The 58,694-nt window shown below is 42.1% G+C and overlaps 4 protein-coding genes across 10 annotated transcripts; 2 read left to right on the top strand and 2 right to left on the bottom strand.

Annotated features, from left to right (window-relative positions):
* The first annotated feature begins 662 nt into the window (after positions 1 to 662).
* bbs2 (Bardet-Biedl syndrome 2) lies at positions 663 to 9,718 on the top strand. Of its 2 annotated transcripts, none has more exons than XM_080871483.1 (18): positions 663 to 778; positions 1,234 to 1,365; positions 1,709 to 1,936; positions 3,440 to 3,565; positions 3,673 to 3,735; positions 3,959 to 4,036; positions 4,199 to 4,303; positions 5,175 to 5,261; positions 5,376 to 5,511; positions 5,662 to 5,801; positions 6,190 to 6,319; positions 6,398 to 6,569; positions 6,660 to 6,789; positions 7,171 to 7,290; positions 7,440 to 7,577; positions 7,771 to 7,883; positions 8,738 to 8,886; positions 9,006 to 9,718. In XM_080871483.1, the coding sequence occupies exons 2-18, from the start codon at positions 1,249 to 1,251 to the stop codon at positions 9,110 to 9,112; spliced, it is 2,139 nt and encodes a 712-aa protein (XP_080727609.1). In that variant the 5' UTR covers positions 663 to 778; positions 1,234 to 1,248; the 3' UTR covers positions 9,113 to 9,718. The 2 variants fall into 2 exon arrangements, with proteins under 2 accessions (XP_080727609.1, XP_080727610.1); XM_080871484.1 differs by having other exon boundaries at positions 672 to 778; positions 1,171 to 1,365.
* Positions 9,719 to 13,142: 3,424 nt separating this feature from the next.
* On the bottom strand, positions 13,143 to 20,033 carry LOC308392717 (uncharacterized protein). Of its 2 annotated transcripts, none has more exons than XM_080875910.1 (3): positions 19,916 to 20,033; positions 19,321 to 19,449; positions 13,143 to 16,439 (listed from the first exon to the last, which is right to left on the bottom strand). In XM_080875910.1, exon 3 carries the CDS (start codon positions 16,435 to 16,437, stop codon positions 13,216 to 13,218), a length of 3,222 nt encoding a protein of 1,073 aa, XP_080732036.1. In that variant the 5' UTR covers positions 16,438 to 16,439; positions 19,321 to 19,449; positions 19,916 to 20,033; the 3' UTR covers positions 13,143 to 13,215. The 2 variants fall into 2 exon arrangements, with proteins under 2 accessions (XP_080732036.1, XP_080732037.1); XM_080875911.1 differs by having other exon boundaries at positions 19,321 to 19,440; positions 19,916 to 20,012.
* On the top strand, positions 19,850 to 25,862 carry b3gnt9 (UDP-GlcNAc:betaGal beta-1,3-N-acetylglucosaminyltransferase 9). Of its 3 annotated transcripts, none has more exons than XM_080875914.1 (7): positions 19,850 to 20,153; positions 20,844 to 20,967; positions 21,060 to 21,179; positions 21,563 to 21,901; positions 23,612 to 23,853; positions 23,928 to 24,183; positions 24,260 to 25,862. In XM_080875914.1, exons 2-7 carry the CDS (start codon positions 20,860 to 20,862, stop codon positions 24,602 to 24,604), a joined length of 1,410 nt encoding a protein of 469 aa, XP_080732040.1. In that variant the 5' UTR covers positions 19,850 to 20,153; positions 20,844 to 20,859; the 3' UTR covers positions 24,605 to 25,862. The 3 variants fall into 3 exon arrangements, with proteins under 3 accessions (XP_080732040.1, XP_080732038.1, XP_080732039.1); XM_080875912.1 differs by having other exon boundaries at positions 20,712 to 20,967; positions 24,260 to 25,841; XM_080875913.1 differs by having other exon boundaries at positions 19,850 to 20,967; positions 24,260 to 25,845.
* A 5,266-nt stretch (positions 25,863 to 31,128) lies between these two features.
* phaf1 (phagosome assembly factor 1) lies at positions 31,129 to 42,470 on the bottom strand. Of its 3 annotated transcripts, none has more exons than XM_080866500.1 (16): positions 41,232 to 42,470; positions 41,033 to 41,115; positions 39,775 to 39,858; positions 39,638 to 39,681; positions 39,215 to 39,294; positions 39,011 to 39,105; positions 38,172 to 38,323; positions 37,892 to 38,004; positions 36,867 to 37,000; positions 36,563 to 36,646; positions 35,347 to 35,429; positions 35,209 to 35,252; positions 35,060 to 35,103; positions 34,621 to 34,679; positions 34,443 to 34,515; positions 31,129 to 34,082 (listed from the first exon to the last, which is right to left on the bottom strand). In XM_080866500.1, exons 1-16 carry the CDS (start codon positions 41,293 to 41,295, stop codon positions 33,987 to 33,989), a joined length of 1,332 nt encoding a protein of 443 aa, XP_080722626.1. In that variant the 5' UTR covers positions 41,296 to 42,470; the 3' UTR covers positions 31,129 to 33,986. The 3 variants fall into 3 exon arrangements, with proteins under 3 accessions (XP_080722626.1, XP_080722627.1, XP_080722628.1); XM_080866501.1 differs by having other exon boundaries at positions 38,172 to 38,269; XM_080866502.1 differs by having other exon boundaries at positions 38,172 to 38,236.
* Positions 42,471 to 58,694: the final 16,224 nt, after the last annotated feature.

Below are 58,694 nucleotides of genomic sequence, written 5' to 3'. Positions count from 1 at the left end.
CCCCATTTGGACAGGTGATGAGATAGTTTTGACTGACAGGCTGGTAGAAGAGGTTAGGCAGAAGTCTCTGTGGACCATGATGTTCACAGACAACATTGTTATCTGTAGTGATAGTCTGGAGGGGTAGAGGTGTGCCGTGGAATCAAAGTCAGTAGAAACGAAACAGAACACACACGTGTGTGAGGCAGGTAGAGTGTGTTAAGATGAGCGTCAGGGGTGATTGGTAACAGTAGTGAAATAGACCGTTTGCAAGATGGTAGTGAGACTTGTTGTGATATGTGGCAGTAGAAATATGAAAAAAGACAGGCGGATGAGTTGGAGGTGGCAGAATTGAGATAGTAAGATTATGAGTGGGAGTGACAAGACAAGATTAAAAATGAGTATATTAGAGGTCCAATACATCCACAGTCCCGCCTCTGCACAAGGATCTTGAAGATGGAGCTCCCAAACTGAAGGAATAGAGGAAGATAGCAAAGCAGGTTCGTGGATATATTGAAGAAGGACATGAAGTGGGTTGAGGTGACACAATATTAGGAAGAGGTTAAGATGAAGGAAGGTGATCTGTTGAAAGAAGAAGAAGAAATGCATTTTTCTTCCATGTATAGCAACATTAGCCCACTGCAACTCTGAGTTGTGTAATTTATTTTGAAAACAGCAGACCGGATGTTGGCAGCTAGTCGACTTCCTGTGGCCGTGTTATCATTTTATCCAGGTAGCTCATTTGCGACTGGATTCTTTGGAACAAAAATCGAAGTTTTGCTGCTAACGCGTGGGCCTGGTACGTTTGTCACAAATTAGTGATGTCTTTTGTTGTTGGGCCGTCAGTAGTTTGGACTTGTTTCCTGCGAGTTCCAAGACATCGACGTTAATGTCAGCTAGTTGTGCTAGCTTTCCATGCGTTTAAGTCCAATATTTCTTTCAGCAGAAAGCACCATGCCGTACTTGGTGTTTATGCAGGGCTTACGACGTGTGAAGGTGTCGGGTGTGGTGTCTTATGGTTGGTTAAATGCCATTCTTCTGGAGCAAACGACGGGGAGATTAGCCAGATGAAAAGCTTTAGCTTGCGACTCCTTGTTGCTAGGCAACGGAAGTCGCCTGTGGCTGGCTGAGCTAAAGCCTGTAATTACATTAGTGTGGCAAAGTTACTCATCACCTTTTGCTTATTTTTAGGCAACCTTCTCGTCTTGTGTGTGAGATATTTGATTCTCAGTAAGTTCTCATCTCTATATTAAGACCAGAGTAAGCATCATGCTGGTCCCCATATTCACTCTGAAGCTGAACCACAAGATTAACCCTCGCATGGTGACTATTGGGCAGTTTGATGGGGTTCATCCATGCCTTACTGCCGCCACGCAGGCTGGAAAGGTGAGGGAAATAAATGTTTGCAAAATCCTCACAGTTATGTGATAAATATCATCCATGCTGTAGGAAAATTACTATCATGTTTTTGTGACCCGATGAGAGTGAAAACAGCCAAGTATTTGCCCTCTTCATGATTTCTTTTTTGATCGTACTTGTCACAGTTACCTGGTTCACGCTAATAGCTAATTTTAATGTTAGACAATTAGAACCTCAGTAAATACAAAATGCAGTTTTCAAATGATGATTTCATTTACCCAAACTTATCTGGCTCTGTGTGGAAAAGAACTGCTGACTCTCTGGAGCATTTGGCAGTTCCCTACTCTCTTGTTGTCTTTCTCATTAAAAGGTTTTCATTCACAACCCCCACACCCGTGGCCAGAGACCTGTGGCTCACCGACTGAGCCAGAGTGCCCAAGACTCTGACATTTCTCTGCTCAACATCAATCAGGCAGTCACCTGTTTGGCTGCAGGAAGACTGGGACCAAATACTACTGGGGACACACTGTTGGTGGGATCCCAGACAAACCTGTTGGCTTATGATGTCCATGACAATGCTGACATATTTTACAGAGAGGTGAGTAAAGTCAGGAAAAATATTGGAACTGGGTCTCCAAAAGTTGATTCTGTTCATCTGGACGCAGCGTTTTGTGGGAGAAACGTTTCGTCACTCATCCAGGCGACTTCTTCAGTCTCAGCTGACTGCAGGTGTCAATCTCATAAACAGGACATTTGCATAATGACTGAAACCAGCCCACTGAAGGAACAATGGGCTGGGAGGTCAGTTCCTTAATCTTAATTATGCAAATTCTCATGACCATTGATCAACAACCACTGATCAAAGCCCACTGATCAATGGCCATGAGTACCATTCACAGAGAGTTGGGGAATGGCTGCAATCACAGCATTGTAAGATGGTGACAGATGTACCCTTAGGCCCCCTCCTCGAATCAGGAGGTTTCAGTCATTATGCAAATGTCCTGTTTATAAGATTGGGGAGACCTGCAGTCAGCTGAGACTGAAGACGTCACCTGGATGAGTGACGAAACGTTTCTCCCACAAAACGCTGCGTCCAGATGAAATGTATCAACTTTTGGAGATTTACTTTCCTGGATGATTGAGAATGCATCAAGACATTGGAACTGGGTGTTGTGACTTGTGTTATTCTATATTTAAATCAGGATTCAAACAATTCTTAATTAGTTCTGTTGATTTCAGCTTTTTTATATGTAATTTGGTTTAAAAAGTGACAGAATTACTGATTAATCCAGCTGATGCCACAACCTGACTGACTCAGCTAATTATACAGTTGTGACAAGTAAAAATCTCTGCTTCATAGTAGAGGTGGGAATCACCAAACATGCCACGATACGATATTATCACAATACTTAACGCACGATACGATATTATTGCAATTTTTTAAAAAAATTTGCGATATTCAGATTCTGTACATGAAGGTAAACTTCATCAATATTAATTTTATCTAATATCAAAGTCTCGCACTCAGTCTTTCTCTCATTTCAGTTTTATTGTTGACAAACTTAAACGGTTTGTATTACAGTCTAGTCCAACTTAACTGAATGCAACCATCTGGTACAATTACAGCTATTCTGAACTATGCAATTTATGAAAACTATGCAGCCCCTTCAGCAACTGAAGAATTTGAAAGTAAATTAAAACAAAATATAATTTTGCATTAAATAAAAAAGTTTTACACTTAATTAAAATAAAACATGTCTTAAATTAAAATAAGTAAACTGTCATGTTTATTGCTGCCAAAAACAAGTTAAACACATTTGGACAGTGAAGGAATGTCAGGATTCTTGCTCAGAAAAAGGATCAACATGCTCTGAAGTCAGAGCACAAAAACCTTTTTGTAACAAAATATCGATTTCTGCTGTCCCTGTATCGATACATTATTAGCAAACAAAATATCACGATACTACACAGCATCGATTTTTTCCCCCACCGCTACTTCATAGTAACAGTCACAAAATGAAAAGTGGCTCGATTATAAATGCTTTGCCCAAAACGATGTGAAGCTGGCTTGTATTTAAACGTGCTTCTTCTCTGTGTGCAGGTGACAGATGGAGCTAATGCCATCGCGTTGGGGAAACTTGGGGACATCCCCTCTCCTCTTGCTATCATTGGAGGGAACTGTGCCTTGCAAGGCTTTGACTATCAGGGCAATGACCACTTTTGGACGGTAAGAAAATCTGGTTTTCTTGGTCTAAAATCATGAATGTTTACATATTTTTCACATATTTATAAAAAAAATTGTGCTCCACTTGATCTTAAACTACATCTTCTTAGGTCACTGGAGATAATGTCAGGTCTCTGGTGCTCTGTGACTTCACTGGAGATGGAAAAAACGAGGTAAGTCTTGACTGCCCAGTAGTCGGGGAGCTTTCCACTTAACACACTACAATTTCAGTAACAGAGCATCTTACAGTTCTGTTATAAATATAGGTATGAAATTAATTCATACAAATATGACTGGAGGGTCTTTAACTTACAATACAAACTGCCCTGAGGTGACTGTTGTTGTCATTTGGTGCCATATAAATAAAGCTGGCTGTTGTTGCTGTTGTACTCACAGCTCCTGGTGGGGTCTGAGGATTTTGACATCAGAGTGTTCAAAGAGGATGAACTTGTGTCAGAGATGACTGAGAATGAGGTAAAATGAGGGTGCAATGCGTAGCTTGGTAACTGCTAGCTTGATCATGTTGTGTTACATGTTTTTAATGTGCTTTGTGCACAAGAAGCAATAATAAAACACTTTGCACTTGTAGCACTAATGTGTTGTACAATTTCTTATCTGTGTGTCTTGCTCCAACAGACAGTAACATCTTTGTGCCATATGCACGGCAGCAGGTTTGGTTATGCTCTGGCTAATGGCACTGTCGGTGTGTATGACCGCGCTGCCCGCTACTGGAGAATCAAGGTACCGTAATCATCTTCATACGTTCTTCATTTCTTTGGCGTCTCTCCTTCTTTTCATTTTGTTTTTGTACTTTTTATGTTTCCTAAAAGTTCAAAACTTTGAGATTATTCTGCAATAAACATTTAATTAATCCAAATGTTCTTGTTTTTTTCAATTCATTTATAACCAGATAATGTCAAACTGTATCTGTTCTGTGAATGTGGTTTAGATGAGATAGATCTTTATTGTCACTGTTACAAGAACAATGGACGGCAGTTTGGCATCTCTCCATTAGCAATATGTAGATTTGTTACATTAAAGTTACTTTAGAATAAAAGATGCACAGATATATACAGTTGGTGGTGCACATTGAGTAAGAGGTAGGAATGTCGGTTGCATTATACTATAATAAGTCTGCTTTATAAATACAGGTAGGAATGTTATTTATAACTACAGTGAAAATGTAAATAAATGTTAGCAGCACAGTTGACCTTGAGTCAGGGTGGAGGTGGGGCATGTTTGACAGCGTGCGGGTAAAACCCTTTATTGAGTCTGTTTGTCTTTGACCTGATCGACCTGTAGCCTTTACTGGGGGGTCCAGAGTGCCATGATGATACTGACTCTCCGCTCAAGTCTGCCAGTATAAATGTCTCTGACGGGGATTAGTGTAGTAGTAACAAATACTACTTGTAACATGACTAATAGTCATTTGTAGGACGTCCATGAACGATGGAACCCTCTCAGTGTTACCTTTCACAGCATGAAGATTTAGGGACAGTAGTGCATTGCTCACCTGCAGTTTGAACCTGATGAGTAAAGACAGTTTTGGCTGGGATTAAATGTAAATAATTCAGTTCTCTACTGTGTAATGTGCTCTTTTCTCCTCACTTAGTCCAAGAATCATGCAATGAGCATCTTTGCATTTGACTTGAATGCCGATGGGGTTGTGGAGCTCATCACTGGTTGGTCCAATGGAAAGGTGAGTACACAACTGTTATCCACAAACTACTTCTTACTGTTTTAACATGGGATTTTTTCAAAATGATTTTGTGGGACAACAACTGGCAAGGATTCGGTGTGCTTTTTATGTCAGATTGACGCTCGCAGCGACCGCACTGGTGAGGTCATTTTCAAAGACAACTTCTCTTCTTCTGTGGCTGGAGTAGTGGAGGGAGACTACAGGCTGGATGGACAGAAACAACTCATCTGCACCTCTACAGAAGGAGAAGGTAAGTCTGTGTGTGAGAACTGGTTGAAAATGGACATTTGTACATTTCCTTGTGTGTTTTCTGTGAACACGGACAAGCCAGGTATAATTTCAAAGACTGACACTGTGAGCTCATAAGAGGATGTTGCTATACTTGTCAATGTGTTTGTAGTTCGTGGTTATCTGCCAGCCAGTAAAGACCTAAAAGGGAATCTCATGGACACGAGTGCCGAGCAGGACCTTGTTCGAGAGCTCAGCCAGCGCAGACAGAATCTGCTGCTGGAGCTTCGCAACTACGAGGAGAATGCCAAGGTGATTTATTCAGTCACAATAAACTGACGGGGATTTAAGAGGCACGCATCTGGTGATGTTTGTGGGTTCTACATTTCAGCAGGCACACAGTGGCTTTACATTTATGGTACCAATAATTTAAAAAGCTCTTCTTAAACGTTAACGAAAGATCTTTATAAAAACCCTAGAACTGGAGCACACTGCTTTGCAGACAGGCGCCACTACAGTTTAACATGCACCTTTGAGGCAGCTGTTTGTAATTGTGTTAAAGAGTTTTTGTTATTGATTTATCCATGTTAATAAAAAGTCTGATCTGTGGATCTGATCGAATGTAGTCACAACTGTGTGTTCTGAAAGAATTTCTGGGCTCAGCCTGTGTGAGGAGTCATAAACTCTGCTCTTATTTCAGGGTGTGTCAGAGACACACAGTGGGATGGGAGTCATACCAGCCAACACTCAGCTCCAGACAGCACTGTCAGTGAAAGCTGCTACAGAGACCCAGAAGGCTCATGTGGAGCTCAGCATTTCAACACCAAATGGTAGAGTTGGTTAGCGCGTCTCACCGTTTATTGAGTGTTTGCGTATAAGTTGCTGAGTCTCTCCTTGATCTTTTACAGAGACTGTTATCCGTGCAGTGCTCATCTTTGCAGAAGGCATATTTGAGGGTGAGAGTCACGTTGTCCACCCCAGTGCTCAAAGCCTGTCTGGTTGTGTCAGAGTCCCCATTGTGCCCCCAAAGGATATACCAGTGGATCTGCACATCAAAGCCTTTGTTGGAGGGAGAACTAGGTAAGCTCTGCGAGTAATGAGTCTTTTTCTAATGCAGTTAACAACGCCGCTCTCATTCTCACGTCATCCTGTTCTTTTCGTCCTCGTTAGCACTCAGTTCCACGTGTTTGAAATCACTCGTCAGCTGCCTCGTTTCTCCATGTACGACCTCGCTGTCGACTCGTCGGCTGCACAGCCCACAGGGAGGGTCGCCTTCAGCATCAACGATCGACAGCAGAGGGTAGGCTGTCGCACGATCATCTGCATTTATAAAATCTAATTCTGCTCCGTATGTTAATACATGTTTAATGTTGCACTTTTTTTATCCTGTTTTGAGCCAGCTGCAGTGAAATGTCCTTCCTTGTAATAAGTTAATATACTGTGTTGTGTTGTTTGTTACGTTGTGATGTGTCATATCGTGTCGTGTTGTGTTATATGTAGTGCCGACGTAGGACAGTTTTTCCAATTTCATTGTACTACTGTACTATGTATGACTGTGCAATGACAATAAAGAGTTATCTTATCTTATCTTATCTTATCTTGTACACTTGCTGTATATTGAATGATTATAAATGTGTCTCCTGTTTAATCCTCGGCTCTGTGTCATTGTGTTCTTGTGTAGGTGGTGATGTGGCTGAATCAGAATTTCCTGCTTCCAGAGGGAGAGGAGAGTCCCGATGTTACCTTCAGTTCACTAAGAGGTGGGGGGCTGTTGTCCTTCAGCATGGCCAGCAGTGGACAGGTACACATCAACACTGCTGTGTGAAAAATATACAATACAATAAAATATCCACAGCACTCATTTGTTTCTTATATGAACTTAGAGACTTGCTCTGTCATTAGTTTATATGTATTTTAAGAACAATAATAATTTGTAATGTGTCCAATCAGATCACCATAAGAACTGATGATATTGACCTAGCAGGAGATCTGATCCAATCATTAGCCTCCTTCCTGGCAATTGAGGACCTGTCAGCAGAAGCGGACTTCCCCACATATTTTGAGGAGCTACACACTACGCTCACTGAGGTTTGGCTCAGGTTTCATCTGCTCTCTGTCAAACGTTCAGGACAGCCTGGGTCAGTAGCAATAAAAGTCCAAATTCTTGAGATTAGAAGGTGTGGACCAAAACTTTAGTCCCTGTAGTCTATCTCCTAAACTACAGGCCAAAAATAGGTCAGCTGAATTTAAGGTGACCTGTACGTTTAAATGTGTTTCCTAGGTGGACGAGTTCCATTCTGTCCACCAGAAACTAACTGCAGCTATGGCTGACCACTCCAACTACATTAGAAACATGCTGGTGCAAGCAGAGGACGCGCGCCTAATGGGTGACATGTGAGTTATCTCAGTATTTTACTTCGTAATACTTGCAGCCATATTGCTACATTATTGTTGAATTATCTGGACTTGTATGTGCAGCACAGTGGCGCGGTGGTTAGCACTGTTGCTGCACAGCAAGAAGGTCCTGAGTTCAATTCCACCGTCTCCACCACCTGTGTAGAGTTCGCATGTTCTCCTCGTGTTTGCGTGGGTTCTCTCCGGGTACTCCGGCTTACTTAATTGAATGTGAGTGTGAATTGTTGTCTGTCTCTGTATGTTAGCCTGATGACAGCTGGGATAGGCTCCAGCAACCCTTAAAAGGATAAGCGGAAGCGAATGGATGTATGTGCCCCGAAAGGCGTGTGTTTCATTCACTGCAGCCATGGTAGAAATAAAATCCTGGGTTCTCTCTCTTTGTTGTGAGCAGTTTGATTTATTTATTCGTGTTTTTATTCCCCTACAGGTAAACATATCTAATAGTTTTGGTGATCTAGCTTCAGGAATTTACTAATGATACGAGTCCTTTATTAAGGTGATAGTTATTATTCTCTCACTGATGCGTTCAAAAAGCGCGGCAAACAGAAATCCATAAATGGATCAGAGGACTGACGGCACTGACCGAGACGATGGCGGTAGTCAAGCGCTGCACCGAGGCAGCGTTACATTTCCAGGGACGTGCACGTCAGATAACGGCATAGGTTATGGCGTAGGGTTGCACAGGGGTTTGCAGTCTTGACATACCTACAGCATAGATTTAACGCAGAAGAATAAAACCTGTTACAGTATCATTTCATTCATGTCAGTTCTTCTATCATGAAACTGCAAAAACTTCCTTCTTTTCCTCACATCTTTGTTCGTTTCCACCGTAGGACAACTATGAAGAAGCGCTACAGAGAGCTGTATGATCTAAACCGGGATCTAATCAATGAGTACAAGATCCGCTCAAACAACCACAATGCTCTTCTGGCTTGTCTCAAGTCTGTCAACCAAGCCATACAGCGAGCCGGCAGGCTTCGAGGTAAGTCTGACAAGCACTACTTCTTAACATAGCAGCACTGTTTGTTAACTACCTCCAATTGAACCAGGGGAGAAGATGATATATTAAGCGTATCTGCCTCTGTGTATGCTTCTCTGCAGTGGGTAAGCCCAAGAACCAAGTGATCTCTGCCTGTCGAGACGCCATCAAAAGCAATAACGTCAACGCGCTTTTCAGGATCATGAGGGCTGGCACCGCATCCTCCTGAGAGTGGAAGGATGAGGGACGCGGGAGCGGACTAGAGAAGTTTACAGTCAGCACGTGTAATAACTGTAATGAGGCCAGCGAGTACGTTTGGAGCAAGAACAGCAGGAGATAGGCAGAGACACTGAAGCGGCATTAATCCACGACTCAGTTTTAAGCAACATTTGGCACCAGCTTCTTGAAATTGGAATTCAGCCAACACAAATATAATGGTGACCTCAGACTTTGTGCAAAATTGTCGGGCTGATTGGAAGGGCTTCAGCTAGTGCGCTGGAGTTTACCTAAATCACTAACCTGCGTGAGCAGCCATTTACTCACTTTAGTCAGAAGTTAAGACAAACAGAAGGACTCGAGTATGACGCCAATTTCATGCATTTGTGGTGACCTGTCCCAGACAGTCTGAGAAAACGAGTGTGCCGGTTTCATTCAGCTGACCGTAAAGTCACCGGTGGCATGGACCTTCACGCTCGGCCTCGGCTCTCAGCTGCTGCGTGTTCGTGTGGCATTTGTAGCCAAAGAAAACTGTCTAACTTGTTTACTTTTTGTAGACTGTATTCAGAAAGTGCACATGTAACTTTGTGTTTGTGGAAAAATTGTTATTAAATTACATTTTAAACATTTATAACTTTTGGCTGATTTTTTTTACAGTACCTATAAAGGGAGGGTTTATTTCTAGATGGATTTGAGACGTTTATATCAAATCAAAAGAGAGCAGGTAAACATTTTAAATACTGATGTGTTTAGACAAATGCTCCAACATTATTTAGTCTGCTTTACAGGCAAGTTTCCAAAAACATGAATAAATAAACATGGTGTGGTAAGCCCCGCCCTCTGTTCAAAGATGGTCGCTCACAGTGGACGTAGGCTGTATCCCAACTCAGGGGCTGTGTCCCAATTAAGAGTCCGCACGCTTGAAGTACGCATTTTAAGTGCGGTTACGTCACCGCCACGCGACGATGGCTGTCCCAATTTTTATTTTTTTTTTATATGAACTTTATTTAGAGCAATAACAATGACAATCTCAAAGAGACAAGCCACATATTAAATCAATCAGAACAGAATCACATCTCCTATACACCACAATGAAATCGACAGTAACTGAGAGTAAACATACATACACACACACACATATATATACATATATATGCATATACATATGCATACATACACATCCATATTCACACATCTACATAATAATAATATAAAAAGATGAATAACCAATACAAACATAAATAAGAATTAAAAAAAAAGAAAAACAAGGAACAGAAATAAAGAAGACAAGGGGGATCATAAAATCTCTAAAAGTGAGGTTCCATAAACAAGACTCATAACTTAAATAAGGGGCTAAGAAAAATCAAACTCTTCTAAAAATCTATGCAATTTGATTGCTTGGAACTTATTTATTAGCTTAAGAGATTTACGGAACAGGGAGAGGTCGTTTTTAGGAGCAGGCCATGAAGGGGGGGATTTAGCATATCGGCATTTATGTATGTAATACTTTGTTATAATAATGAGATTGTTAATTAAAAACTCACTATTTTTGTCCTTAAGGATTACTCCAATTTGAATATTTTGAAAAGACCAAAAATCAATATTTCCATACTGGGACAATATTAGGACATGGAGAGATTTCCATAAATTCTGGATTGTCACACATCCATAGAACATGTGCTCTGTTGTTTCCGAAGTTATTTTACAAATATAACAGTTGTCTAACACAAATTTAAATCTTTCTCTCATAAATTCATTGGAGGGGTAAATATTTTTTGTAGTTCTAAAATGGACTTCTTTAAATTTGGGGGGAATTGGAAATGTTAAATATTTGGTTCTGATCAACGAGATCTCAGATTTGTCATAATCTTTAAAGACGGGTGAATGTTTTGTCCTACCTGGATATAAGGTGTTAACCAAATACCTCCTCAAAAACTGATTATTGCATTTTCCATTAACCAAGTCAAGACCATCTAGTTTAACTTTATGCAAATTTGGAGTCTGTATATTTGAAAAATTGTTCTTTATCGTATTTACAAGGACTGTTGGGATATTCTGTGAAACCTTTTTATAGAGCTCGAACGAGCAACTCATGTCATATTTCTCATTAAGCCTGTTTAATTCAAGTATATCTCCATTTTCATCCATTATATGTGTCACAGACCAAATTTGTTTTGTCATCCATTCTTCCACAAACATAGATTTCCCCCGATTCAATATCACCCTATTGTTCCACAATGGAACATTGTGGGGACTAAAGTTATGTTTAAACATTAATTTCCAATTTAACAAAACTTGTTGATGAAATTTGGAAAGTTTTATGGGTAGTTTAGAAATTTCAAAATCACACACTAAAAGGAATTGGATCCCCCCAACTTTGTTGAAAATAAGAGATGGTATCAAGAACCAGATCTCATTATCATTTTTCAAGAAAGATCGTAGCCAATTAATCTTTAAAATGCCATTCATTATTTCAAAATCGATTGCTTTTAAACCCCCCTCTTCATAATCTTTTATCAAGTCCCTGTTACTGATATAATGATGTTTATTTTTCCATATGAAATTAAAATTCACCTTATTGATGTCTTTTATAATTCTTGGTGGGATGGCTAGGGAATAAGCTGGATAGATTAATCTGGACAAAGATTCAACCTTGGTCAACATTATCCTGCCGAATAACGTTAAATCTCTCTGTAGCCAATGGTTCAGAGTTTTTTTGCATTTGTCAATTGTATTCTGAATATTCTTTTCTTCACTATCAGCCATGCATTTAGTTATCCAGATTCCAAGATATTTGATTTCATTTTTGACAGGTATATCATACAAAGAAGAGTGAGAACAATTGTGGATACTCATGAGTTCACATTTGTCCAGGTTCAGGCGTAGTCCAGAAGCATCAGAGAAGATCTTTATTGTATCTAAGGCCAATGGAATTTGTTCTTTATTTTTTAGAAAGACTGTTGTATCATCGGCAAGCTGACTTATTATTAATTTGTGATTATTTATGTCTAATCCTTTTATGTTTGAGTTTATGACAGTAATAGCAAGTAATTCAGTGGCTACAATGAATAAAAGAGGTGAGATGCTGCAGCCCTGCCTGATACCTCTCTCCACCCTGAACCTGGGACTTGTGCCTTCTGAAAGAGAAACACAACTATTAATATCAGTGTATAACATAGTGATCATATCCAGAAATGTGTCCCAATTTGAAGTGTACTCCAAATGCGCCGTCGATTTCCCCAAATATCAAGTGTGGTCCGGTGCATGCTTCGTGGTCCCATATATCCCACAATTCATAGCGCGGCGGTGGGTGTGGATAATTTTGCCGCAAAATACGACAGAAGGGAGCGGCCGAAGAGTTTTTTTTTTTTATTATTATTCAAAACTTTATTGAAATTACAAAGCGAACAGTCAGTCATTCCAGTTCAGTTTGTACAGTAGACATACAAGGCAAATAAGAGTAACAATATACAGTACAATGAAATAAGAAGGATAAATAAATAAAGGATAGAAAAGAAAAAAGAAAAAAAAAGGGGGGGGGGGGGGAATGTGACAGACTTCACAACAACTTTGTACTTGAAAGTTGTGACAGCTCATTCGTTAAACATTTCTGAATGAATTTCAATCAATGATAAACCTTTTTTATTGGAAGTTAATTTAAGAGAGTTTAAGTAATATTCAATTTCAATCAAAAACACATTAAATGATGGGGTTGAGTTTTGAAATTTACATTTATGTTTGTAGAATTTCCCTAATAAGATGGAGCGGCCGAAGAGTGAACTGTCAAAAGTACTGAATATGACGTCACTTATTTATGTGCGAATGTTTAATAATTAAAGTCAGTCATATATCGACAAACACAACAAGCTGAAAGTCAGTGATTATATATATATATATATATATATATATATATATATATATATATATATATATATATAATGTGTGTATATATATATATATATATATATATATATATATATATATATACACACACATATATATATATATATATATATATATATATATACACACACATATATATATATATATATATATATATATATATAAACACCCAGCACGCCCCTGCGGGCGGTTTATCCTTCAAGCTCGGGTCCTCTACCAGAGGCCTGGGAGCTTGAGGGTCCTGCGCAGTATCTTAGCTGTTCCCAGGACTGCGCTCTTCTGGACAGAGATCTCCGATGTTGTTCCCGGGATCTGCTGGAGCCACTCGCCTAGCTTGGGAGTCACCGCACCTAGTGCTCCGATTACCACGGGGACCACCGTTACCTTCACCCTCCACATCCTCTCGAGCTCTTCTCTGAGCCCTTGGTATTTCTCCAGCTTCTCGTGTTCCTTCTTCCTGATATTGCTGTCATTCGGAACCGCTACATCGATCACTACGGCCGTCTTCTTCTGTTTGTCTACCACCACTATGTCCGGTTGGTTAGCCACCACCATTTTGTCCGTCTGTATCTGGAAGTCCCACAGGATCTTAGCTCGGTCATTCTCCACCACCCTTGGGGGCATCTCCCATTTTGACCTCGGGACTTCCAGGTTATACTCGGCACAGATGTTCCTGTACACTATGCCGGCCACTTGGTTATGGCGTTCCATGTATGCCTTGCCTGCTAGCATCTTGCACCCTGCTGTTATGTGCTGGATTGTCTCTGGGGCATCTTTACACAGCCTGCACCTGGTGTGATGGACCCCAGCCTCTATGGATCTTGTGCTCAGAGCTTGTTCTTGTGCTGCCATGATTAGTGCCTCTGTGCTGTCTTTCAGTCCAGCTTTGTCCAGCCATTGGTAGGATTTCTGGATATCAGCCACCTCCTCTATGTGCCGGTGGTACATACCGTGCAGGGGCCTGTCCTTCCATGATGGTTCCTCGTCTCCCTCCTCTTTCTTGGGTTTCTGCTGCCTGAGGTATTCACTGAGCACTCGGTCAGTTGGGGCCATCTTCCCAATGTATTCTTGGATGTTCGTTGTCTCATCCTGGACTGTGGTGCTGACACTCACCAGTCCCCGGCCCCCTTCCTTCCGCTTAGCGTACAGCCTCAGGGTGCTGGACTTGGGGTGAAACCCTCCATGCATGGTAAGGAGCTTTCTTGTCTTTATGCCAGTGGCTTCTATCTCCTCCTTTGGCCAGCCTATTACCCCAGCAGGGTACCTGATCACGGGCAGGGCGTACGTGTTGATGGCCCGGATCTTGTTCTTACCATTCAGCTGACTCCTCAGGACTTGCCTGACCCTCTGCAGGTACTTGGTGGTTGCAGCTTTTCTAGCGGCTTCTTCATGGTTCCCATTCGCCTGCGGGATCCCCAGGTACTTGTAACTGTCCTCTATGTCTGCAATGTTGCCTTCTGGTAGTTCAATCCCCTCAGTTCTGACTACCTTCCCTCTCTTTGTTACCATCCGACTACACTTCTCCAGTCCGAACGACATTCCAATGTCATTGCTGTATAGCCTGGTAGTGTGGATCAGTGAATCGATGTCTCGTTCACTCTTGGCATACAGCTTGATGTCATCCATGTACAGGAGGTGGCTGACAACTGCTCCGTTCCGTAGTCGGTATCCGTAGCCAGTCTTGTTAATGATCTCACTGAGGGGGTTCAGGCCTATGCAGAACAGCAGTGGGGACAGAGCATCTCCTTGGTAGATCCCGCACTTGATGGTGACTTGTGCTATGGGCTTGGAGTTGGGCTCTAGTGTTGTACGCCACATCCCCATTGAGTTCCTGATGAAGGCTCTTAGGGTCCCATTGATCTTGTACAATTCTAGGCATTCCAGTATCCAGCTGTGGGGCATTGAGTCATAGGCCTTCTTGTAATCAATCCAGGCAGTGCACAGGTTGGTCAGTCTGGTCTTGCAGTCTCGGCTGATTGTTCTGTCTACCAGTAGCTGGTGTTTTGCGCCTCTGGTATTCTTGCCAATTCCTTTCTGTGTCCCGCTCATGTATTGACCCATGTGCCTGTTCATCTTAGCCGATATGATGCCTGACAGGAGCTTCCATGTAGTACTGAGGCAGGTTATTGGTCGGTAGTTGGAGGGGACCAGTCCCTTCTTGGGGTCCTTGGGGATCAGGACCGTCCGGCCTTCAGTTAGCCATTCCGGGTGTCTCTCGTTAACTAGCAGCTGGTTCATTTGTGCTGCCAGATGCTCGTGGAGTGCAGTCAGCTTCAGCTTCAGCCAGTAGGCGTGAACCATGTCGGGCCCTGGTGCTGTCCAACTCTTCATACTGGAGACCCTTTCTTGGATATCTGCCACTGTGATGGTTACTGGACCCTGTTCAGGGAGGTCGCTGTGGTCTGCCCTCAGATCCACTAGCCACTGAGCATTGCCGTTATGGGTTGCATCCTTCTCCCATATGCTCTTCCAGTATTGCTCCGTCTCCAGCCTTGGTGGTGCTGTTCTCTTATTGTTCCCTTGCCACTGAGAGTACACCTTTGCTGGTTCTGTGGAGAACAGCTGGTTTATTCTCCTGCCTTCTATCTCTCTGGTGTACCTCCTCAAGCGGCTGGCCAAGGCTGTGAGTCTTTGCTTGGCAGTTTCCAAGGCCTCAGGTATGGACAGCTTGCTGTATTTCTTATGCACCTTCTTTGTCGCACCTTTCTGCAACTCCGTTAGTTGGCTAACCTCCCTCCTGGCTACTTTGATCTTGCCCTCTAGCCTCCTTCTCCATGGAGGGTACTGCCCCTTGTGGCTGTTCAACTTGTAGCCAAGCATCTCACTGATCACTGCTGCCGTATTGTAGATCAGCTTGTTAGTGTCGGTAATCGTGGTTGTAGGTATTGCCCGTAGTGCTGCATTAACATCATCTAGCAGCCCTTCTGAGGGTACTTCACGTAATCTTGGTAACCGGCTACGGGGGATCCAGGTTTCAAGCTTGGCCATGATCCTATTTTTCAGGTCAGTTCCTCTCGCACTCAACGATCCTTCTCCTATCGCACTTGGGGCTATGTACCCAATCTCGGGTGGGGGTGATGATATCGCCCCCCTGACCTGGCGTCCTGACTCCTCCTTGCCGTAGCATTTGTGTTGTACCTCGTCAATCTCTAGCTGTGAGAGCAGTCCCTTCTTTCGAATGTTGGAACACTGAGCTACTAGTTGTTTCGCCGTCATTGTGGATGTTGGGTATCGAAGAATCCATAGGTCCCTCATCCTATTCATGTAGCCCCTTCTGCCGGGGTTACTTGCGTAGTAGCATTCCAACAACGCCCTGTTTTCGTCTCTTGCCCACCGATGCCTTCTTGTTCCAGTAGCCCACTTCTCGTCAGGGTGCCCTGGTTCCTCAACACCTGACGCGGACCTTGTTGATCCGGGCGACATCCGAGCCGGCATGCCTGTGGTATAAATATAATATATATATATATATATATATATATATATATATATATATATATATATATATATATATATATATATAATATATAATATTGGCCATATTATATTTACATTACCACAGTGAGATGACTTTAGTCTCATGAACAACATTAGCTAATTGTTATTTACTAGCTAATCTTAAATGACTGTTCAGCACAGAAATGAAGCCCAACAATCATGTTTTACAGTCCCGTGGTCTCAGCCTCTGATATTCAACTAATCAAAGTGATGTCATGACAGAAATGAATGACCAACAAAACATTTTTTTTCTCCTTCATTTCTGTCACACAAAGCGTATGTAACGTGTCTCGCGGTTAGTATCATGGTTGCTAGGCAACCTGAACAGCACGACGAAGCGTATACCGTCCCATTTCACAAGCCTCTCACTTCCGCACTTCTCGTACTTATAGTACGCACCGTACGTAGTACGCGTAGTGCGCGTACTTCAAGCGTGCAGACCCTGGCTGTGTCCCAATTCAGGGGACACAGCCTGGATGTGTCCCACTCACATCCTGGGCCATCTGACCTCAGGAATTCGCATGATAAGGTGGGACCAGGTTTCACAATGAACACACCCGAAACCCTGGCTGATTGGGACCCACACCCAGTTTCACACCTTGGCTCAGGCGATTAGAGGATCATCAGGGGGTCCTTTGTCCCTCTGTGGGGGTTACTCCCACTAGGTTTATATCTGGGACTCTCCACCATTTGACCTTAGAACTGAAGAAGCTTCTCGGATGAGAGGTGAAACGTCTTCAAGCAACTTAAAGAAGTCCAGACGCTTTTCTTTGCAAGCTCCTTTGACTACGATGACCTGGATGACTGAGAACCTTCACAGACATACTGAATATTATGTCACTTATTTATGTGCGAATGTTTAATAACAAAGAACATTAAACATTTCTGTTGGCCACATGTCGGCAAAGTTATGTGACATTAGTGACGTTTGTACTAACTTGGTTTTAGAGCTGGGCGATATGAGATTTTTTCATATCACGATATGTTTTTTTCATTTCAGGCGATAACGATATCTATCACGATATCAGCCAAATAACTATATTTGTAAGATTTAAATGTGCCGTTGCTCACAAGTAAAATGTGAAATAATCAGCAGCTTGTTTTTATTTAAATATTTATTTCCCATAATAAGTTCAACAGGGTAGATGTACTTAAGGAACATGAGACTTTTTCAGATAAATAAAGGCAAATATTGCAAACTACACAAAAGGCAGCCGCTAAAGCGTTTAAGTTTCAAAACAGAACAAACGAAACAGACTAAATTGTCAATTCCACTTAGAAACAAAATATTAATTCTAAAAATAAATCTTAGTTTGTTTTACAGAAGAACAGACAAAACTGACTAACTTTTGTCAATATCAAATAAACTGAGAACTAAAAGGAAATTCTCAATCTCTCCTTGTTGTATAGCTTAGATTTTCAAACAGTTTTAACAGTTACTTTAGTCTGACAAAAGCCGAATGACGAATTAGCGCTTCCAGTCAGAGACTGAGGCTACGTCCACACGTACACGGGTATTTTTGAAAACGGAGATTTTCCGTTTTCGTTTTAAAAAATAATCCCGTCCACACATAAAGGCAGAAATGAAGGAAAACGCTGCTATGAACATGCCAAAGCAGCAGGTGGCGCTAGATTCCTAACCGTGCAGAAATGTTGGCCAATCAGAAGTCTAGAAGCCTCGGTGGGAAAAAGTAAACAAAGCTGGGGCATAGAAGCAGAACCGAGTCGTATGTGTGGAGGGACAGTAACTGTGTGTATATGTAAGCATTTAAACACTGCAGAGTAGAATTAACAGTATTGTAGAAATTCATTTCACCGAAACAATAACGTGGCGCACAGTGTGACGCATGCACCAGTTTATTGTATTTCCAGACTTGCTTTCGGCACAATTTACAGTGCACGCTACTCTGTTTTTTGTCAGACTTGAAATAGCCGAAATACCTTCACACTACGGAACTTCTATGGCTCTTCCGTTCGACAATCTCTCCGGCATTGGAACCATCATCTGTTTTCTCTTCGGTCACGCTCGGTTGATTTTTCTAGTCGGCACACTCATTTCCTCCATTACGCGCTGGCTCCATTACCCGCTGGCTGCTTCCCAAACAAACACACTTGCGGCTTGGCACTTGTGCTGTAAGTTACAAGTCACGCGACGTGACGCTGCGGCTGTGATTGGTTCGGCTCTGCGCTACTTAATTTGGATTGGCTGACCTTTTTTAAAAAAAAATTTTTATTTTAAGAGGACAAGAGCGGCGAAGTCTATCGCGATAGCTTAATTTCTCTATCGAGTAAAAGTTATATCGCGATACATATCGTTATCGTTCTATCGCCCAGCTCTACTTGGTTTTAAAGCCTTTACTTTAAAATATACGCCGTCCAATAGCTGAGCTTAATCTCACAGAGAATGATCAAAGCTCATGTAGAAACAAACAAACACATGAACAAAAGATTTTCTCCTTCATTTCTGTCAAACAAAGCTGTATGACACGTTTCCAGCTGTTAGTATCATGGTTGCTAGGCAACCTGGGCAGCGCGACGGAGGCTAGACCGCCCATTTCACAAGCCTCTCACTTCCGGCCTTAGCGGTCTTTGAGTACGCGGCGCTTGAGGATCGTTGAGGCTGCAGACCCTGAATTGGGATACAGCCGTAGTTACCCCACTCCCATCCTGGGCCAACAAAGCCACGGACTGTGTACAGAAAACATCATCACGGTTCTGCCAACAGTGGGTCACGTAGCTTTAAATGCAGTTGGGAGTCTGAATGCTGTACACGCACTGCAGGATGACTTTTACATTTCCTTCTATACCGTTTTATATCATCACCTTCTCTTGTATTTCCTCTGCTTCACGGTGTGGTGGCAAACCTGCATCAAAAGCTGGACACCATCAAACTTGATGCCACTGAACGTCTCCTTGAGTCTGCTCTGTAGTTGGAGCTCATCTCTAAAATCCCTGGTAGAAACAAACAAGACCAAAACCATGAACAACACTCCAAGTTTTACTGCATTTTTAAATGTTTTATGCAGTCCCTGGTTTGAATCAGTGGTTAACTCCTCCCTACTGCCGACCAGAGCCACTGCCCACGCTGTCCTGTATTATAGCGACATTTTTACAGAGTTTATTAGGCAAAACCCCCCAAAAAACTTGCATCACTAGCCTGATGTCTTTGCATATGCCCTTTGCTTTTGCCCGGTTTATTGACATATTTCTATACATCTCCTCCCAAAGGCTGTTCGCGTTGATCGTCTACTTTAACTGCGTTTGAAAAGTATCCGTAGAGCGATACTCTACTTTTGAGCTCGTTCAGCCACGCCCACATCGAGTCAGTAACTCACACTTTAACCATTAGCGCTCCAAAAGTAAGACAGGCTAGCGTTTGCCACGGTACACAATGAACACGTGTTATTTCCTACAGCACCTTAACGCAGCATGAGGAGAGCCGTCCTGCGCCAGGTCAGAGAAACACCTTCAGGGTTTTCATCTCGTCTTTGAGCATCTTTCGTACTCATGAAAACAGCACACGGACAGAAGTGCGCTATTTTACTTCCCCTCGCGGTTTTCTACGAACTCTGGAAGTCGGTTTACTTTGTTAGAACAGAAGGAGCCCACGCTGGAGCCCAGATGTTTTTAGTTTGACCCTCTGTCTGCCTCCGCGGGTAAGTCTGAATGAATTGCTTTAACAAGAAAACACTCGATATATTTAAATATGAAAGAAATAAGCAGATGCGTGTTTCTATATTTGTAATATAGCTGATAATCTTCTGTGTTCTTGTTCTAATTTATGCCGTTATGTCTGCTTCAGGGACACAGCGTTCTTAGAAAATAGTTCTCGGTACCTTCGTGTTCCCTTACACAAGACCCAGACACTCCCACTCCTGAACCCAGTGAAGAATTTGGTGTGAGAGGGGAAAACAGTCGCATCAGCTCATAAAAAGCACGAGTGATATTGTTGCGTGGATGTTTATCGGTGATACAGTAAAAAGTGGGTGAAACAGAGGATTGGCCGTGGCATCTAGACTGCAGCTTATTTGTTTGCCCCGGGAAATCTGCTGAACTGATTCCTTCCACAGTGGAAGAAGCGATTGCATCAGATGACCGCGGGTCAGAGCTGAAATAAATATCTGGGACAGTTTAACCCAAAGGGAAGAATAACGGGGCGGTCGTTAAATGATTCTTTGTTTTTTCTTTGATGCTGTCTGTTGCTTTTGCTCCAGGATGTTCTCACGTCACAAGTTTAACAGACTAGTCAGCAAAACCAAATCGAGTCTTCCAGCTCCAAGTACCAGTCAGTCTGCCAGGCTGCTGCAGGACTGACCAATGCATCCCTGCTTGATACTTCACTACAGTCAGCGTCTTCAAACGATGCTGAGAAGGATGTTGGTGACGAGGAGGCTCCTCCATGTGAAGGGAGACGTGATGTGCACAGTTCTGCTGCTGGTGCTGTTCTGTTTCCTGCTGTATGCCCGACACGTAAGGATGGAAGTTGCTCTTTTTGCTGTTCACGTTGTTTCACTGTTGTTTTTTGGATTAAAAGAAAAATCCAACAACACTTGTGTTTCCAGGTTGTGCTCTCCACTGGATGGGATAGACCTGTGTGGAAGCTGCACATCCACGGCTCCACCAGCCCCAGTCGGACCCTGCTGGGAGCCACTGGAGCTAAAGTGGGCCAGGACTTTCAAGGGGTATGACCCGATATAGGTTACACTTGCTGATATGAAGGTGTTGGTATTATAGCAGCGAGCCTAATGGCTTTATTAAAACAGATAGATATTGTTTAAGGGTCTATATTGCCAGCGATATATACAAAAAATCTGTTTTTTGAGATATTCAATAGAAACTGAGATTTAAATAAAAGTGGAGGAGTGGATCAGATTGTGACACAAAGTCATGAAGTTGTTGCACCATGATATTCATTTCTTAGCTCAGTCCTTATTTACAACATTAGTATGAAATACAGAGTCACAAACAAACATTATGCAGGACACTGTGTGAGTATTATATGGCTGTTAAGATTACGTGCCGCTAATGAATGATATTGTCTTCTTTACACATTTTCCCCTAATAGGCGTTCCCGTCCAGGGCTTCAGGGGTCCAGCCACCTCCATGTAAATCCCAGTCCAGGTCGAAACCTCCCCAACACAAATCCAAGTCTAAGGGCAAATCCAAGCCACGAAGGAAGAACGCTGTGCCGACCAAGACTGCGGCCAATCCCCTACCCACGATGCCACAGTTTGACTTTGAGGCTTATCTGAGAGAAAAGGACAACAGAAACTTCAAGCTGCTCATAGACCAGCCAGAAAAATGTCATATCAGAGGAGCAGAGGAACAAGGAGGAGGGTCTAACAATGCCCCTTATATGCTCATTGCAGTGAAATCCATAGCAGCAGATTTTGATAAACGTCAGGTAAAATATTCTGCAAGGACATACACTCAACAAAAATATAAACGCAACACCTTTGTTACTGCTCCCATTCCCCATGGGATGGACGTAGAGACCTAAAATTCATTCCAGATACACAATATAACCATCCCTCCCAAACAGTGGTCACAAATCAGTCCAAATGTGTGGTAGTGGGCACATCTGCTATATTGAGATAATCCATCCCACCTCACAGGTGTGCCACATCAGGATGCTGATCTGACATCATGAGTAGTGCACAGGTGTACCTCAGACTGCCCACAACAAAAGGCCACCCTGGAATGTGCAGTTTTGTCTCACAGCAAAATGCCACAGATGCCACAAGCAATGAGGACGCGTGCAATTGGCATGCTGACAGCAGGAATGTCAACCAGATCTGTCGCCCGTGCATTGAATGTTCATTTCTCAACCATAAGCCGTCTCCACAGGCGTTTCAGAGAATATGGCAGCACATCCAACCGGCCTCACAACCGCAGACCTCGTGTAACCACACCAGCCCAGGACCTCCACATCCAGCAGGTTCACCTCCAAGATCGTCTGAGACCAGCCACCCAGACAGCTGCTGGAACAATTGGTTTGCACAACCAAACAATTTCTGCACAAACTGTCAGAAACCGTCTCAGGGACGCTCAACTGCATGCCCGTCGTCCTCATCGGGGTCTTGACCTGACTCCAGCTCGTTACCGTAACAGACTTGTGTGGGCAAATGCTCACATTCGATGGCGTCTGGCACGTTGGAGAGGTGTGCGCTTCACGGATGAATCATGGTTCACATTGTTCAGGGCAGATGGCAGCTGAGAATGTCCCAGTTCTTGCATGGCCAGCATACTCACCGGACATGTCACCCATTGAGCATGTTCGGGATGTGCTTGACCGGCGTATACGACAGCGTGTACCAGTTCCCACGAATATCCAACAACCTCGCACAGCCATTGAAGTGGAGTGGACCAACATTCCACAGGCCACAATTGACAATCCGATAGACTCCATGCGACGATGTGTTGCACTGCATGAGGCAAATGGTGGTCACACCAGATACTGACCTGTACTGGGTCCCCAGACCCCCAATAGCGCAAAAAACTGCACATTCCAGGGTGGCCTTTTGTTGTGGGCAGTCTGAGGTACACCTGTGCACTACTCATGATGTCAGATCAGCATCCTGATGTGGCACACCTGTGAGGTGGGATGGATTATCTCAATATAGCAGATGTGCCCACTACCACACATTTGGACTGATTTGTGACCACTGTTTGGGAGGGATGGTTATATTGTGTATCTGGAATGAATTTTAGGTCTCTACGTCCATCCCATGGGGAATGGGAGCAGTAACAAAGGTGTTGCGTTTATATTTTTGTTGAGTGTATGTCTCAGTATTTTCTGTGTCTTACTAAACTTGAGGCTCTAATAACCAATTTAGTTCCTTTTCCATGCCACGGCATCACTACTTACGTAATCTGGTTTTCCAGCACCGGTCGATACGGATCAAGCGCATCTTTAAGGCAGGAGTGGATTAAGGAACAAAACTGAGCAAAGAAAGTGACTGAATGTGGGACGTAACTCAATTTATCGACATAAACATGATTCCTAATGAAGAGTATTACCGCTCCTAGTCTATAAAGTGTCTGGGCAGCGTGTTAGGAAAACCTTTACTCTCTTAGTCAAGTTAAACAACCTTTGTGCTTCATTTTTTCTTAGGTAGTACGCCGGACGTGGGGTAAGGAAGGACATTTTGAAAATGACGTGTCCATCCGCACAGTTTTCCTCTTGGGTGTTCCCAAGAATCGAACCGCTCTGCCTCTGTGGGATCAGCTCCTGTCCTACGAGAGTCAAACCTATAAGGACGTCCTGCTGTGGGATTTCGAAGACACCTTTTTCAACCTGACGCTAAAAGAAACACACTTTCTGAACTGGATCAACAGCAGCTGTCCTCGTGTCAAGTCAGTGTCGATTAATCGAGCCGACTTAAGTTTGTTTTCCGGTGCTCAGCTTACGTTTATCTCGTCTTATCCAGGTTCATCTTCAAAGGTGATGCTGATGTGTATGTTAATGTGGAAAACATACTGGAAATGCTACGAGGCCAACAGCCAAACGAGGATCTGTTTATCGGTGATATTATTATCCGTGCTAAACCCATTCGCCGGCGCACTTCCAAATACTATGTGCCAGAGTTTTTGTACGGAGGGGGTCTGTACCCCGATTATGCTGGCGGAGGAGGGTTCGTTATGTCGGGACACACAGCTCAGAGACTGAGCTCCGCCTGTCGACAGGTACTTCAAATTAGAAAGTGAGCATTTTCACACATCTATCAAAAATGCTATGATTTCGAATGACTTTTTTTTCCAGGTGGAATTGTTCCCCATCGACGATGTCTTTCTGGGAATGTGCCTCCAGCTGATCGGCATCAAACCATCGCGACATCAGGGCTTTCGGACCTTTGGAATTCCCCGACCGTCAGCAGCTCCTCACCTTCAGACGTTCGACCCTTGTTTTTACAGAGAACTCATGGTTGTTCACAGCCTCAGCGTCCCCCAAATCTGGCTCATGTGGAACCTCCTGCACGACCCCAAACTGAGCTGCCACAACAGGACCAGCCGGACGCCCCGGCCTTTTAAATGGAGGGGGGGGCTGGGCTCGATGGTGGGGGAGGAGACGGACTACGATGAGAAACGGGTGTTCGTCTCACATTAGTGACCCTACAAAATGGTCATAGCACGAGACTGGAAAGGCTCGTGAGGCGTTCAGAAACGCAGCTGAGTCATATGAGACTTTATACAAGCTGGCTGGCAGTCGTGGGGGAAATGAACTGACGAAGGCCAAATGTGTTCCAGATTATTGAGAAGAAAGCCCCGAGGGGATTTTAGTTTGACATCAGAGCCCCATTTGTCTTTTCACACTGTGGCTGTGAACAGTTGGGACTTTTAAACCTTAATGTATTTACATTGTTTACGTCCATACAGTTCCACGAGAACAACCAAAGAAAGTGCGGTTAGCTGGTTTAACCCCATTTGCTCGAAGCTGTCACGTTGTTAACATTCAGACTGTGGACAAGACTGGAAATGACTTTGTGTAGTGGGAAGGGAGCAGGGATTTTTAGAGATGCCCCTCTCTTCTTTGTAACGCTGCCCAGAGGCGCCAATGGAAGGTCGCATTATCTGTTCCCCGGAGGAGCAGCAAATCAAGTCTAAATAGAAACCACCTGCATGATGCAAACCAAATGGGACCAAGGCTCACTGAAACATGCACACTAACTAAACCTCTGCCGCAGTTTGGACATATCCCGTTTCCTGAATCTCAGAGTAATCTGCCAAAGTTCACACATGTATACAGATCACATTTATGTCCGTTAAAACAAAATAAACAATCTCGTGTTCTCTGGACTTTAGTAGAATTTGCCTGTTTTTGCCATGTTGTGTAAGATTAGTCTAGAATATTATGGCTGATATGGTCCTCATAAAGACAGACAAAGCAAACATGGACGGGACAGCACTGAGGTTCAGTATTTAGTGTGGCAGACTTCAGCAAAGTGGGTTTTGTTTTGGAGGCATATTGTAACCCTGTCATTACTTGTTTGACATTTCAATGGGTCGAGATAAGACAAACAAAACCAAATGTTCAACCAGCTTCATCAGATACTTACAGCGATTGATAAACACACAACACAGATAATTACAGAACAATATGTAAATATAACATCGGCTGATCTGTCCCTCTCTCTGATAGGTCAACCTGAATGCATGGATAGGCAAGGCAGGTTTATTTCTATAGCACAATTCAACAACAAGGTGATTCAAAGTGCTTTACAGAGACATTAAAAAACAAAAACAAATAAAAAGCATGATTTAAAATTGATTTAAAAAAAAGCAAAGCAAAAAACAGTCGATAAAATCCATCCTTCTTCATCCGCTTTATCCGAGGCCGGGTCGCGGGGGCAGCAGCCTAAGCAAAGAGGCCCAGACCTCCCTCTCCCCAGCCACCTCCTCCAGCTTATCGGGGGGAACACCAAGGCGTTTCCAGGCCAGCCGAGAGATATAATCTCTCCAGCGTGTCCTGGGTCTTCCCCGGGGCCTCCTCCCGGTGGGACATGCCTGGAACACCTCACCCAGGAGGCGCCCAGGGGGCATCCTTGTCAGATGCCCGAACCACCTCAGCTGGCTCCTTTCGATGTGGAGCAGCAGCTGCTCTACTCTGAGCCCCTCCCGGATGGCCGAACTTCTCACCCTATCTCTAAGGGAGAGGCCAGCCACCCTTCGGAGGAAGCTCATTTCTGCCGCTTGTATCCGCGATCTCGTTCTTTCGGTCACTACCCACAGCTCGTGGCCATAGGTGAGGGTAGGGACGTAGATCGACCGGTAAATTGAGAGCTTCGCTTTTACACTCAGCTCCCTCTTCACCACGACGGACCGGTGCAGCATCCACATTACTGCAGCTGCAGCCCCAATCCGTCTGTCGATCTCCGGCTCCCTTCTCCCATCACTCGAGAACAAGACCCCGAGATACTTGAACTCCTCCACTTGGGGCAGGAACTCATCCCCGACCCGGAGTGGGCACTCTACCCTTTTCCGGCTGAGAACCATGGCCTCAGATTTGGAGGTGCTGATCCTCATTCCCGCTGCTTCACACTCGGCTGCGAACTGTTCCAGTGCGAGCTGGAGGCCCTCACCCGATGAAGCCAACAGAACCACATCATCTGCAAAAATCAGAGATGAGATTCTGAGGCCACCAAAGCGAAAGCCCTCCGCCACTTGGCTGCGCCTAGAAATCCTGTCCATAAAAATTATGAACAGAACCGGAGACAAAGGGCAGCCCTGGCGGAGCCCATCACCCACCGGGAACGAGTCCGGTCGAGTCGATAAAATCAGTAGTTAAAATGTAGGTTTTGAAATTTAAGCTTAAAAGTGTGGATTTGGTGCTTTATTCAAATGCAGCTGAGAATAGGTGAGTCTTCAACCTGGATTTAAATAAACTGAGTGTTTCAGCTGATCTGAGGCTTTCTGGGAGTTTGTTCCAGATATAAGGAGCATAAAAGCTGAATGCAGCTTCTCCGTGTCTGGTTCTGACTCTGGGAACTGATAAAAGACCGGATCCAGATGACCTGAGGGATCTGGAAGGTTCATACTGGGTCAGGAGGTCACTGATGTATTTTGGTCCTAAACCATTCAGAGCTTTATAGACCAGCATCAGAACTTTAAAGTCTATCCTCTGACGGACAGGCAGCCAGTGTAAAGACCTCAGAGCTGGACTGATGTGGTCCACTTTTTTGGTCTTAGTGAGGACTCGAGCAGCAGAGTTCTGAATGAGCTGTAGTTGTCTGACTGATTTTTTAGGTAGACCTGTAAAGATGCTGTTACAGTAATCAAGCCTACTAAAGATGAATGCATGGACTAGTTTTTCCAGGTCCTGTTGAGACATCAGATCTTTGATCCTTGAAATATTCTTGAGGTGATAGTAAGCTGACTTTGTTATTGTCTTAATGTGTTTTTCTAAGTTTAGGTCTGCATCCATCACTACACCCAAATTTCTCGCCTGGTTTGTGGTTTTTAGATGTATAGATTGAAGTTCTCTGGTGACCTGTAATCGTTTTTCTTTGGCGCCAAAGACTATTACTTCAGTTTTGTTTTTGTTTAGCTGGAGAAAATTGTGGCACAACCAGTCATTGATTTCCTCAATGCATTTACCAAGAGCCTGTACAGGGCCTCGGTCTCCTGGTGACATTGTGATATATATTTGTGTGTCATCTGCATAGCTGTGATAGTTTATTTTGTTGTTCTTTATAATCTGTGCCAGTGGGAGCATGTAGATGTTAAACAGAAGGGGTCCCAAGATGGAACCTTGGGGAACTCCACATGTGATACTTGTCTGCTCGGGTGTGAAGTTACCTATTGATACAAAGTATTTCCTGTTTTCTACGTATGTTTTGAACCAGTTTAGTACAGTTCCTGAAAGACCTGTCCAGTTCTCCAGTCGTTTGAGTAATATGTTGTGGTCAACTGTATCAAATGCTGCACTGAGATCGAGCAAAACTAAGACTGACATTGTTCCACTGTCTGTATTCAGACATATGTCATTAAACACTTTGGTCAGAGCGGTTTCAGTGCTGTGGTTCTGTCTAAAACCTGACTGGAAGGCATCATAGCAGTTATTCTGTTTTAAGAAGTAACTGAGCTGTTGAGAAACTGCTTTTTCAATGATCTTACTTAAAAATGAGAGATTTGAGATCGGCCTGTAGTTGTTCATTTGTGTCTTGTCAAGATTGTCCTTTTTCAGTATAGGTTTAATTATAGCAGTTTTTAGTGGTTCTGGAAACACACCTGATAATAAAGAAATGGATAAAGGATAGACAGCTCACCTGAAAGGGGTTTGTAGGGGAGATCCAATACGGGTGAAAATGCATGAATACAGGCTGAGTTCAAGTTCCAAACCTGGTGTGCGAATCATCGTGCCATCACAGCGATAAATCCCGCTCTCTTGGAAATGCCGAGACTCCTAGAATTATTTTCATTATTTTCAACCTTCTTCAAAGGTTTTATTTCAGTCATCAGCAGCACTTCATAATGGTACATTATTAAGCATTAGTATGGTGTTAGTGAGTGTTTAATTCATCATCTCATGACTAGTACACAAGAATTTCACTTGCATGTGCTGTGCCAGTGTGCCTGCACATGTGATGTGACAATAAAAAGTGATTTGATTTGATTTAGTACGTCTTTTATAAACACAGATATGTTTATCCATCTGTTACAGCATGTACAGATATCACTGCTACCACATCACTACTAGTAACAATCAAACATAGTTATAAAAATATATCTGTATTTATAAATGGCATACCGAGGATGAGTGATGAATTTAGCATTTTCTAATATCTCTATCCATCTATACAGACGGATAAAAGAAGACAGGAATTTAAATTAGGACTTCCACTGGCCAACTGGTTTTCTGTGGGACACACAAACTTTTGAATGATGTGTCATGTGCAATGAAGAGGACAAAATTCTTATTCGTAATCCATCTTTGAGTTTAAACTTGGGGAGAAAAAAAAAGTAAAAAACCTCTTGCTATTTTCCACATCCATATTTTTTTTATTATTTTTTTCATATCCTGGTTGCACAAACAGAAAATGAACTTTGATGTCAGTCAGCAGTGAACATTCACTTTCATTCAAGTCCAAACGGTGCGTTGGAGTCTTAGGAGACGGCGCATCTCATCATCGCGAAACAGCATCAAAGTGCCAGAGCGAAGCTTTCAGTCCTTCTCGGTAACTCGCTACGTTATTGCCTTTTTTCCTGTGGACATGCTTTGTTAATCTACCGGTTTCTTCATACACAAAGTTATAGTATTCAAAATATAAAATGCCACATTGCCATGAATTTTACATGTTTAATTAAGTATACCAGCTCCATTTCCAGAAATGGGACACACACACACACACACACACACACACACACACACACACACACACACACACACACACACACACACACACACACACACACACACACACACACACACACACACACACACACACACACACACACACACAGAGCAGGGAGTAAAGAGGGGGGGCAACAGAACAAATGATACCAAGGACAGACGATACAAAGCATTAAGATGAGATTATCATTACACTGAAGATGACAATTATAAATTACAACAATCTCAGTTTGATAATCACACATCTGCCCATTCAGTAAAATAAACATTTGTAAAAAGCAAGAAAAAAAAAAAAAAAGGTGTAACTTAAAAGCCACACAGATCAAAGTTTCTCTTGTTTTTCTTCCCTAAAAACTTTGGAAAAACCAGGATGTGATATGTCCACCTGAGTTAGGGTGAGATCACCTACCCAGCACCTTACAGCTCCCCTCTCCATCTCTGAGTGACAATGCTTCATCACAGCAATGACCGTGCACGAAACTGGGCTGGGTTTACCAAAACTGGGGCCACAGGCAAATTCCCCTTTCTCTGGAGGAACAACGGGACACCCTCAGAGGTGCTTCATGCCGTGAGGGGTCACATTCGGCTCAACGAGACAAAATTAGGCAGTGCTGTGGCTGACTGATGTAATGCGGGTCTCAGATTCTCACATTACTGTGTTTAAAACAAGAAAAAAAGGATAAAGACAAACAGTTACAGCAGAGCTTGGAGGGAGGAGACGTTTTGCTTCAGATGTTGATTTGTATCTGAAATCTACAGGTTTTTTCAGTTTCTGTCACTCGTGGAGAACTAAGGCCTGATTTTCTGGACCTGCATTTGCTACACTCATGTATTCCACACCATGTTAACACTGATCTGGGTGTTTCGGGTGGTTATGAACACACATGAGACCCCACCCTCCACACCCCCAACAGAAATGGAAGCCAGTACAAGAAACTCAAACAAAAATAACTAACTAGCACATTCCTCATTTTGGGGAAACCCAGCCTGCCAAACTGTGCAGGTAAATGTAAAACGAGTCAGCCATAATACCATGTTACCTTGTTGCTGGAGCTCAGTGACACACATACATACTGTACAACGCTGCAGCTCAAATGCATTCGATTTTATATACAAGGAGATTCCTTTTTACAGGGTCGATAGAGAAAGAAGTCAAAGACAGGCTCGGTGGGAGATGAGGCACGATATCCAACAGTGTTGTATCTTCTTTTTTACATTTATATTTGCTTACACAAAAGCAAGTGGTAGCAAATGGTATATAGCATTCACTAGAGTTACACCTTTCCCCTATTTGACTGAAGCTGTGGACAAACGGGAGGAGAGTAGGGAACAGTCTTTCCAATTTCATCAGAGACAAAGCGGACAGCCGTCGCTCTTAAATATCTGACCCTGGGAGTCCAATAAGAAAATAGGTGTTTTTTGGATTTAAATTTTAAAATATTACTGTAGCTTGTGGTGTCCCAGTTTTGGAAAACGAGTAATGGAACGCCATGCTCATCTGGCTACAGGAAAGCTTGGAAAACTGATATTTTTCTTTGTAAACAAGTAGATGTAGATGCATCTGTAACCATCTCACAATGCTGTGATTGCAGCCAGTCCTCAACTCTCTGTGAATGGGACTCATGGGCTTTGATCAATGATCATAACAGTTTGCATATTAATGATCATAAACTGGCCTCCCAGCCCATTGTTCATTCGGTGGTGCTAGTTTCTGTCATTGTGCAGATGTTTATAAGGTTGGAAACCTGCAGTCAGCTGAGACTGAAGAGGTCACCTGATGATGACGAAACGTCTCTCCCACTGAAAACGTCCAGATGAACAGCATCAACTTTCAGGATGCAGATGTTAAATCTCGCAGCACACCAAAGCCAGACTAAAAATCCATTTTTGTCCACTGGATTAAAGACAGAGCTCTCTTCCAAGCCAACTGTGAACAAGCAGTTTAAGCAGGGCTTTACTAACTGCTGACATGTCAGCATACTTGCAGTGTTAGCATTGCACATGCAAAAATATGAATACTGAGTGGTCTAGAATAAAAACAATAATGAGCTGTGAGCAGGTGACTCCACCTGAGCTTAACTCTAATAAAAATCAATGCAGAAATGTTGAGGTGCCAAGCCACTAACACTGTAAATAAGAAGATACCAGAATAAGAGCACGCATTTATATACAGCATTCATACAACAACATTACGCATAAAGGCCTGAATACATAAAAATAGCAAATGCTTAGGAATTATAAGGAATTAGGAACATAGACAGGTAAAATTAATTAGTTTCCTTCTAATGAAAACATCGCAGTATTGGTCTTTTTGTTTGTTTTTTGCTTATTAAAGTAGAGTTAGCACAGGTTTGTACTTGTTGGCTAATGCTGGTCACAGGCTAACAGACAGGGATGCTAACCGATTGAGTCACTGATCACAAATTCAGCAACAGAGAGAAAATTAAAGGAATTGTTTGTACTGAAGAACAAGACAAGAAAATGTGTATTAAAATTAATACACAGTTTATTAATCTGCTTGGAATTAAAAATAATGTAAATTTATAAAATGGGAGTTTGATGCAAAGCTGCACGTCACACGATGGAGGAATGACTGGTTTTCTCTCCCCGTTTCCAAAATAGGTTCAAATGAACTAAACCCAGAGAAATGGTGGCGGATCTTTGAATGACAGCTCAGTGACAACAGTGACCACTCTGACACTTCTCAGCATACACACACTACTGTGAATCTGTGGAACCGAATCCAGACGACAGATGGACTGAGCGCTTTCAGAGTCAGCTCTTCGTGTCGTATAATTACCGTCAGCCGTCAGAGAAACCAGGAGCTGAGGTTTTACTACAGCAACGACGAACATGTGCAAGTCAGACACAAAAAGATCCAAAAGAACAGAGACGGCCAACGCCCGACTCTCTCTGTATGAAATGTTCAGACAGTAACACAGTGATAATGTCAGCACATCAAATAACAACATCCTGAAACCTCTTTGGCTATCGCAGTTTGGCAATTCAACAAGGAAACAAATGCAGACTGTGCCATGTGTCAGTGACGTGAAGGAGGAGCAGAAGATGGAGCGACAAAGAGGACGGCACTGCGAACACTGAGCACCACGTAAGGGCCTCTTCTTTCTTTCCATATGTATACAGGACACACACACACTCTCATCCAATGTACGAAAAAAAAATATCCATATCTGAAGATCAATCAAACAGTCAAGTAAAAAGGTGAGTATTAGTGCAAATGTACGGACGGATTTAAAACAGTACACGATGGAAATGGTCTCGAGGCGAACGAGTGAAAAGGGCGGCCGCGGTAAAATGAAGAAACTCTGTGGCGACTCTACACCCCTCACAACATGCAAGAAGATGCAACCAATCAGAGAAAACGGGCTGTCAGTTTGTGCTTGTAGTAAGTCTCCTCTCGCTGCACAAGAGTCCATGCAAAGATTCTCGTGTCATTCCTGCATGTCAGTCTGCTTCACGATAAAACGGATAAAACCAGCTTTCATGTATCAGGAATACATGAGTTTAGTAATGAAAGGATGCTGTGTGTGTTTGTGCAAGCTTAAAATAACACAAATTCAAACGTCATTTTTAAAAATTAGCCTCACACCACATGCAGATGCTCATTTCTGTCACCGTGTCCGTGCAGGGAGACGTAACAGCAGCCGTGCTGTTGAGTGTGCTTTGTTTGCCTGTGTGTGTGTGTGTGTCTGTGTGTGTTGGCGGGCGCCGCGGAGCAAAGTTGAAGGAAGAATAAGGAGACAACAGGGAGGATTTTCTTTCTGGTCACATCTGGTTCAACTGGGCGGGACATCAAGCGGGTTATGTTCAGGAGGACGTCTCCGTCCGAACCCTGAGAGCGAGCGCTTCTTCTCTTGTGTGACAAAATTGGGATTCTGGTGTTTTTGGTTCAAGTCCTCTGCAGCTTTCACTGCATTTTGGCTCTGATGGCTCTCGGTTGGACTGAACTGGTTTGGTTTTTTTGTAGTTTGGATGCCGTTCTGAAGCTGAGGCAGGAAGACTGGCGGTACTGGTTTGCTGGTTGTTTGACGTGATACACTTTGTTTCCAGACTCTGGCCACAGCAGCTTCCAGCTGCGATATTATTACACTGATGTTAAACAACTTGAGATTTGCAGCAGATGAATTCAAACGCCAACTGTCCCACCACAGCGGTACGGAGGCTGCTGATAAATAAACTGGCGCCAGCTTAGAGTCTGCACAAGCTTTTTCCCCCTGTGGTCCGGGGTGAAAGCAATTTAAGGATGGAAAGGAAACAGTCGAGCTCTACCACAACGCAGCACCACTGGGACCGTTGGACTAACCAAGATAAAACGCTCCATGCTCCAGCACAGAGACTGTGTGACTGGATCTCGGATGTCCCGGGATAGACAGAGTTGGTTTAGCTGTGCTAGGTGGGTGTGCCGGATTGGAAGAATGAGTCTTAGTATCCAACAGGAAGAGTTGGTAAATGCCGTGTCTGATTTTAGTTGTTTCTCTGTTAGCATCTGAGCTGGGTAAGAGTAACTTTGTTCGGTTAGGTCTGCTTGGTTAAGAATCTGGCTCTGGATTAGAAAGTCAGTCAGTAGAAGTACTGGATTCACGACAGGCCAAAACGGGATGTGGTTGCGGTTACTTGTTTAGTGGGAACTACTGCTGGACTCGGGTCGGGCGTGACTGGTCGTGCGTGGAGCACCGTAGAGGGTTACCGATGCTATGTGGTTATTCTGCATCACCTGGGGAGGAGGAACACAAGACAGTGAGGACTCCTGAAACACACGGGCTCGAAACTACAACACATATTTCAAAGATTAGGGGTTGAGCTGTTTCTTGATCCCCTTTGCATTTCTAATACTTTTGCGAGCAAATCTCTACAAATGTCCTTTCAGAGAGAATAATTCACATTCCTGTCAGCTTTAAACGGGTTCAGCAGCTTTGCTATAATAACACTGCTGAACGTGTCAGTCTTGTGCAGCATTTTACGTAACACATGTGCTCTAAATGGAACAATCCATGTAGCCAGGTGGTTCAGATAAAATGCATGCTGCCATATAGTTTTATGTTGTAATCCCAGCTGAATCATAAAATGTGCTGACCTCAAAGATCATCCTCTGCAGTCCGAAGCAGAACGTAGAGCCGAAAGGATTTGTGTTATTGGCCGATGAAGACCTGTAAACGCAAACAAGGTCACAAGACTTGATGTCACATATGTGGGTGGTGTCTGAAACAGCTGTGTTGTCTATATTAAATGCATATATGTAGACTATATGTTACCTGTGCAGCACTACAGGTTTTTCCATTGGATGGCCGAGCAGTTCTTGGATTTGATCCCACTGAGGAAGAGTCAAAAGGTTAACAGACAATTATAACAAACACATTTCCAGGAGTCGGTCTGTTTCTCGACTGCTGACAGCTGTTTATGTCACACCTGACTCAACGCCATTTCCAGCGGCAGAAAGGACTAAGATATTCAGTTATGAATGTTTCATATCACAGGACTGTTGATTTGTTATTGGATCTGTGGTGCAACAGAAAGCATCTTATGATCAGTCACCAAATTTGTAAGCCTATGTCAGTGATGCAAAGTCACAACCTTGTAATCCGCTAAAGGTGCAGAGTCAGAACATCGAACCGAAAACTACAAGTCCTGTTAGATTTCTACTGCCTACCACAGCGCCACCCTGTGGCTAAATTGAACAGTTCCAGAACTGACCTTGCTGTATGTAGTTAAGATGCAGTCCTCAGAGTCTGCTCCCTCTAAAGCGCCGACATAAATGAACAGACATTAGAACAGAGGAGAGTCAAGTACTAGACATTAAAGCATGATTATGGAGGTATTGCTGTCGACTGAATAACTTTTACCTTTTTTGATGACAAGTGGAATCTTAAAGTCACATCGATGATATCTGTGATGACAGAGAGATTACAATAAGTGCAACAACAAAAACAAGTGTAAAAATATAATAAACATTTGGTTTATATTATAAGAAGGATAATTACATATTAAAGTTGTAATGTCCAGGGTAGTTGGTATGGAGAACAAACTTCTTAACCAGGTGAGTTGTCGAGTCAAACAGAATATCCTGAAAAATACGAAAATACAGTCATTGAGGTTACTTTAGTGTTTGCAGTAGACACCCATCTACTGCAAACAGTAGATGTGAGCAAATCAAGAAAAGTAGAACTACACCTCTGCATGCAGTGATTTATGCAGGTGCATGTGGTTTGCATCACAAGATGGTTGCAGGTTGCAAACTGCAGTTTTTGGTTTTTATTATTGCACAAACTTCAACCTTCATGTCTTTGGACCAGGAGTTTTCTCACAGTCCAAAGACATGAATCTTGACATGACTGAGTTAAAGCTGTGTTAGACTGAGCGCCTATCACGGTTTTAGCCTGCATCTCATCCATTGTAGAAACAAGCTGCAGTGCAGGTAAATGTCCCATTAATTCACAGCGAGTAGGTAGGAGTGGTCAAGGTCAACAACATTCAAACTCATCGGCGTTGCCTCGCTCGCAGGTTCTGGGCGTCCACGCCGCCCGGCCGCAGGGACTTATCCTAACGGGGGGTCACGATGCGTTGACTTTTAGCATACCACGGTCACTGAATATACTAGCCAGGCTCCTGCTGGTTCTTCATTACGTATTTAGTGGTGAGTCAACAAAATCATCGCAGATACAAATTTTGGTGACCTTTAAGTTACACGATGATGATGTGTGTCGAATGTGACACGTGAAACAAGCGTAAAGAGTGAATGTAACATCACATTTGCAGGTGATGGTAAAAATGGGATTCATTACAAATCGTTCTGAGAAACAGACTAATAATCACTGTAGGTGTGACAATGTTCATCCAAGGTTTCAGTAAGATTGGCCCACCCAATGAGGAGGAGATGGGGTACATACACTACGACCATTATAACTGTACACTGCTAGATTTGACCAACGGTTGCAGCTGGACTTTTCTTTTTGGCGTGGCTCTGACTTACATAAATATAATATGAAAGGAGGGGGAGGTGCTGCTGATATGGGCGCTCCAGTATGACGTCCAATGGTTCTGAATGACGCATACAGTACTTTCAGACAACATTGAGTCCCCATTAAAAGGAAACGAAAACTCAAACACAGCTCAGAGGCAGACAAAGCTCTTAAAAATAACTCGGCACAGACACTGACACCAAGATTTACACACACAAGCACGGCTTCGCTTACGTACCACTCCCAGGGTAAAATAGTTGAAGAAGTAGTCGTTACATTTAGATGGGACCTGCTTATGTGGTGACGGAGAGTGGATCTTCATCTGAAACACAAAAAGAATTTGGGAAAATAGTCTTCTGACTTTTTGTCTTTAATTAAATTAATACAAATAATATTTAATACAACTTCTTAAGATGGTGAAAATATGACAAGAGAGCAGGTTTGATAAATGGATAACATCCAACAGGTTAAACACCACTTTACAGACTTAACATAATAGCAATAACACAAGAAGCAAAGATTGAGTTAAACTGAATTGCTACCTTGTCCTCAGATTTGTAGAAAACTTTATGTGGGGAGCCCAGAGCACCGAGCACATCCTGACAGGAATCTCCAAAGTAGATGCTCCTCTCTAGGGACTTGACTTTACTATCAGTCATCACACCGAGACCACAACCTGCAGTTTAGACAACAAGTCAGTAAAGCTCCACGTCACTGCACTGCTGACCTGTGTGTGTGTGTGTGTGTGTGTGTGTGTGTGTTTATATATATATATATATATATATATATATATATATATATATATATATATATATATATATATATATATATATATATATATATATATATATATATATATATATATATATATATATATATATATATATATATATATATTTTATTTGTACATTTATTTTTTCTTATAATTCACAGATTTCCATTCTCATATTTTGCCTACTTCTTATGTTATTGTATTTTGCACACCTCTGTTGCTTGTGAAGCTCGCACACAAGAATTTCATTCTGATGTGCTGTACCAGTGTACCTGCACATGTGATGTGACATTAAAAGTGATTTTTGACATTAAAAAGAAAAGAAGCTCAAGTTCACACCACTGTTAATAACAACAGTAAAAATTGGTATTACTGTGTATATGTGCTCATTTATGTAGTCCCATATTAACCCTGTCATGCATGAATTATCACAACCTCAATCAGGATTTTTTTCTTAAGTATTTTTATTCATTTTTATGCAAGAAAAGATGAATAAGAAAAAATCCAGATTGAGGTTGTGATAATTCATGCATGAAACAAGTCATCCATCTATAGTAACATTAAACGACCAGTGGGTGGCAGGTATGGTTTATGTGCAAGTACACCATCAACACTGATACAAATACAAGAAAACAGCCTTTGAATAGCTGTCCACTGTAGTGACCACTATGCGTGAAAGGGTTAACATTATGGGGAAAACAAAGGTGTCAAGCTTACAAATAATCACTTGCAGCCTTCAAGACACACACACACACACACACACACACACACACACGGTACTGAGCTGTGTGTTACCTGCAGTGAGAAGGCGGAGCCTGAGTCCCAGAGGGCCCGCCCGATCCCTCAGGACATCCACACACTCTGCATAAATATTACCGAGGAAACAAGCCAACGGCATTGCAGGAGCTCTGAGAACAGTGAAATAAGTTTAGCTATTTTTTCTGTAACTTTTTGTTCTTGCCGTCTCTGTGATTGATTTCCAACATTTAAAACAGTTGAAACAAACTCATATCAATATGTGAAGTAAGGACTAAAAGTAACCGTTTCCTCTGGCAGCATTGCCATTATTACGTACCTTGTTTCCTGCAGGTTGTTGCCAGTGTAGATGTGCATCCTCTTGACCATTGCCCCATGTGGAATCTGCAGGGAGGCCAAACCCATGGCAAAGTTAGGCTGCCAAGGCAAAACAGCTGGAAGTAGTACAGGACTGGTAGATACTAAAGGTCTCTGCGTCCACATGAATAAACACATTCAGAAGACTAAAAAACAGAGCTGTGACAGTACAGAGGAGTGACAACATGTGATCAAGGGAGTGAAATGTCTCATGAAGCACTGACTAAACACTGCTTTCAAAAAAAAGAAAGCACCAGTGTTTTCACTGATTGATGACACTGTTCTTTGTACTTTCATTCGTCTTGGATCTTCGGCGTAATCTGGTCCAACATCAAATCGAGACTCACTGTGACTCAGCACTTCTGACTTATTCTTATGCAGCTATCACTGCAGGAGTCCTTCCCGTGGGATGACATTTGATTTTAATTAAAAACAGCCACATCTCGTACCCACTACCCATTTAAAAAGTCATTAATCTGCAGTAAGAAGAATAAAGTCTTCTTATACACTAAGACTACCACGGGTTAATTTAGAAAATACATGAATTTTGTCATTGTGTGCCTCAAACTTCATGACAAAATCCACTGAAAGACAAAAACACTGTCAGAATCCAAGACACACACCGATTTGGTTTCATGTAAATCTGTGACAAGGCAAAAAATACAGCTTGACCTTTGAGTGTCTACATGACTGGAAACCACTCAAATCCCAAGGCTGGCCTGGCTGTCCTGGGACTGGAAATAGCGAGCACTCAGCTCTTCTTTAATTGGCTCACAGGCAAATGGACTAAAACGCTCTCACCTCATATTTTGGAGCTTCATTCCATGAGTCCAGTTGAAAAGAGAAGGACAGTCCCCGGAAGTTGAGATGGAACAACTGCTCTGCAGCATTGTAAACTAGGGAGAGACACGTGAAGAGGAGAGCATTTTATACAGGGTAACAACCAAAACCCCAAATTAGTTGTAAGTGAAAACATTCCAAGTGTGCTGGTCCTTTAGAAAGTACCTCCAGGGTGTGTAGCGCCAAATGACTGGTCTATTTGCTCTATCGTGGGGGCAATGGTCTGAGAGTTGAAATGGACTCCACTGAAACACAATCCATACATACACGGTGTCAGTATTAAACCCATTAACAAAGCGCCTGTGCTGCATTATTTCAAGAGTTAATGGCAAAGATGGGAAATGGATTATGCTTGTCAACAGATAACGTTGAATAAGAAACACATTAATGCAGGCAGACTCAAGTAAGCTGTAAGCCTACCTGTGACTTAAAGTTGAAAGTGGTGTTCGTGTTAATATAAAGAGAACCAGGCGTGCCGTGTATGCAGAACAATCCAGGATTTATGCCATTAAATGTCGCTGAGAAGCTAACATGACTCTCAAAGCAGCTACATCAGCTGCTATTTAATAGATTTACGTTTTTACTTACCAGTATTTCAACTTGACTTTGCTCAGGTCATACACTTCAATCACCTATCACGCAGAAAGTCAGAAACATCAGCGCACGGATGCCAAGAGTGTTTGGAGGAGACTGTTGGAGCTCTGCTAATTATCTTAAATTCTTACCTTGAGTCTCTGATTTGTGGCATCAAACAGCAGTTTAATCCCATCCTGAGTCAAGTTCAGTATGAGGTCATGGCTGAGTGGTGTCTACAGAGGCAGGGAGTTAAAACCGATAAATTAACATTAAGAGGCAGGAGCAGATGCTGTCACGCACAGGCAAACGGACCTTGAATTCATTGAAACCTGAGAAACAACCACCTCGATTTATTTTTGACATGATTTTAAAAAGTTAATACTGGGTGATTATTAGAAGATTTGTGCAGATGAGTGAAAACAAAACATTAACAATATATAAGATAACAGAGGTGGGAATTATCAGACATCCCACGATACAATATTATTGTCATTGTGGTTTATCACATTTTTTCACCTGCACAGCATGTCCTCAGAGTTAAAACAGATATTGACAAGGTTTAAGAGGTAAAAATAAACTTATCTCACCTCAGTTATTTTTCTTTTAATTTTAATTCGTTATTGCACTTCCACTCAGCAACCTTCCCGTTCTACAGGAATATCACCAGAATACAACAAGCTGGCAGCCAGTTGAGTCAATCTGTCAAGTCAGTTTGTGCTCACTGACAAAGATTCAGACTGATGGCAACGTGAGCAATCTGTCTGCATTTATAAGTTAGACAGCAATTATCTGTTCCAACAGTCTCTGAGAGTGACTGCAGTCAGTCCAACTGTAAATGTTTGCAGAAAGGATGCCCCCCGTCAGGCAACCTGTGCTTTGCAATCGAAAGTGCAACATCCCCAAGCTCTGAGCAACTACTTAGTCACCACAAATTGTAATCTGTTGCAAAATGAATATATATATTTACATTTTGCAACAGATTACAATTTGTGGTGATTAAGAGCTTGGGGGTGTTTTTTTTTTTTTAAATAAATGGGAGAAACAAGCTTCTCGTACTATCGTGACAAAGACAATAGCAGATAGAAATTTGAACTTTTCAGCACTATGGTGAACAAACGACCTACTGACAACAAAGTTTCGACATTTTATTCAACAAACAGATTGTTAAGCATTTGTTTATCATCAACTGATAAACTTATAAATATGGCTTTATCTGTGTTACAGTGGTCTACAGTAATTTCAGTGAAAAATAATTAGAAACCAATTTGATTTACTTCAACTGCACGGGAACGCCTGAACAACTCGAATTGCTGCCCAGAACTCTTCTGCAACCTGATTATGACTGTTTGTGGATTGTGAGCAAGCACAAGTTTATATTTTTAAACAACAGATATTTGTGCGTCTTACCTGTTCACTGTATAGCACCTGGACATTTTTGATGATGCGGCAGTGTTTCTGAAGGATAGAGATGGCCTGGGAAAATGGCATCCCTGAACACCCACACAGTGAACGCAAGACACACAATTTGTTATTGAGTCTAAACAAGTGCATATGTAAGGTAGTTGAAAAGTATCTTTTCAATTCACCGAAGATGTTTAATGCTCACCTAAGGCGAATTCCCATTGCTCATTTCCTAGTGATCTCTCAGGCACCACTTCCAGATCCAGCATTGGCAAGTAGTGGGGGGCAGCTCACCTCACCTCAAGACACGATGGGATCCTGTGAGGGACCCTCTCTCTCTCTCGCTGCTGAACACAGTACTTTCCCACAGGATTTCCGACGGCTACTTTAAATCATAACTCTTATTATTTTTCCAAAGCTATCAAATTCATGAGAATCAGAACAGCCACTCAGTCTGCGCGTTACTGTAAACGTGTCCTTTTTTTATCTCATGTCATACGTCCTTGACATTAAAATGGTACCAAAGAAGAGAAAGTAAACGGGCCTTAAAATCACATACAAAGCACACAAACTTTCCTAAAACGCACAAGTTTTAACTTGGAATTTAACAAGTTGTCCAACATTGGCTGCCAGCTTGAACATAAATTACGCAACGTTTAGCAAACCTAAAACGCACAAGGCCAGCTGTCAACTAGCTGACTGCTTGTTTGTGTGTTTTTAAATAAATCGATGAGGATTAAAAAACTAATCCACTGAGTTTAATCAGAAACTTGTCCGACAGCCACAAATGTCTCCAACAGGCTTCGATTCAGTAACTAAACATGAACTTCTGTGGTGCCGTGTTTCCTAACAGAGCACCGGATCCAGTGGCAGACAGGTTAAAACACAACAAACTAATACGGAGGCACGAAAATAGCGCTTTCAAACTCAGCTGTTTCCGCCCGTTATGTTTATCATCTGTCACAGTTGGGCGGTTACGAAAGCATCAAATCTTGTCAACAAGACTGTTTTTCTTCGCGCTACGAGCTAACATTAGCGGACGAGCTAGCTGCCCTGTTGGCTTATTTTCAATCAAGTATAAATATAAATAACGTAAAAGACTCTCAAAGTCAAGACAGAAATGATGAATATCACGGTTCAAACTGACACGACATAAACAAAAGACAGCACGCCGAGCCGTCGGCTGTCTCTGCTGTTTTTCTTTTTTCGTTTCAGCGAAGCTTTAAGCTCGAGCGCTAGCTCTTCGTCGCTCGTGCGCAAATTCCCAAGTACTCGCGCGGAAACGCTTTCCGTGTCACTCATAAGCTCGCCGGCCGGTAAATGCCCACCGTGTCCCTTTCTGCGCTTTAACGTGTCTTCAATGTCAGGACCTGATAAGAGCGACACGGCGTCCAAACAACAGCAACTTCAGGCATCAACAACAGCCAGTAGGATCAGCTGATAATTCAACTTCCTGTCTTCGGCGCACATTCGAGGTCGACGTCATGACGTCATGGTCAGGTGACAGCTAGAGACGTTTTAAGTTCTCTCCTGCTTCCAAGAAGATATCGTCTCTCTCCCATATATAATATCTTATTGAAACCGATATGTTCCAGATATCAAGTGGAAGACAGTCTGGATGGTCCCCCATAAATACTTGATTGTAAATAAGGTGAAAGAAGTCTCATTTAAAATTCTACATAAATGTTATCCAGCCAGTCACTTCATGGTAAAATTTAAAAGGGACATAAATACTAATTGTACTTTCTGTGGGGATCATCCAGAAACTGTGACACATCTTTTTTGGTACTGTTCTTTTACACAGAGATTCTGGAAGGAATTTAGCAGGTTTGTTATTGTCCATATTTTAAGGGAGTTTTCTTTACGATGGGAAAATGTTTTATTCTGTTTCTTTAAGTTTCCCAAGAAGTATGATAAATGTTTTTTATGATAAATTTGTTAATACTTTTAGCTAAATTTTTTATCCATAAATGTAAGTTTACTAACAAAACACCATGTTTCTGTCATTATTTTAAGGATGTGAAAATGTACATACAATCAATATCAGACTCCACCAACAAAAAGGCTCTCAAAACAATGTATGTATGTGAATTTTTGCGTGTATTCTTATAATTGTTACCTTTTTCTTTTACCCTTGGCTTTGTGTGTTCATGTTCTGTTGTTTTGTATACTTCATCTGTTCGTATGTTGTATACTCATTGTTTGTTAAATAAAGTTTAAAAAAAAACTCTCCTGCAAGTTTTTCAAAAGTTAGTGATGGTAAATTTGATTCTTTTTACTGAATCGAGTTTGAATGAGTCACTCACCAAAGTGAATCGGGTTTCTTGAGTCATTTGAGTCACTGAGTCAGTTGACCAGAGAGTGGAAAAAATGTACATTTTCACTCAAACTTAATTTGTTTCTCTTTTCATGTAAATCCTACTGCTAAGATGAGTGATTGAAAAAGAAAAACAACTATTTTTATAGAGCAAAAAAGAGCAAAAAAAAGTTTTCTAAAGAGAACATTTATTTTATTTATTTTTATGTTATTTTATCAGTTTTTTCCTCAAATGTGTCAAATATATATTTTCTCATCTAAATGTCCGCTGAGCTGTGTGCCCCGGGTCGGTAATGCTCCTTGACATTGGTTGCCAACCAAGAAGAAGAAGAAGAAGCTGTGAGCCAGGAGGGAGGGGGTGAGATTCGTTCATGCTACGATTCAGCACAGGAAGGGAGGGGGTGAGTGAGTGAGTGATTCGTTCATGCTACGATTCAGCACAGGAAGGGAGGGGGTGAGTGAGTGAGTGATTCGTTCATGCTACGATTCAGCACAGGATGGGAGTAACTCAGATGTGCTGTTAGCATGTTAGCAGAGCGATGCTAGTGTGAACTGAGGAGCTATTGTCTTGATGTGAGCTTTCTACAGTGAGTCAGTTGGGCTTGTGAATCATGATTCAGAGTCAGTAAAGTGATTCTTGAGTATTGAGTATTCATGATTCGTGCACCACTATCAAAAGTGGATAAAAGCACAAACATTCGTTTGTTTGTCCCTCCAGAGCTGTGAATGTTTTGTTTTTTTAATCCTATCAGCCACTTGAATTTAAACAATTTTCACATTTTTAAAATATACCAGAACTAAACTAAGCAACATTTAACACTCTTTTGATGCTCATGTTCCCCGTAGATGCTACATTTGAAAGCTAGTGGTCTACTCAGAACAAAGAGGAAATAAAGTTGGTGCAAGTTTTCATCCAGCTTCTTCTTTATTTTCAAGGAGTAAAACCCTGAAAATGAATGCATACTGTGCCTTTATGAGACAATCATGTGCTAAATTATTACAGTTTTTTTAAGAAACTGACCAACTCTAACTTCAAACTTTCCTAAATGCTTTAACTGGTCAGCAAAGTGTAGCCATGTCATTTTTCAGAATCAGAATCAGCATACTTTATTAATCATAAATTACATTTATTTAATCATATTATAATAATAAGATAATAAGATGACTGAGAACCTTCACAGACAATAACATGATTTGACTTAACCTAGGACCTGGCGTTCACATATGTGGACATCACATTTTGGGTTGTTTAGACCAAAATACTCAATTTTGCTCTACAAGAGCCTGGTATCCGCATACGAAGACATTATACTGCTACTGTTCTATCGAAATTTTAAACGAATATCCTCATATGAATAAAAGAAAATTCTGATAATTCTTTGTTTTTACATTCATCAGGTCCCAATCTGCCCAAATATCAAAGAGAAATTAAAAATGCATGCTGTGGAAGAGTTCAGGTCTTAGGAGGTTAAAGCTCTTTATTTTTAAAATAATTTTATACTTCCCCTCCGTGGATTGCAAACGTATTGTGATGGAGGAGTTTGTGTGTCCCAGGATCCTAGGGGCTATGTTGCCAGGAGCAAAATCCACAGATGGGCTTTCCCAAGGCTGTGGTTCAGTGGCAAGATGAAGAGGGATTCAAAAACCCCTATGGGGCGAGGCACTTCAACAGTCATGTGGGCAGCAAGAGAGAGCTGGGGAAACGGGAACGGGAGAAATGGTGTCAAACTGAAGAGAGGAGCCAAACTTTCAACTGATCACAGCCTGATGATGAGTGGTCCAAAAAGCTTCCATTGTGGTGGTCTCAGAATCTAATCGCTGCTTTTTGTGGATGATGTGGCTTTGTCATGTGAAGGCCTCCAGTTCACACCAGAGGATTCACAGCCAAGTGTGAAGCATCAGGACTGAGAATTAGCACCCCTAAGTCTGAGGCCATGGTTCTCAGCTGGAAAAGGGCAGAATGCCCCAAGTGGAGGGATCTCGTTCACAAATGAGGTGAGGGGCAGCGGGAAATTGGCAGATGGATTGGGACCCTGCGGTGCCAATTTACCAATTGATCCATGTTTCTAGTCTCATCTATGGATATAGAATTTGGGTAGTGACTAAAAGAATGAAAAATTAGCTTTTTTTGAAGTGTTGCTGATCTCTCCCTTAGAGACAGGGTGAGTAGTTTATAGCCTTTTTCCATTAGTACCTACTCAGGTTGGCTCGGCACGGCTCGACATGGTTTTTAGGATTTTCCATTAGGTGACAGTACCTGGTACCAGTTACTTCTTTAGTACCTACTTGACTGGTTTTCCAAGTGAACTGAAAATGTGATATCAACATGCCACTGATTGGCTAATTAGTGGCATCACTTGCACTGTAAAAAAAATCCAAAAGTACAGTACAATCTACAGTATAAATGTAAAGGAATTTTCCGTATTAGTCATTTACAGGTATTTTTCTGAATTTCTCAACTACTGCAATGCATTTTGGGAAAAAGAACCCCAAAAGGAGGGAAAAGTCAGAGTAAGAGCAGCCATTACACTTCTTTTAGACTTCATCTGGATTTTGGACTCTGGAGTTGGAGAAACTGCCTTCACATTTCTGTGGTAAATATTTAAACTCATATGTTCTTTTATTAAAATAATGTTTTTCAAAAGACTCCGTGTTTTTATTTAGAAAGAATTGTTAATTTATTTGTTAACTGGTTTCTGCTGTCTCCAGACAAGTCAGGAACATTTTGCTGACTCATTTTTTAAAATAATCGTTGTTTAAGTTTAACATGACTTAAGCTTTCTTAAGTCAAACACAGAAAAGGGAGAACTTCATGGTTCTACTAATGTACAGAGAGGAAGAAATTATTTTAGGATTCTAATAAGTACTATATCACCTGTGTTTTACAATTGGCTCTACTGTACACTTTAAAGGGTTTCAGGCAAAGTTACACTAACCCTAGTTTGTCTCAGACCTTCCTGGCTGACGCTAACAAATGCTAATGTTAGCCTCTGTTTTGGGCTGCTAAAGTAAAGAGTTTTAGCTAGCTGACCAGCATAGATTAATTTGGTGGTTAACAGACTGTAGTGGTAATATTATTGAAAGTATAGTTTCACCTCAGCACATTTACAATTATGTCTATTTTGTAGCACATAAAAATGTTTAGTTAATATTTGCAGACAGACACATTTCCCCTGTAACTGTGTTTTTACTCCAACATTTGTTGAAAATGTAATTTATGAAATGCTGAGCAGCATTTCTAGTATGTGGAATATTTTTGTCACCCCACTGTGCTAATGTGATTAAATACTAATAATTATTACTAAAAAAATTCAATAATAAATCAATAATAACTATATCTTGACTGAAGTATATTGTAAGCGCAATGCTGGTGTGCAGGAGCTTTATGTCTTTTGGGGGATGCTGACATATTATAAACTGTTATGTCTATATCAAGCTTTTAGCCAAATATAAGCAGAGATATTTGTATCTTTCTTAAAAATTCAGATCCTTAGAGATTTTTTGAGAAATGCATCAAGAGCTACTTGCTTCACTACTTGAAGCACTCTAAATCCTGCAGTGTAAAAATATCACTTATTTCACCTGTGATCACACACTTTGGTTTTCCAGTGCAGAGCAATGAAAAGGAAAGACTTCCCCCAGTGAAAAAAAGATGAAGATACAAGGTGGTGATGATCCAGAGCAGCTGGTCTCAGGAAATGAAGAAAAACCCTGATCACCTTCTCTACAGAAACAAGGTGAGTTCAATGTTGTGGTTGATTTAGTTTTTCAAGGTATTTATGTCACTTTGATTATAAACTGCATATGTCGCAACAGAATGCTGCTATGTGTATGCAATTCCACGTGAATTATTATTCTTTGTAGGGCTGTGTGATATGTCATCCCAATATAAGACATATCTCTCCTGATAACGATATATATCACAAAATAGTGCCATTTCTGTAAATTCTATGAATCTCGGGCAACTCAACTTGTGTGAAGTGTTTCCAGCTGGGCGTCGTGTACCTGGAGTCGAGTGTTTTGACCGATGCATGAAACTATACACTTTTAGACATGAGTTTAAACGGCCGCCATTCTTTGTGAGTATTTATTACACGGCGTGCTGCGAGGAAAAGCCTGTTCTAACGTTTGAGTCTAAGGTTTATTTTGAGCACCTGATGACTCTTTTTTTGCTTTTCATTCGTAAACTCTCTTGAAACTCTTTCATGTGATTCTTGTGTAGGTGGTTAAAGAGGTTTGTCATGTTTGAGTGGTGGTGGGGACCAGTTTGTGGCATAATTTGCATAGTACAGTTTTCTGGGGCGTGTCAAACTTTTCATAACCAAACCATGTCCATGCTACAGAGGTAGCCCCTCGTTTAGCAATAAGGCCCTCGATTTGTTTTGACTGGTCCTTCAGTTTGGAGCTAGCTGGTTCTGCCTCATCCTCGCTGGTCATGCTGGTATTCTCTGTGCCTGCATCCGCGTGGTGACTGTAAGCGCCATTTATAGTTACTTGATGTTTTTATTTGAGGTCATTTGTTTGATGCATATTCTGAAATTTTATGTTTGAGAATAATGTATATCATGTCAGTTTATTTTGAAAAGTCTCAACAGGATCTTGAGCTTTATTGTGAAAGGTTTATGTAGAAAATAAACAAGTGGACGGCGGAGCCACACGATGGTTTTACTGTCATTGTTGGTAACGATAGTATGCATAGAAACAGTCGCTTGTCCGTCCATAGTCTGGTTATTTTAAGTATAAGAGAAGGAGAGAACTTTAAGAAAGTAATATAGCCACTACAGTGACCATCACAACCATGAAAAAATATTGCTGTAAACAGTTTATTTTGCAACAAACGATAGGGTATAATATGAAACGATAGACATTTTAAGGTAAAAAAAAAGAATAAATATACAAACTTTTTAAAAATATCTTTTTGTTCCTCTTTTTTTCCTCAGAATAAATTGCGACTAGTCTCAATGACTGAGATGGAGGAGCAACACAGTGACACGTTAACCCCGACTGCTGCAGTTCCTGTATGAACTGAGCAACTCTGAAAATCCAAGGAAAAGCTGAGTGTACTTTATTTAAAGCTCAGCTGGGCAGATTCTTAATCATTAAGGGCAGATTCTTAATCATTAAACTATCTATACGTGATAAAAAGCTATGTATTGCAAGTGTATATGGTCCAAATGTTGATGATCCCTCAGTCTTTCACGGTTTTTTCAGTGCACTCTCTGAACACTTAGATGGCACACTTGTTCTTGGAGGCGACCTCAACCTTGGACTAAATGAAGACATGGATAGGCTCAATACAGCAGGAACTCGGCGTAATTGGCAGTCCACAAATATAATCAAACAGTATATGAGCGACTTTGGTCTTTGCGATGCATGGCGCTCCCTTCACCCCAACAGTAAGGAATATACTTTTTTCTCACATGTCCATCACTCCTACTCTCGTCTGGATTATTTTTTGGTCAGCAGCTCACTGCTGAACGACATTTCAGACACTGAGATTCACCCTATAGCTGTCAGCGATCATGGTCCTGTATCTTTAACACTAATGCACAAGAATAATACTACGCCAAGAAAAAACTGGAGATTTAATATATCACTACTTAAAGATGAAGACTTTATTAAATATTTTAAAAAAGAGTGGACTTCATATTTGAACTATAATGACACTCCCGAAACATCAGCTTCTGTTCTATGGGAAGCAGGGAAAGCTGTGATGAGAGGTAAAATAATTTCTTTCTCATCACATAAAAAGAAAAAAGAAAACAAAAATATTCAGGAATTAGAAAAAAACATCAAATCACTAGAAGAAGCCTACGCGTCCCACCAAGATCAGGAAACATTGAACAAAATCCGCAAAACAAAACTAGAATTAAATGAGATAATTGATAAAAAAACAAAATTCTTAGTACAAAGACTACGCCTACAAAATTATGAACATGGTAATAAATCCGGTCAATTTCTAGCAAACCAGCTAAAAATAAATAAAGAAAAAACAACTATATGTGCTGTTCAAGATTCATCTGGGAACACAATATATGATCCGATACAAATAAACAACATTTTCAGGGATTTCTATAAAACGTTGTATTCACCACAAATAAACCCATCTAAAAAAGAAATTGATCAGTTTTTGGACAACATAACTCTTCCAAAATTATTGGACACTCAAGCAATGGCACTGGATTCGCCACTGACACCAGGTGAACTCCAGGAAGCCCTGATAAGTATGCCCAATAATAAGGCTCCAGGTCCAGACGGCTTTCCTGCAGAATTCTACAAAGAATTCTGGTCGATTCTAGCACCTGTTTTCTACAGAACGTTGTTGGAAATTAAAGAAAAGGGCAGACTTCCATCAAATATGAATTCTGCAAACATTAATCTCATGCTAAAACCAGGCAAAGACCCTGTATATCCCTCAAGCTATCGTCCAATATCCCTTATAAATGTAGACCTTAAAATAATCTGCAAAGCTCTCTCAAAGAGACTGGAGAAAATAACCCCCCTCTTAATTCATCCTGACCAAACTGGTTTCATAAAAGGTAGGCACCCATCAACAAATACACGTAGATTACTTAATTTGATAGACTACTCATACAGTAAAAACCTAGAAACTACAATATTCTCTTTAGACGCAGAAAAAGCATTTGACAGAGTTAACTGGGAATTTCTATTTGCAACTTTACACAAATTTGGTTTTGGATCCTCTTTCATAAACTGGTTAAAAATATTATATAATTCCCCAACAGCTTGTGTCAGAACAAATGACCAGACATCCTCCAGCTTCTGTCTCTTGAGGGGCACCAGGCAGGGATGCCCACTCTCCCCTTCACTGTTTGCAATTTTTATTGAACCACTAGCAGCAGCAATTAGACAGAATTCAGTAATTAAGGGCATAAAATGCAAGAACGTGGAACATAAAATCAGCCTTTATGCGGATGATGTGTTACTCTTTCTCCAAAATTCACAAACCAATATCTGTGGGGTGATTGAATTGATAAACTCTTTTGCAAGAATATCAGATTACTCAATTAACTGGTCAAAATCTACAGTCCTACCGATTAATTGCTCCTTCCATAATTCCTCTTCTACACCACTGCAATCGGGAAATATAAAATATTTAGGTATTAATGTTTCTCCCAAGCTTGCAGATCTAACTAAATTAAACCATATCCCACTTTTAAAGAAGGCAGAAGGTGATCTGGCTAGATGGAAATGTCTACCCATATCACTCATGGGAAGGGTTGCCGCTATAAAAATGATGGTCTTACCAAAAATAAATTATTTATTCTCAATGATCCCAACTAAACCGCCACAAGATTGGTTCAGATCTCTAGATTCATGTATGTCCAAATTCCTTTGGAAAAATAAACCCCCACGTATAAGCTTAAAAACACTACAAAAGACCAAGGATAAAGGAGGACTAGAACTGCCTAACTTTCAGCACTACTTCTTAGCCAACAGGCTTCAGTTTATCTCAGGATGGCTAAAACACACCCTCTTAGATGAACCTTGGCTAGATGTAGAACAAGCACTTTGCAATAATCTAGAGATCTCAGACCTACCATTTATCAGCTCAAACATCCAACGACATGAATGCTTTAAAAGCATCAACATCAGCTCTTCTCTGACAGCATGGTGGGAGTTTCTAAAATTGACGGCGTCTTCATTAATCCCATGCAAACGTACACCTATCTGGAACAACCCTGACATATTACAAAACAATAATATGATAAACTTTTCAGATTGGAGTGGTAAAGGAATCAAATATTTAGAACATATACTAGAAGGAACAGAATTTATTTCATTTGACGGACTAGTTACACAATATGGGATCAACAAGAAAAGATTTTTAGAATATCAACAAATTAAATCCATAGTAAAAAAGAAATTTAAACCGGGTCAAGTTGAACTACAAACACCACCAAGTGTGGTTCAATTTCTTACTCTTAAACCCCCCAAATTACTATCCAAAATATACAGAATGCTTTCTAAAACAGATGAATCAATATCACTTCCTATTGCAAAATGGGAAGCGGATTTATCAGTTAACTTAGACCTAAACTTCTGGTCTCAGATTTGCTTAAAAACCTTTCATCTAATTAGAAATCCCAGTCTTCAATTAATTCAATACAAAATATTACATAGAGTGCACTATACAGGTCATCAGATGTTCAAGATGGGCTTTACGTCTACCAACAACTGCTCACACTGCCAAACCAATTCACGGGACAATTACACCAACGCTCTTTGGTTCTGTCCACCAGTTCAGAAGTTTTGGCGCGAGATATGTGAAGACTTATCGAAGTGTCTGAAATGTAACATTCCAACTTCCCCCTTAGTGTGTTTGTTGGGCAGCTTAGATAATGTCACTTCAGAAAAGAATATCGCCCATATGGTTTTCACTGCCCTATGCATAGCCAAGAAAACAGTCCTCATGAACTGGAAAAATAAAAATAATCTTAATTCTAACCAATATAGAAATTATCTATTAGATTACATTAGTCTTGATACAGCCACTGCCACCACATCAGATCAATTGCTCTGGGCTCCTTTGATCAGCTCCATCACCTAGTGGGGGTGGGGGGTCATAGTTTGGTCCCGCCTTCACTGTTGTGATTGGTGTGGGGGTAGGGACAGGCTTAGGGCGTCGGGGGGTTCCCCGGAGGCATCTTCCTTGGGGGGCTCAACCCGGGGTAGCGGTCATGTCCGGTTAGGGGCTCTGTTGGCTCTCCGGTGACTGTTTCCTCGCGGCTGCATGCAGCGGGGCTAGGGGAGGGTCTGTGCTGACGGACGTGGGTTACTGACCTGGTAGCCTGGCTGCCCCTGGGTGGGTCCGGGATGGGCGTGAGGTTCTGGGGGCGCTCCGTCTCTGGGCTGGGACCCGGACCGGGCCTCGGGGGCTTGGGTCCTGGTTGGTGTGTTGCCGGGGTTGTGGGCGGGTGGGTGCATGGGGGCCCAGCCCTGGAGCAGGGTGCCGCCGGTGCGTCGAGCCACCTGGGGGGCTCTTCAACTGGTGGGGGAGATTGTCACATCTTGCAGGAGCTTTCCTCTCCTCAGGAGCTCCCTCTGCAGGAGGGGGAGATACAGGAGAGGTGGAGGAAGATCTCAGCCTGGGTGTTTATTGTCTTATGTAGTCTGGAAGATGAGTGGATGGTGGGGTGGGTGCAGTTTTCTCTGTGGTGGGGTTGGGTGGACTGTCCCGGGCTCTGTGGGGCCAGGCGGTGGGGGCCCGGTCTGGATGGGCCTGGGCCCCCTTTCCCTGGCGGGTCGCGGAGTATGGGGGTGCCTACTGGGGTCAGCGGGGGAGCTGGCCCCAGGGAGGGGTCACTTGCCCCTCCCTTCCTTCCCTCCCCATCTCCAGCTGCCTCCCTCTTCCCGCTCCACCACAACCACCCACACATGCAGGGCCTTGGAGTAGGGGTATGTCACCAGGGTGCAGAGGAGGCTACCCCCCCCCCCCCCCCCCCCTCTGTCCCCTTCTGGCTGCCTCTGCCTCAATTTTATCCCACAACTTAGACATTCACATTATTCACACTCTCATTACACATACATATAGGATCTTGGGGGTGGGCACGATACACGGAGTCCAAAGTACCATCAGGGTGTATACCTCACCCCTGGCATCGTTGCCCACCTCTCAATTTTAAATACACGTAGACATTGAGGGCTAGCAGGAGGGACCATGCGCTTACCTGCTGCTCTCTGGCAGGTAGCTCCATGCCCTCCTGGGTTTTAAATGCACCTTAGAACACACATGCATCAACACTACAATGAGCGGGTGGAGGGAGGTTCGGAGTCTTCTCTCACCCCCATTCTCTGCGACCTGCTGGAGCAGGGGGGCTAGGACTAGGAGGAGGAGTTGGCCGTCCGACTGCGGTCTGGAGTGTGGAGCCTTCCTGCTGCTGCGGAGTCGGGGCGGTCTGCCTCCCCCCACCGCAGGGAAAAGGGAAACACCACCTGGGTCTGGGTGCAGTTCCCCCCTCCAGGGGCAAGGGCACCTAGACCCGGTTCGTAGAGTACGCTTGGGGAGTGTGATCGTGTGTACAACGTCTCTTTATGTCTGTCTCCACGTTGGTTGAGTGTGGAGTAAGTGCATATGAGAGCATGAGGGTGGGAATGGATGTTTGTGTCTGTGTGTGCCTGTATGTCTGTGTCTATATGTCAGGTTGGGTGTCAGGCGCCACCTCTCTGGGGACATCTCAGGCCCTCCAAGGTTTGGAGGCCTATCTCCCCCTACCACCACTTTCCCTGCCAGTGGCGGACCCCCTCAGACATCGGTGCGTTGGTGGTTCTTTGTGTCCGGGGATGGGCGTCCAGGTACACACCGGCTCACTCCTTGGCGGCCGCTTATCGGGGCCTGGAGCCTGGGGCTCGCTCGGGCCACTTCGGAGGTGGGGTGCCCCCGGCCTCTCGGCCTGGGGCTCGGTCACTCAGGCGCAGCTGGCTGCCGGCGGAGCTCACGGGCGCGTCACTGCAACTCCCCCTGGCTTCTGCTCCGCGGCTGCTGAGTGAGCCCTCATCTGGGACTCTCCTCAGCTCTTTCCGGGACAGTGGTGCGGCTGCCCCTCTGTTGGTCTTCCTTGGTCTCTTGTGTTCTGGGGGCCTCTGGATGTCTGGAGTTTTGATCTCCTCCATACCTGCTTCACGCCCTGGAGGACGGGGCTGTGGCCCCCCCACACCCTCTAACAGATCATTACATGAAGGAACCTTTTAAAAACAAGCGCGTCCATGCTCACAGGTGTACACACTGGTGATCACACCCACAAACTACACCCTTTTTGGCTCCTACCTCAAAGCACACTGTGTTCTGTTGATCTTATGTGCTGCACAATAATGTTTAACATTTAGTATTTACTGTCATATTCCCATATATCATTGTGATGTTGTTTATTCTATTACTCTTGTTCTCTTCTGCTTGCTTTCTTTTTTCTTTCTCAGCAGGTGATCCAGGTGATTGATATATGCATTTTTTTTTCTCTGCCCGTTCTGTTGGTTTTTGTCTTTTGCCCTTCTCCCCCGTCCCTCTTCTCAGCTGTTTCTCTTTCCCTCTTTCTTTCTCCCCTTCTTTCCCCCAGTCAAGTCTGTCCCGTATTCAGTAAGTGAAAATAAAATAAACAATAAAAGGTGAATCAAATGGACCATTACGGCAAGGCTGGGATGGTCAGTTTGGTAAAGTAAATCCGTTGGGCATCTTTCTTTGCCTTTAGACAACAATTCTGATGCAAAAGAGCCAAACGGGACAGGCAAAAAAAAAAAAAAAAAAAAAAAAAAAGCTCAGCTGGAACTTGATGAACTAACCTGCAGGCTGCATTCAGGGCTTTGTCACACTGGTATATGAAGCGTGGTACCAAGAGAAATTGTGCACACATAACATGTCACTTTATGCTTGCTCTTCTCCAGCTTCTGGTGTCACTTTGCAGTCATTTGTTTTATTATTGTCTTATTTGATGCAATTTAGGTTCTGTGCGTACAAGCAGAGGTTTTTGCTTGGGAAGTAACCGTGACCTCGTTTTCAGAGCCTTGTCTAACATTTAATTGTCATGAAATATGACTTTTTCCTCTACTTAAACAGCTAAGAGCATTTGAACTCAGTGGAGAAAAAGGTGTGCATTAAGGATTTTGAACTATGATGTTTAAGTGTTGTCACTGCTGAAGATTCGTGGACACAGATCCTTATTCACTACGCTGCTGTTTACAGTTTAACTCTTCATCAGGAAAAGCACTTCTACTTGTACTTTGCTCCTCACTGTCTTTGAAAAGCAAGAGCTGTCAAAACAATTCCAGTAAATGCACTTTTATCTTTAAGTTTGGAACAGTAATCTGTCTTAATCTATTTTGTGTTTTAGTTTTCATATGGGGAAAAGTCCTGTGGTTATCCATCCGTCCTGTTCTAATAAACCCAAATTTCAGGAACACCTTTAGATCTGTTCAGTTTTATTCATGTGGCACCACTTAAACAGTCAACAAATTTTGATTCAAAGTATGTCATGTTGTAAGGTAAAGACCCCAAAGAGTTAATCTCGGACAAATGTTCACACAAATGTGTTTGGCTATAACTGACTACATGTGTATACTCAGTGTTGGGGAGTAACGGAGTACATGTACATACATACATGACGCTCTCTCTGCGACTGTGTGTTTCCTGGTGAGAGAGCGCCTTTTTGTTGTTGTGCTAAGCTAACAGGCAGAATGCTACAGGCATTGCCCTAAAGCAGGGGTGCTCAATACGTCGATCGCGATCGACCAGTCGATCGCAAAGGTAATATTGGTAGATCGCATGGCATTAAAAAAAATAGATGCCAGCCTATCATCCATCCCGTCACTTGATTGATACAGGGAAGCCAGTCAGATGACAGCAGATTTTTTCTGACGCTTAGGTCGCTGCGCATGCGCAAACAGCGGCGCGAAGTGTAGTAAAACTGACAAGCTAGTCAGCGAGTTAACTCCAATTTTTAGCTCTCGGTTTTTTCTCTTAAACCTGGCCGTCAGCAGCTACTGTCCGGACTATGCATCCCTGGCTGATTCAATTCAGTGCAAGTCATCAGAGTAAACTCAGGTAATGACAAAAAATTTACATAGTTAATTGTGTTGTGAAATATTGGATATTGCGGTTATGCATGTATATACATTGTAGATATAAAGAATCCTCAATATATTTATAAATAAGTATATGTTTTGGATTTTTGTAGTGGGTAGATCATTTTGACTTGGTCATTTTATAAGTAGCTCACATGCGGAAAAAGTGTGAGCACCCCTGCCCTAAAGCATGCAGCCTGATGAGCAGTGTAGTCCGTGCTGCAGGGAGAATGGACTGCTATACCTGTTATGTGTCTGTGAGCACGAGGAGGGAGAGAAAGGAAAATTACGAGTTGTCACCGATCAGAAACGGGAGCTGGAAGCATGTAAATATAATAATAACCACTGCAGCCAAGAAGAGAGCCTGACGAGCCCAGCTGTAAGTAAGCTATTAAGACTCGACTGTACACTGTGTTCCTGTTTTCCTCCAAAAACAACAAGTTCCGTTGGAGCAGCCTTTCAACGCCTCTCTCTGTCTCTCACTAGCAAAGTCGACCTAGACAACAAAGTAAAGCTATTTTTCAGCTACAAGCCCGACACGAACCCGACGTATTAGCCAGAGGTCCCTTTACTACGGTTCGGAGCCGCGGACCTTCAGTAATACTAATAAATCACACAGCAATAGTACATTCATGTAGCTGTAAACAGCATGATAATATATTAAGTAATCCAAAGCTGAATGAATGTATGTAAACACATTTACATGAGGGCAAACAGATTTCAAGGAAATAAAAATGCTCAAATTTGAAAGCTTGTGAGTTACTTTGCTCATGTATCAGCTGTTTAGTGTTTTATGACGAGATGGATTCTGTTGTTCTATCTTAGTATAGTTTTTGAGTTGAGGAGGATAAAAGAGTATCTAACATTAATTGTACCAATGTTGTTGTGTACTAAGCACAGATTAATTTAAAAAGTTTTAATTTATGAATTTTTGAGCACATGGTGCACTTGGTTGTAATTGCATAAAAATGTACGTGTAAGGATATAAAAACCATATTTAATGAGTTACAGTGAAAAGAAGTGCTATGAAATAGTAATATAAACAGAAATTTCAATTTTTCTATGAATGGAAAATATCAGTTAATGATACAGAAAATATACTGTGAACGGAATTTTCTGTTTTATAGCTGAAGGAAACGTCCGTAAATAGTACAGAGAGTATACTGTAAATCTACAGAATTTTCCGTTTTATCATTTACAGAAAACTCCGTCAAACCTCCGTAAAAACCCCCAAAATGTACTGGCAGAAAATTACGAAGACATTTTTTGTCTTTCTATGGATTTTTTTCTCCTTCAAGAAATTCAAAACGGCCCCACAGACATTAGTGTAATGGAAAACAGGTCATGCCGAGTCTGACCGCCTCGAGTCGCATTAAGCCGATCTGAGCAGGTACTAATGGAAAAAAGGCTTCAGTAACTCAGGAGGGGCACAGTGTAGAGCTGTAACTTCTCCCCATTGAAGGGAGCTAGCTGAAGTGGTTTAGGCATCTTACTAAGATGCCTCCTGGGTGAGGTGTTCCAGCGATGTCCAACCAGGAAGATGTTCTAGGGCAGATCCACACAGTAGAGAGATTACAGCCCTTTTAATCAAAGTTTCCGACATTTTGTTTCAAAAGGAATAAATGCAAAAAAGCTGCACAACTTGTCACAAAACTAATTTAAGGTTAAACTCCGTAATTCCTTTTATACTGTCTTGGCTAATTGGGATATTATTAATATTATTAGTAATAACTGTGTTTTTGCACTGTGCTAAGTGTGGAGTGAAAAGGTCCTACTTTAGTTTATTTTACAAGGTAATCTGACTGCTCATGGTAAAGGAGACCCAACCAATCACAGCAGATGGCCCCGCCCCTCCCTTAGCCTGGTTCTGTTGGAGGTTTCTTCCTGTTAAAAGGGAGTTTTTCCTTCCCACTGTCGCCAAAGTGCTTGCTCATAGGGGGTCATGTGATTGTTGGGTTTTTCTCTGTCTGTATTATTGTAGGGTCGACCTTAGTGCCTTGACTGCTGTCATGATTTGGCGCTGTGTAAATAAAATTGATTTGAATTGGATATACATATATAGTCTAGGGAAAAACTGACATGCCAGTTTCATTGATTCAAAGACATTCAACTGCTATATTTAGTTTGAAAAAAAGACATAAACAAATCAAAGAATTAATACAGGTTTATTCTGAAAAACATCCAACATTTTAAATTGAGTATCTCATATTTTCTTTGGGAGGACAAGCTCAACCCTAAAAGAGAGGGAAACATAGACCACAAGCAGGCAGGAGAAACTGAAAGTATGCCCAAGCTGTTAAATATCACAGAGCTGTTGTAAGTATAAATAAGTTAAACACTTAAGAACATAAACAGTTTAGGTAAAAAAAAAAAAGAAGAAGAAGAAGAAAAAATGTTTTATGGTTTGCCTTAATGCCTGCATTAAGAAAACTGAGGGATGGACTCCACCTGAGGCGTGCTTATAATTTGATGAGGGCTGCATGTTCACTAAATACAACCTAAATCTTTGACTTGGTTATGAAGTTCCAGTTTTATCTGGCTAATTTTTCTTTACCTGAGGACGCTGTTAAAATCCATAGATATATAATTTCAGATTTGACCATGTGGAAGAAATCCCACATTTATCACAGAATGCTTTATCCAAATTTGGTACACATGCTATCAATTTACAAAAACACAACCTAGTTGAAAATGCCTCATACCATTCTGCTTTTAACACCTACTTCTTACCCCTTCATTGTGCTGTACCGGTTCATTAATGGTTCATTAATGCTC

This window comes from Rhamphochromis sp. 'chilingali' (genome assembly GCF_963969265.1).
Source record: "Rhamphochromis sp. 'chilingali' genome assembly, chromosome: 2".
Taxonomy (NCBI): Eukaryota; Metazoa; Chordata; class Actinopteri; order Cichliformes; family Cichlidae; genus Rhamphochromis; species Rhamphochromis sp. 'chilingali'.
The sequence above is the reverse complement of the archived record's forward strand: the minus strand, read 5'-3'. Positions and strand labels throughout refer to the sequence as shown.

Excerpts from the sequence above, each read along its gene's own strand:
- bbs2 (XM_080871483.1), top strand. The coding sequence starts at position 1,249 with ATGCTGGTCCCCATATTCACTCTGAAGCTGAACCACAAGATTAACCCT. Across the intron at positions 3,736-3,958 it reads CTGGAGATGGAAAAAACGAG|CTCCTGGTGGGGTCTGAGGA; the intron begins GTAAGTCTTGAC and ends TTGTACTCACAG. Across the intron at positions 5,512-5,661 it reads CACCTCTACAGAAGGAGAAG|TTCGTGGTTATCTGCCAGCC; the intron begins GTAAGTCTGTGT and ends ATGTGTTTGTAG.
- LOC308392717 (XM_080875910.1), bottom strand. The coding sequence starts at position 16,437 with ATGCCGGCTCGGATGTCGCCCGGATCAACAAGGTCCGCGTCAGGTGTT.
- b3gnt9 (XM_080875913.1), top strand. The coding sequence starts at position 20,815 with ATGCATCCCTGCTTGATACTTCACTACAGTCAGCGTCTTCAAACGATG. Across the intron at positions 21,902-23,611 it reads CAGATTTTGATAAACGTCAG|GTAGTACGCCGGACGTGGGG; the intron begins GTAAAATATTCT and ends ATTTTTTCTTAG. Across the intron at positions 24,184-24,259 it reads TGAGCTCCGCCTGTCGACAG|GTGGAATTGTTCCCCATCGA; the intron begins GTACTTCAAATT and ends TTTTTTTTCCAG.
- phaf1 (XM_080866500.1), bottom strand. The coding sequence starts at position 41,295 with ATGCTGGATCTGGAAGTGGTGCCTGAGAGATCACTAGGAAATGAGCAA. Across the intron at positions 38,005-38,171 it reads AACAACCTGCAGGAAACAAG|AGCTCCTGCAATGCCGTTGG; the intron begins GTACGTAATAAT and ends CACTGTTCTCAG. Across the intron at positions 35,430-36,562 it reads ACTATTTTACCCTGGGAGTG|GATATTCTGTTTGACTCGAC; the intron begins GTACGTAAGCGA and ends CGTATTTTTCAG.